The sequence below is a fragment of the Heloderma suspectum genome, chromosome 2 (assembly GCF_057233095.1).
Source record: "Heloderma suspectum isolate Gila_16-S chromosome 2, 16-S_ref, whole genome shotgun sequence".
Lineage (NCBI taxonomy): Eukaryota > Metazoa > Chordata > Lepidosauria > Squamata > Helodermatidae > Heloderma > Heloderma suspectum.
This window is the reverse complement of record NC_139459.1, coordinates 246,546,645-246,612,025: the sequence shown is the minus strand read 5'-3', so window position 1 is coordinate 246,612,025 and position 65,381 is coordinate 246,546,645. Positions and strand designations below refer to the sequence as shown.

The following is a 65,381-nucleotide window of genomic DNA, read 5'->3' as shown; positions in this document are numbered from 1 at the left end:
GCATGCAAAGTGGGTGCTCTACCACTGAGCTACGGGCCCTCCCCTTGAGGTACTCTACAATGCTAATTCATATAAATTTCAGCAGGTGATTCACCTCTGCTCCTGCAAATGAACACCAGATGAAAAGATGCAATAGGAAACATATTCCCTAACTTTTTGGATGTCAGAGAAGGGCTTCGCTCTTTTGTCCTCCCCAAACCACACTCCAGTTGTGTCCTCTAACAACAGAGAAACATATACTGGTTATAATACAGGCTACTGCGCCTCATGACACCTGCTGGTTCTTTGGTTAAATTGTCCACAACCTCTAAAACGCCCATTTCAATTAGTAAGAGAACAAGAATTCTAGGTGAAAAGACTGCGTATGTATGTATGTATGTATTTGTACCTATCAATTTTGTATTTAACCACTTGCCTGGCAGCCATAGGAAACCAGAAATTTAATGCAGGTGAGTGAATTCCATGCATGGAATTCTTTCTCTCCTCCTCCAGCCTGCCAAGGAAAAAAAGCCCCTTCCTCCACAACCAGCATAATAACACAGCAGGCTGACAGAGGAAGAAGGATGGTTCGCTCCGTCCCTCCTCTGCCAGCCCCCTGGGTAGTAGGCTTCCCCCCCACACACACTAGGCTGTTAAAAGGCTACTTACCTGGAGAGGAGGGTGCTTCTCCCCCTCTATGGCCAGCATGGAAATGCAAGCTACTAGCCTCTTAGCAAGCTAGTAAATTGTTTTGCAGGCTAGTCATTTTTGCTTAATTACAAGGCTGATTTATACCTTGCCTTTCTGTATATATTACACCCAAGATAGCTTACAACAAAAAACAATATAAAACAACACAGCTCATACAGCATAAAACATCATCACAAAACATCACCATAAGCAGGTGACCACATTTACTGAAAAGCTTTCCAGAATAACAGAGTGATGGGGTCAAGTGTACCTCCCTTGTGAAGCTGCTCCACAACTTAAGGTGCCAGAATCAAAAAGGCCCTATCTCTCATGTACACCCACCACATCCCTGATGGTGGGGGAAGAAGGAGAAGGGCCCATGTTTTGGAGTGTCTTCAAAAGGTGTTCCCAGGCAGGCTCATATGGAAAGAAGTGCTTCTCAATGTACCTTCGTTGCTGGCCACTTACGGCTTGACAGCTTAAAACTAGTGCCTTGAATTAAGCCTGGGACCAGACTGGAAGACAGTGCAAGCGATAAGAGGATTGGTGTAATAATGATCCAATCTCTTGGCTTTGTAGCGGCTGCATTCTGGAAAAACTACAGTTTCCAGACTGTCTTAAAGGGCTTAACGTAAAAAGAAAAAAACCCTCATTAATGTTCAAAGAGTTCAAAGCATTCAGTCATATGGTAAAGATCGGGGAATCAACCTACTCATCGGAAAAACAGAAAGGAAAAAAAGGAGAATAGGAAAGTTGCACCCTCTACATAGACTCTCTCCTTTTTAATATTTTTATTACTGGATCAGTTCACATTGACCCCTCTCAACTCCTTTTTCTATTGCTAATGAAAGAAAGATCTGTTTACAGTTTTATGTCAGATTGGCTCATTTATGCACAAAGCATTAGTGGGTTAAAAATTACACCCAACAGGTGATAATTCAGCAGGCCACAGTGATATGCTGCTAGCTTCTTCTTTCCCACATAATAATCAGAAATCACTCTTACCTCTAATTCCAAACATGGAGGGGAGAGGGGCTGTTGCTAGCCTTCAGCTTACTAGTTTCTTGGGTCTAGGGATGGGAGAACCAGGGAAGCTCAAGCTTGCCAAAATTCTCCGAACTTCACTTCAAAGTTTGGTTCACTCCTGTTCTCGTTTGCAACCTGTATGGGGGGGGGGGGGTTCAGGGGTCATTCAGATGGGAAAACTGTTTTTTTTCCTCAAAACTATGCATTTCCCCCATTGACTAACGTGAAAAAGTGAATTTGTAAACTGTGCCTTTTTAAAAAATGCACACTTTCCTCCCATTGTGTCAAGGTCCAGCTTCAACAGTGGCCCTTGTAGGTCATAGCTAAGATCTGAGTGGAAGCAGCCTGGGAGGGCGTGGGCCTGCTCAGCCTCCGGAATGTCAGAGTCTGTGTGAGCTTCCCTCTGTCAGCGTTCTCAGAGCAGAGCCAGGGGGAGCCACCCAACTCCCTGCCCACCTGCTGGCCTGGCCTTGGCAGGCAGGGAGGCTGGAAGCCGTCCACGAGAACCTGGCAGAGGTAGGGTGGGGTTTGCAGAAGGGTCGCCCAGGTTGACACATCACTGCTGGAGAGCTGAGCAGTGACACCTCTTTGGAAAGAGGCCTCACTGAAAGGCCAAAAGCCCTTGTCGATCAAGTGATCTGGAGGGGGTGTCTTACAGTCACGTTGTCCCCTTTTAAGCTGATGCAAAGGCAAAAAGCCTTTGCTAAGAACGTCTCGTCTTCGTTGCCCAAAGCCTTCTCTGTTTAGATCCATCATCACCTGGGCTTTTGGAGGCACTCTGCACATGGACACTCCCTTATTTGGAACTTTGGATTGCTAAAGACTTGCCATGAAAAGTACTGTGAGGCTTTTCATTGACTTCAACTCTCATTTATTGTGGATTGTGTGTCTTTGTTTGTCGTCAGCTCAGCGTACTGGCAGGCTGGGTTTGATCTATGACTTTTGGACTTTCCTCTGCCTGGGAAATTCCTCTGGAATTTATTCCTTGATTGCCTGATGGGGTCATTCCAGGAATCACTCCCATTCCTTGTCCAGGTTTGGAACCCCATGTATAGATTGACTGGGTTAGGTACGCCAGGAATCCTGAGTCTCTTCCCTTGTGTTCAGAACCATGGAGATGGCAATGGGGAAGCCATGTTGATGAGGATCTCAGTCATGGTAGTAGAGTTTAGTTTGGGACTGTTCTGGCATTACATAGAGCCTATAGCTACTGACCATCAGCTATACGATTTCTTAAGCTTTTGCCACGGAATTTCCTGCAATAAAGAAATCTCACTGATTTGGGGGTCCGGTGTCAGATTGCCTCAGCGTGTGCACTGAGGGGATCAGGAAACCTGACACACTCACAAAAACGTGAAAATGTGAATATTTTAAAAATGCACACTTTTAAATAAACACTTAAAAAATAAAAACACTTTAAATTGTGCATTTTTAAAGTGTGCATTTCTTAATGTGTACATTTCAAAAGGTGTGCCTTTTTTAAAGTACATATTTTGCTAATGCAAACATAATTTTGGGGATTTTCAAATATTTTTGGAGAACATGCACTCCCATATAGTAAACCGATGTTCCTGCCCTTTTGTATTCAGGTTCTACGAGCACTAAAAACGTAGGGCCATTTGCACATTACTATTCTCTTTCCACATTACCTGCAATAAGTAGGTAAGAGAAAGAGGAATTGCAAGGAAACTGTGGTATCCAATCAGACTCAAAGTGTGGCGTCTAAAATTTAAGCAGATCCGTTCCTGGGTGAGGAGTTTTAATTAAAGGGTCTGAAGTTGTTACTCCACTAGTCAAGGCCATACAAGAATTCTTGGAATCAGGGGGAATCCTATGCAACATGACACCCCTTCCTAGCAGCAGCCAGATCCTCTTCTACCATACATTTGTTAAAGGCACCTCATTTTACTTCAGTGACATCACATTCTTCCACCTGCTCATATGAGTCAACTTTTCAATTATTAGGGTGTATAGTCAAGACCAACCCTGTTTATCCATCCAGAAGGGGAAAAAAACTATCATTCTCTGGTGCTTACTTGCAAACCTATATGCACATAACATTACCATTCCACAGTTTGATGTGCATTGAAGTTGTGAGGAAAACACATCACCATTATTATTATTATTATGCATTTATATACATCATGCTGTATGTTCAAAGCTCTTCATGTACATTATCTAAGTAATCACACCATAACCCCATTGATTTTGTGAATAAAAGACTAAAGTCACCCTAGGAGTGCTGGCAGCATGCTGAGACGATAAAGTTTCGATCCTGTACATGCTTATTTGGAAGTAACTTCTGGGTAGTCATGCATACGATCGCAATGCACTATTTAGATTTCTAATATACCCTGCGCTCAACACTGATATGGCAGTTGTGCAGTAATTGAGGTACGTGTTCTCTTATGCTCACATCCACCATACTAAGGCCACTGTAGTACAGTTGTCAGAAGTGCTAGGCTTGGACTGGAGAGACTCATTGGCTCGACTATGAAATTCAGTCGGATGGCCAAAACACTCTCTCAACCACACCTGCCTCACAGGGTTGTTGAGGAGGAGGGAAGGATCCTCAACTACACCACCCTGAACATCTTGAATGAAGGGGTGAGATCCAATTGTAAGGAGGCCAACTCAAAGCTGGGGCCTTAATGAGTCTCTGATTTGTTGTGCTAGTTACTGCAATGGTGCTCGATCAAAAAGGTGACATTTTGTGAGGGATTCTGCATGTCCTTCCACAGTGAGTACTGTGTCATCTGCAGTGACCATGGGTGCTTCCAGACGGATGACTACTAGTCCTACCAGTCAAAAGACATTATGCAGCTATTCCATCTTTTCCTTAACGGATTTTCTGGGTACTTCCAGACGAGGCTTTAATCGTGCAGCCGTCCTACCTCATTCATGAAATGTTACTGAATGGCCTGTTCAGACATCATGCTAAGCCACCGTGGTTCATGTTTTGGCGCAAACCACGGTGGCTTAGCATGTCATGTGTGGGGTCAAAATCCCAACCACAATGGCTAGGTAACCACCCTAGCTAACCACCCCTCTGCAGTGGGGTTAAGGTGGGGCCCAAGGTGGCTTACCATGGCAGGATCTCCATCATTAAAACGAGCCGTTCCATACGAAAACATGGCGACCACGGAGGCGGCAGCCGAGAGCGTCCACCACTTGAGGCAATGCTCTAGGCAGCGAGGCCGGACGTCATGGTCACCGTCGCATAGCAACGACCAGAGCAGCCGGCGCGCACGATTTCCAGGGTGATGGCCGCTGGGATAACCAGTGACAGCAGCAGGGGGACAACGCAGTAACCACAGAGCAGGGATAGGTAAGTAAACCATGGGGTGCCGCGCAGTTCCTGGTCATGTGACAGGCACACGCATAGTACTTCGCCTAACCCTCCCTCGCGTGTGAACAGAGCCAGCATCAGCAATACTGGGCTAGAAGGACCAAGGGTCTGACTCACTATAACGCAGCTTCCCATGTTCCTGTGTGTTTTCCCACCACTTCTTCTATCTTTTTTCATTCTACAAAAAAAAAAAAAAAATCTGTTAAGGAGGAAAAGGCAGAATAGCTGCACAACATCTTTTGACTGGGAGCGCTGGGAGCCTTCCGTCTGGAAGCATCCTCGGTGGTAAGAGAAAAGATGTAATAAGTGATGGGAAACACAGGAGGGTTACAAATGGAGGACAAGTAGGGTGATGGTGCAAGAAAAGCCTTGTCTGGAAGCACCTGGGTGTGATTCTTTCTGACAGTTCAGGTAAAAGGACAATCACAGCAAATGGCATTCACAGCTAAAGAAGTACAAAAGAACCCTGGGCGGAAAACAAAAAACAAGAACAGCTCATGCTGCAGACCCAATATCTCCCTGCTTCTGGAGTCCTTGATTCAGCGAAACCGCAACCTGCTTTTTGTAACACCTCGCCCGATGAAGAGATCTGGAGATCTCGAAAACGTGCACATTGTTCGTGATCGCTGAGTTGACCTGATAAAGGTATTACGGATTTGGGAAGGTGTCCTTCTCCTCCTCCTGTGCCTCAGCCGTCACACTCTCTATGGCGAGTGCCCAGCCGGTACAGAGCCTGCAATACTCGTCGTCCACGCTGCCTCTGGACTGCTGACTGATGAGGGTTCACAGGAAGGCAGCGACGCGGAGCGGAACGGTGGCCGGCGGGAGGCGACTCTCCCAAACTACCAGGGCAAGTACGGCGGTAGTAGCAGCAGCACTGACCTGGGAGCTCACGCGGAGAAGTTCTCTTTGGCGCCCAACATGCCGCCTCTTCGTCCCTGTCCAAAAGTTCCTCGGCCGCGCAACTGAAGAAAAGGATATCCAGAAGGACTTCACAGGGGGAACCCGACAAGCCGCGGCGCCTCCGCGCGAGGGGAAGGAGGGAAGAACGAGGCGGCGGCGGGGGCGGCGGCGCAGGCAGGCTGGCGAGGCGCGTGTGCGCCTCTGCGGCCCCTCCCCCGCGCGAGGAAAAGGAATGTCTTCCGCGGGAGGCTTATCAGTCAGGCCGCGAGGGAGCCTCCGTTTCCCAGCAGTGCTGCTGCACGGTGAGGTCAGTGGGTTACCCAGGAGCCAACCCGTAAACAGCTCCGGAGAGAGAGAGGGGGGAAAGGCGAGCGCAAACGGGTGTTCTGCAATAAGCCGAGCTTGCGCGCGCGCGCTCTCCCTTCCCGAACAATGAAGGGGGGGGGGGGAGAGTTTGCAGGAGGCCGACGGCGGGAACAGATCGCAAAGTTGTTTACCGTCAGATTGCCGTCGGCTGGACCGAGAGGCTGCCCAATTGGTTTGCTAAAACTAGCTATTCTGGTCCAGCCACCTGCACAGCCCCACGATTTCCAATGTCTCGCTCGCTCGCTCGCTCGCTCGGTGCCCTTGAAAAAGAGAAATTTCACTGCTGGTTAAACATCAACTGAGACTGCGGAGCTGGCTTTGCTCCCTGCCACTGCTCTGGGAAGGAAGCGAAGCGAAGCGTGTGTGTGTGACAGAGAGGTTTTAAGGCTGCTTCATATATTACAGATTTAGCGTTTACTGTGTGTTCGTGGAGTGTACGCTCACGTTTTTGAAGCTGTATAGATACGTTTCTTTTCCTGTTGCCTTAAAAACACGGAAACATTTTATAGCAGCATTCTCCTATGTTACGAAATTTAGCTTTCCAGTACCATTTTGAAGTGTTGACTTTTTTTTTCCCCCGCCTCCCCCCGACCCGCCGTTTCCCCCCTCTACCCTTAGGTAGGCTGAGAGAGAGTTACTGGCCCCACATCGCCTAGTAAGCTTTCTGAGCCCAGGTTTCCCCATTCTCAATTTAACACTCTAACCCATGTTGCCTGGGCATGATGGGAGTTGCAGTCCAGCACATTGAAAAGGTTCCAAGATAGGGAAGGCTGCTCTAACCGTTAGGCCACACTGGCTCTTAGACCCTTTGTTCTACTTCTTTGCAGTTTTGCTACAGTTGCATGCCCTCCTGTTTTGGATGCAAAACTTATGGTACATCAGTGTGATTAATTACTGCCAGAAGCATATCCATAACCTTGCGCTACAGTAGTAATTATACCAATAATACATAAACATCTAAAACTAATGTAACTAATTCAGGGGTGGGCAACTTGTGGCTCTTCAGATTTTGTTGGTCTGCAACTTCCATTAGCCTAGGCAGCATAGTCAATGGTGAGGGATAATGGGAATTGCAGTCCAATAGCATCTGCAGGGCCACAAGTTGATCACTCCTGAATTATACCAATAATAATACCCAAACATTCCCCAAAATAATTATACCCCCAAATTCCTGCACAATCAAGTGCAGTTCACACACACATGCACATGCACACACACACTCAAATATGTAAAATAGCTTAGTGTTTTGAGTTTGCTGATGGTCCTCCCCTGCCCCGCCCCATAGTTTTGCCTGAGCCTGACAAAAGAATGCTAATATTTCTTAATGGCTGTGGATGGTCCCTTAAAGGGCAATCCCTTAAAGGGCAGTGTCTGAGGTGACTGCTTTGCAAACCTGAGGGCAATAGCCCTCTCCTGCTTTTGTTCCCTAGTGAATGATTATTCAGAGCCACACAGCCTCTAATCCTGGTAGTAGTGTCATGACTAGTAGCCATTGATAGCCTTATCCTCCATGAATTAGTGCAATCTCTTTCTATAAAAAGTAGGTTTCATACATCTCTATGAACCTAAATCATAAATACAATTATGCCCCCTTAAATACATGCAAGTCACAGGAAACATGTTTAAATCTATACACAGAACAATCCTACCATTAGAAATCTTCATGCAAGTTATTTCCCACATCATTTGATGCTGGGCAGTGTATGTAATCCAAAATGTTCTTTGCCTTCCATGGAGATTCTGAGGTGGACTGTAAATACATTGCCACTGGAAAGAGAGCAAGTCTAGCTATTTCATTTATGGTTCACCTTGTGTTCCAACTTTTGGCAGACATACTTTCAAGGGGAATCTAAAGAATGCAACACTGAGTACATCATATCCATTGCACAATTGTCAGCAACCTGGTATGTTCAGCTGCTTGGAGGACTGAGCAGGGAAGAAAGAGGTGGGAGAGGAAACAGGAAGGCTATTCCTTGATTGCTTAAGGGTGGAAAGGATTTCCTGACAGTCTTTAGAAGACAGGATAGAAAAGGCCCTGCCTTTTGAGGATAGGGCCTCTTGATATGCCATAGGAGGTTTATTACAGAAAGACCAGTAGGAAATAATATTTAACTCTGCACACAGGTTGTTTCAGTTATTACTGAAATGTTGTCTTGCTCCCACATTAATGCTTTCATGTACTTTTAACATCTTTAAAATTTACAGGTTTTGTGTTTATGCATTCAGTTGCTTCCAACTCTTCGTGACTTCATGGACCAGCCCACACCAGAGCTTCCTGTTGTCCGTCGCCACCCCCAGCTCCCCCAAGGTCGAGTCCATCACCTCCAGAATATCATCCATCCTTCTTGCCCTTGGTTGACCCCTCTTCCTTTTGCCTTCCGCTTTCCCTAGCATCAGCATCTTCTCCAGGGTATCCTGTCTTCTCATTATGTGGCCAAAGTACTTCAGGTTTGCCTTTAATATGACTCCCTCAAGTGAGCAGTCTGGCTTTATTTCCTGGAGCATGGAGTGGTTTGATCTTCTTGCAATCCAAGGCACTCTCAGAATTTTCCTCCAAGACCACAGTTCAAAAGCATCTATCTTCCTTCGCTCAGCTTTCCTTATGGTCCAGCTCTCGCAGCCATAGGTTACTATGGGGAATACCATTGCTTTAACTATGCGGACCTTTGTTGTCAGTGTGATGTCTCTGCTCTTAACTATTTTATCAACATTTGTCATTGCTCTCCTCCCAAGAAGTAAACGTCTTCTGATTTCCTGGCTGCAGTCAGCGTCTGCAGTAATCTTTGCGCCTAGAAAGACAAAGTTTGTCACTGCCTCCACGTTTTCTCCCTCTATTTGCCAGTTCTCAATCAAGCTGGTTGCCATAATCTTGGTTTTTTGGAGGTTTAACTGCAACCGAGCTTTTGCACTTTCTTCTTTCACCTTCATCATAATGTTCCTCAGCTCGTCCTCGCTTTCAGCCATCAAAGTGGTATCATCTGCATATCTGAGATTGTTAATGTTTCTTCCAGTGATTTTAACTCCAGCCTTGGATTCATCAAGCCCAGCACATCGCATGATGTGTTCTGCATACAGGTTGAATAGGTAGGGTGAGAGTATACAACCCTGCCATACCCCTTTCCCAACCTTAAACCAGTCCGTTGTTCCGTGGTCTGTCCTTACCATCGCTACTTGGTCGTTATACAGATTCCTCAGGAGGCAGACAAGATGACTTGGTATCCCCATGCCACCAAGAACTTGCTACAATTTGTTATGATCCACACAGTCAAAGGCTTTAGAATAGTCAACAAAACAGAAATAGATGTTTTTCTGAAACTCCCTGGCTTTCTCCATTATCCAGCGGATATTGGCAATTTGGTCTCTAGTTCCTCTGCCTTTTCTAAACCCAGTTTGTACATCTGGCAATTCTTGTTCCATGAATTGCTGGAGTCTACCTTGCAAGATCTTGAGCATTACCTTATTGGCATGTGAAATAGGTGCCACTGTTTGATAGTTTGAACATTCTTTAGTGTTTCCCTTTTTTGGTATGGGGATATAAGTTGATTTTTTCCAATCTGTTGGCCATTCTTGTGTTTTCCAAATTTGCTGGCATATGGCATGCATCACCTTGACAGCATCATCTTGCAAGATTTTAAACAGTTCAGCTGGGATACCGTCATCTCCTGCTGCCTTGTTATTAGCAATGCTTTTTAAGGCCCATTCAACCTCACTCTTCAGGATGTCTGGCTCTAACTCACTGACCACATTGTCAAATCTATCCCCGATGATACTATCCTTCCTATACAGATCTTCCGTATATTCTTGCCACCTTTTCTTGCTCTCTTCTGCTTCTGTTAGGTCCTTGCCATCTTTGTTTTTGATCATACCCATTTTTGCCTGGAATTTACCTCCAACGTTTCTAATTTTCTGGAAGAGGTCTTTTGTCCTTCCTATTCTACTATCTTCTTCCACTTCCGTGCATTTCTTGTTTAAAAATAATTCCTTATCTCTTCTGGCTAACCTCTGGAATTTTGCATTTAATTGGGTATATCTCCCCCTATCACTTTGCCTTTTGCTTTCCTTCTTTCTTGGGCTATTTCCAGTGTCTCAGCAGACAGCCATCTTGCCTTCTTGGTTTTCTTTTTCTTTGGGACGTTTTTTGTTGCCACCTCCTGAACAATGTTGCGAATGTCTATCCATAGTTCTTCCCTATCTACTAAATCTAGTCCCTTAAATCTATTCTTCACCTCCACTGCATATTCATTAGGAATATTAGTGAGCTCATATCTAACTGATCTGTGGGTCTTCCCTATTCTCTTTAGTCTGATTCTAAATTGTGCAATAAGAAGTTCATCATCTGAACTACAGTCAGCTCCAGGTCTTGTTTTTACCGACTGTATAGATGTCCGCCATCTCTGGCTACAAAGGATGTAGTCAATCTGATTTCAGTGTCGACCATCTGGTGAAGTCCGTGTATAAAGTCGTCTTTTATACAGAGTGCTGCCCCAGGAGGCTGTTCCAAGTGGTCCAGAGCCTGGTCGGTCCTGTGGCTCCGGAACCACTGGAGCATTCTAAGGCCTCCTGTGAGGCTATGGCAAGGCACTTTGCAGATAAAATTGATCAGATTAGGTGTGTTACTCTGCACACTGTGGATACAGGTAGTGAGCAAGAGGCGGCCTGTGGCAAACCGGTTTTGTGGGATCGGTTCCAGCTTCTTCCTCCTGATGAAGAGGACAAGGTGCTTTCATCTGTAAGGCCGACCACCTGCTTACTTGATCCTTGCCCATCTTGGCTCATTATGAGCTGCAGAGAGAGACTGGGTGAGGGGATCAAGGAGCTGGTGAACGCCTCCCTTGAGGAGGGAGTGATGCCATCAGCCCTCAAGGAGGCAGTGATAAGACCGCTCTTAAAGAAGCCCTCCTTGGATCCTCAAGTTCTGAACAACTTTCGCCCAGTCTCAAATCTGCCATTTTTGGGCAAGGTGATTGAGCGGGTGGTGGCGGTGCAGTTGAAGGCACACTTGGAAGAAACTGATTATCTAGACCCATTTCAGTCGGGCTTCAGGCCTGGGCATGGGACAGAAACGGCCTTGGTCGCCTTGGTGGATGATATGAGGAGGGCTCTGGATAGGGGTGAATGCTCCTTCCTTGTTCTCCTCGATCTCTCAGCGGCTTTTGATACCGTTGACCACGGTATCCTCCTGGACCGCCTGGAGGGGTTGGGCATTGGAGACACTGTATTGCGGTGGTTCCGGTCCTTCCTCTCCGGCAGGTACCAGAGGGTAGCACTGGGAGAGGAGGTTTCGGACCCGTGGCCACTTACTTGTGGGGTGCCACAGGGTTCCATCCTCTCCCCGATGCTATTTAACATCTATGTGAAGCCACTGGGGGCTATCATCAGGAGGTTTGGGGTGCAGTGTCATCAATATGCGGATGACACGCAGCTCTACCTCTCATTCAAATCTTCACCAAGGTTGGCCATAGAATCCCTGTCCAAATGTCTGGAGACGGTGAGTGGCTGGATGGGGAGGAATAAGCTGAAGCTCAACCCTGACAAGACCGAGGTACTTTTGGTGGGAGACAAGAGGAGGTTGGGGGATGTTGACCTGGTGTTGAATGGGGTACGGCTACCCTTGAAAGACCAGGTCCGCAGCCTGGGGGTCATTTTGGACTCCCAGCTGTCCATGGAGGCTCAGGTGTCAGCTGTGAGCCGGACAGCGCTGTATCAACTCCATCTGATACGGCGGCTGCGCCCCTTCCTTCCCGACCATCTGCTCCCATCGGTAGTACATGCCCTGGTCTCCTCTCGTTTAGACTACTGTAATGCGCTCTACGTGGGGTTACCCTTGAAGACGGTTCGGAAGCTGCAGCTGGTACAGAACGCGGCGGCTCGCCTGATTAAAGGCAGCCGCCGGCGAGATCACATCACTCCAGTGCTGAAGGAGTTGCACTGGTTACCAGTTGTTTTCGGGGCCAAATTCAAGGTGTTGGTTTTGACCTTTAAAACCCTATATGGTTCCGGCCCAGCCTATCTTAAGGAGCACCTCCAGCAACACCAGACAGGCCGCTTAACAAGATCAGCCTCGGATGGCCTTCTCTCTGTCCCATCAGCCAGGACAGCTAGACTGGTGGGGACGAGGGAGAGAGCCTTCTCTGTGGTGGCCCCCACTCTGTGGAACTCCCTCCCTAGGGAACTCCGTCATGCCCCCTCTTTAATGAGCTTCCGTTGTGCATTAAAAACGTGGTTGTTCAGGCAGGTATTTGGGGTGGGTTAGGGTATTTAAAAAAAAAAAATTATGGTAAAATTTTATTGTTTTAAATTGTTTTATGGTGAGTTGTACATCGCCCAGAGTGGCTGGGTGACCAGTCAGATGGGCGATTAATAAATAAATAAATAAATAAATTTTAGGTTGTTGGAAAAGAGTGTTTGTTATGCACAGTGAGTTGTCTTGGCAAAATTCTATCAGCCTATGTCCCGCTTCATTTTGTTCTCCCAGACCATGCTTGCCTGTAATTCCAGGTGTCGTTTGACTACCCACCGTAGCATTCCAGTCTCCTGTAATGAAAATAACATCTCTTTTTGGCGTATTATCCAGTAGGTGCTGCAGATCCTCATAGAACTGATCTATTTCTGCTTCTTCAGCATCTGTGGTTGGGGCATATATTTGGATCACTGTGATGTTAAATGGCTTACCCTGAATTCGAATTGAGGTCATTCTGTCGTTTTTTGGATTGTATCCAAGCACTACTTTAGCCCCTTTATTATTAGTTATGAAGGCTACTCCATTTCTTCTGTGGTCCTCTTGTCCACAGTAGTAGATCTGGTGGTCATCTGATGTGAAGTGGCCCATTCCAGTCCATTTCAGTTCACTGACATCCAAAATGTCTATATTTAATCTTGACATCTCCCCAATAACCACATCCAAGTTGCCCTGGCTCATAGATCTTACATTCCAGGTTCCTATGGTGTGTTGATCTTTAGAACATCGGATTCGTCGTTCGCTACCAGCACCGTTGGCCGCTAGCCGTCCTTTCGGCTTTGAACTAGCTGCGTTATCACATCTGGGGCTAGTTGAACTTATCTTCTGTTCCTCCCCAGTAGCATTTTGACCATCTTCCAACCTGGGAGTCCCATCTTCCGATGGTATACCGACATATCTCTGGTTGTACTGATCCATTTAGTTTTCACGGCAAGAATACTGGGGTGGGTTGCCGTTACCTTCTCCAGGGATCGTATTTAGTCTGACCTCTCTGCCATGACCTTCCCGTCTTGGGTATCCCTTCACGGTTTAGCTCATGGCGTCATTGAGGTGCTCAAGCTCCAACACCACAACAAGGTAACGATCTCCTTTGCTGGAGAGGTTACAGGTTTTACTGGGAACTAAAACACATTCAAGGGACGTTTGTTTTGTTTTGTGTTAAAGCATGCAAATGCCATCATTCCCTTTAGCAACAGGCCTCCAAAATTGCTCAAAACAACTTGCCCTAAATTAGTTGAAAGACTTATTAAAACAAGTGTCCATGTAAACCTAAACCTCTTCATACCTATTTTGTCAAGAGGAGAGACAGATTCAAGGGAACATACTGATACTACTTCCCCATTCCCATTCTACCGTGAGTCCTAAGCAGACACACTAGGGATTTTTTATCATTTTGGTTGCCCTTTACCAGCTCTACATTTTTTTCAGAAGTTGCAATCACTAGTATACTCAGAATTCCAAGTGTATCAAGGCACTATTTACTGGCAGTTTTATTTTTGTTCGCTTTGCTAATGATCCCTAGCATGGAATTCACCTTTCCACATTGCAAGCTAAATTTATGTTTTAACTGAGCTTCTTCATCATGACCCCGAGATCTTTTTCCTGGGTTGTCATTGCTAGCTCAGACCCCATCAGCGCATATGGGAAGTTTGGAAATTTTTTTGCCCCAACAGGGTTGGGGGTGGAGGGGGGGGGATGTTCCATGGCAGAAGTCTCCAGTCTACCCATGGAAGTCTGCAGGCATAAGGAAAGGAAAGGAAAGGAAAGGAAAAGAAAAGAAAGGTTCCTCCTGTGCAAACACCGGGTCATTACTGACTCCTAGAGGGATGCTGCTTTCACTGGCGTTTTCATGGCAGACTGTAGTGGGGTGGTTTGCCATTGCCTTCCCCAGTCATGACTACCTTTCCCCCAGCAAGCTGGGTACTCATTTTACCGACCTCGGAAGGATGGAAGGCTGAGTCGACCTTAGCCGGCTACCCGAGACCCGGCTTCCGCTGGGATCGAACTCAGGTCGTGGGGAGAGTTTCGGTTGCAATACTGCCACCTACCACCCTGCGCCCCACGAGGCTTCTGCAGGTATAAACCTACTGCCAACAGAGTTTGAAGAGTGAGAAGGATTGGGATCCCCTCTCTACAGATCAGCATGGGATGGGCAAGTAGAAACCTGCCCCCTCACACCGTAGTTAGTGCAACACCTCCCCTCAACTCCACTTAGAATTCCTCGATAAGCACGCACACACACAAGTAAATAGTGCAATGTTCTTCACTATTTTCCAAGCAGGAGCCACTTTGACTTCAGGCACCAGTGCTGAGGCCACTTGCCCTCCTTTCCTAGGCCATAGCTGCCTCTCCTCCTCCCCCTCCAGGCAAATTCTAACAGGCTCATTGGGTCCTTGGACTGGGATGGATCTTTTTCTTGTCACCGAAAGACTGCACTTCCCTCCTCAGTGCTGCAAAACCTCCCAGTTCAGGGGCACATTGCTCACTCTCTCACCCACAAATTCAATTTCCCCTCCACCTTTAGTGCCCACACAGTGCACTACTGCAGCTAGCCAATCACATTGCCCTTAGCCTCTTGGGGTCCTCCAAGAGGCTACAATTAATTGGCTGATCACTCCTGGGTTCTCCTCCCCACCCCTATCTTACAGCTGAGGAGCCGCAGGCCTCTGAACGCCCCAGCCCTGAAGCCTCTTCCTGTGTCCCAGATCACAGCAGCTGGCCCACCACTAAAGCAAGCAACAAGGCAAAGCTAGAGAGCCTTTGCTGAGAGGGAGCAGCTGCTGAGAGAGAGAGAGCAGCGGACAGGGTAATTGGGAGCTGCCAGCGGCCCTCAGGCCTTGCAGCGAAGAACAATGAAATTGTGACTAAGGGCACAGTCCTACTGGATCCACCCTGGGTACTCACAACCCTCGGAACTCGGAGGCTTACAAGTGTCCAATGCAGAGCAGGAGATGTGATGCGCCTCCCATTCTGTATTTTAGCTAGACCCATCTAGCAGAGGCTTCAGGGAGGGGCAGAGAAGGAAGCTGGAGATAGCTCATAACCCCACATCCCCAGTCCCCTCCCCTCCCCTGGGAACACCCCCTCTCGCCCCCTACGCACTCGTGTTTGTGAGCTCATAGCAGCCGCCAGCGTGGTTCTCTCTGCACTGGTGGCGAGGGAGGAGGCGGGGAGTGCGGTTTCCTGGCTTGGAGCCCTGTCTCTGAGCTCGGAGCCAGGAAACTCAAGCATCCTGTGTCCCCCAGACACTGTCTAGGGGGCAGGATTGCTCCCTCCAAGTGTTTGAACAGTAAGATGGGTAGAAAGTTGTGGCATGTGCGTGAATATTTTTCTTCAGTATAATTAAGGGAAAGGATTGGAGTAGAACAACAGTTGGTGGAAAAAACCTATGCAGACCCCTTTAAACTACTACTACTACCACCATTACCCCACTCCAGGATTGTTTCATGAAGTATGGCTACCACAGTTCAAAGTCATACCAGGGAAAAGTTCATCCTCTACCTTGTTCATAGCAAAACACAGGCAGATATTGCATGGATAAACGACAGCAACAACCTGTGAACGCTGAAGCAGATATTATATACCACAGTAAGAAATCTAACCAGGCATAGAAGAATTTGCTACCAAATGTGATGAATGACGCTTTAGTAACAACAGTGAGTATTTATGTAGTGCTTTAGAGTGCTCAAAAGACTTTGCACATCTTATCTCGGTAATCAGCAGAAATTTTGCCAGCCATGTCCTCTTCCAACAGAAGCAATGTTTTTAAAGAGAATACCATTGTTTCCTTAACATATACTCCAAACCCACATGTGAGTATTATTCCTCAGCAACACCTATATATTTGGTTATTATGAAGAATTAAAAAGGAACCATAACACATGCTCTCAAAATGCACTGTTTGTTTGTTTAGGCAATGTAAGCTTTGACGTGGCTGAGAGGAGGCCTCTGAATCCTACCTTGAATTTTCCCAATCCTCCCTAAAACGTAAAATGATTCCCGGGTCTTCACTCAAATTGTTCAGGCCAGGATAAAAAGGAATCTTTTCCTGTAGTTTCCTCAGCATCCCGCTTCCAACATTGTAACATGCTCCTCAGACAGAGCTTCCTGATACCACCCATTATTACATACACAGATGTTTTCACTCCCCAATGCATATAACATCCCAGTGCACTCTTATTCTTAGCATCCAAATGCAGAGCAGCCAGCAATAACATGGCAGGCCTCTTCCTAGGGAATCCAGAAAACATGCAAATGGCACATTCCTTCCTCTCTGGAGGGAACCAGCCCACAACAGGCATGCAGGCAGAGAAGGAAACAAAACCCCAGGCAGTCTTGCCTTCAATGAGAGCCGGAGTGCCAACTCCCTTCCTGCCAGGAGATGGGTGGATTTCATTTCTTCCAGTGCCAGTTTCTTCCTCCTGACCTTCACTCGTTGGATGGCAGGAACAGGTCAACATGGGACTCCTCCAACCTGCAGAAATCTTCCATCTTGTGGATGGGAAATTGCTTCTGGCTGGCCGATTTCCCATTGCCGAAGTAGAGGCTGCCAACGGAGGTCGGTGTGTCCCACCTTCACTTGTGTCCCACCTTGTAGCTGCTTTTTCACTCTTGGGCTATTTTGTTTTGCTGTTAAGGCTTGCTAGAAATATCCCTATCTTGCATCTTCAACGGTGCTAAGTACCCTTAAATCCATAAATAATGCAGGTTAATCAATGGCCTTTTGATGCAGGTATAGTGCAGGCATCAACCTGCATAGTGGGATGTTACAAGCCTTTGTAAAGATGGGAACCACACTGGAATCTAAATGACAGTGCCAGGGAGACTGGATGCCTCAGAGAGTTGCAAAGGGGGCTGTGCAGTTTGATGTCACTGCCTCAAATCCAGTCCATAGCAGTACGTTTCTTAAAGGCATTAAGCTCCAAGAACTATTCAATGATAGCTTGATACAGGGCTAGGAGAATGCATGAAATGTTATTGGATAGGTGCAAATATGTTCTGCTTGTTTGCAGTCTAAGGCCCTATATACATGTTACCTGGAGCAGTATAGTTGCCACCTCCTTCTAGACATCATCAAGAACAGCATGGGAGTCACAATCGTCCAACCTGCTAGATAGATACAGCTCACATGGTTGTGAATCACACTGGTGAGATATGTCAGTGTCACCCATGTGGTACAGAACTATGGAATGGGCCCTGACCACCGGGACCAAAGATATAGTCATCATCTGGGGCAGGAGGAATGAGAGAGATGGCCTGAACCAAGCTGCTCCAGGTAACAGCAGTAGATGATAACTACCCTGGGTGTCCAGGTTTGGACATCACACTAACAACCTATGAATGGGGTATTGTAGATTGTTAACTGAAAGTGGAAGCAATGAGCATGCTGGAAGGAGTGCACTAGCTCCAGCTAGATTTTGGTAACTTGTGGATTAATTAACCCACAATTGCCATTACATGCGAACCAGGTGAGCTGTTGGTTCACACTGAAGGCTGTATTGCTGCATGGCTTTCAGCAGAGAAGAGGACAGGCAAAAATCTTAAACTGCTATTACTGTGTGGACAAAGTATTCTAGGTTCTAATTAGGGATGTCAGAGGAGTCCGAGAAGGGGGTGGAGTTCAACAGACTCCCAACCCCCACCCCCGGTTAGCCTCCCAGACCCCATTTACTGAGCTGCCACCACTTACCGCATCCGTGAGCACCTGGCAGCTGCCTGTCCCCTTAACAAGTCACCATTTTGCTTAAAAATGGCAGGTCAGGGTTTTCCAGATATGTAATGTTACGCAAATGGCAGCCATAAAGGGGCCATTTATGCAACATTACAGGCATAAATTTATGCCTGTAATGTTGTGTAAATGACCCCTTTACAGTGGCCATTTACATAACATTACTTATCTGGAAAATCCCGAGCTGCCATTTTTAAGCAAAATGGCAGCACACTAAGGGTATGGGCAGCCCCACAGCACTTGCCAGGTGCTTGTTGGGCACTCCAGTGGCTTGCAGAGGTGAGTCTGCCCATCCCTAGTTCTAATCCTGGCATGGTTAAAACCATTTATTCATGTAGCATGATCCCATGCATGATTTCTCAGAAGTCACTGAACCAACTGGGACTTACTTCTGAGTAAACATTAATCAGATCAGAGGAGAAAGTGGGAGAATTGATTCAAGTAAAATCTTCAGAAATTCATGGCTAAGTGTTTATAGTCTGGGGAGTATCACATCGAAGGTTAATCCCGACAACCCACTTTTTAAGGTTTCCATAAAATGCAGTTTACCAGATTATACTTACTTAAAATGTTCCAGTGCTTACATTTAAATATTCATAAAATCAAGATAACTTTCAGAGCTTAATGAGAAATAAGGCAAACTTAAAAATTCAGAGAATAGAAATTAAACCTAATATCCATAGCCTCTCCCAATACATTTCACAGACAAATGCCTATCTCTTAAGGATCATCTGAGACACAGTAGCCAGCTCTAACATTCTCCGGTTCCCACTCTGCACCATACAATTCACACAGTTAAGGTCACCATCATTTCAGGTAAAATACATTGTAATACTGAACACATTACAATGTTTGGGGCTGTTTAACTTAGAAAAATAGGTGAGTAAGGGGAGATTGATAGAGCTGTATAAAATTATGCACAGTATGGAGAAAGTGGATGAGGAGATGTTTTTCTTCCTCTCTCATAAATACTAGAAGCTGGGGTCATCCCCTGAAGCTGACTGATGGGAGATTCAGGACAGATAAGAGGAAGTCCTTCTTCACACAGTGCATAGTTAAACTATGGAATCCACCACTACAAGATGTAGGCCCCATCTACGCGGAGATGCTTTCTGAGGCAATTCCGTTCAAATCTAGATTTTCATGAAATCAGGTTTGTTCCTCCCAGGGCAAATGTAGACAATAAAGTGGTGTATACATTTTTAAAAACTTGCTTTCACAGGGCAAACAGCTCCTGAAACCGCATTAGTTGGGGGTTGGGTGGGCAGAGTCCCGCAAGTAGAACTGAACATCATCAACTGCGTAGGGGCGGGGCAGCAAATGAATGGAGGCTGGCTCCCTGCCCCTCTCCTCGCTCGTGTGCTCAATAAAGTGCAATGGAGGAGAATGAGTTACATCCGAGTCAATATGGTTAGTATGCCCCCTTGTGTCCACCCATTCCCAGCAGGAAGAAGGCTCCTTTGGAAGCAATCAGCTTTTAAAATCTTTACCGCCCTTTGTACCTTCACTCTTCCATAAAAGTGGAGGTTTAAACCAACAGATTTGCTCTCCACTCCACTCACATGATCAGTGAAGTGCAACGGAGGAGAATGAGTTATTTCCAAGTAGGCATGTTTTGCCAATACCTCCCCTTGTGTCCACCCTTTCTCAGTGGGGGGAAGGGTCACTTGGATATGATCACCCTTTAAACTCATTAAAATTATGCACACATTCACTTGTCTGGACATTTAAAAAAGAGCAGAAAAGGATTCTCCCAACCCCTCTCTCCGCTCATACTCAGTAAAATGCAGTTGAAGAGAATGAGTTACTTCTGAGTAGGCATGTTTTGCCCACGCTTCTCATATCCACCCTTTCACGGTGCAACTTTCCCTTCCCCCAGTCACTGCTGCTCCACCCTGCCCACACCAAAGGCAATTGAGATCACACAGACTCCCAAACTGCACTGAAGCTGCCATGACAGAAAAAGCCATCAGAAAACAAGTTTGCAGAAAAAAAGGGTTTTACAGCATGAATAACTGTGCTTGCTATGGAGAGGGGTATGTGTCATGTGCCACGATTGTGTGGGGGACACAGTAGAACCAGAGTAAATGCCCCGTGCAGATGGGGCCATAGTGATGGCCACCACCTTGGATGACTTTAAAAGGGGATTCAACAAATTCACGGAAGAGAAGGCTAACAGTGGCTGGTAGTCATTATGACTATATATTATCTCCAGTGCTGAAGACAATATTCCCCTGTATGCCAGTTGCTTGGGAACATGAGCAGGAGGGTGCTGTTGCATTCATGTCCTGCTTGTGAGCTTCCCATTGAGATATCAGGTTGGCCATTGTGGATACAAGATGCTGGATCAGGCAGGCTTTTGGGCCAATCCAGCATATCTCTTGTTATGTTCTTAATACCTTAATAGTGTTATGAGACTGGGACTTCACAAAGCATCTGTCTTCTGACCAGTCTCAGTACAGTTGCCATATCTCATTTGGCATACTAATTTGCTTTTCCTATGACCCATATCGGCAGAATTCACCCGAAATACCAACCTGCATTTATAGGGGCAAAGTTCTTTACACAGGTAAACAGGGCTAAGAGAAGGCCATCCACATTTTATTTATTTATATCCTGTCTTTCCACCAAAATTGGCGTTCAAGATGGCTAACAGTAAAATTGAGATTCAAACAGAAACAATTAAAACAACAGATGAACTAAAAACACAACAGTAAAAAATAGGCAGCACCCAGCTAATTAAAACCACCTTCAGCAACAGACCGGCTTCCATCCCAAAGACCTGCCTGAATAAAAATATATCTGCCTGCCAGTGGAAGGACAACAGAGAGGGAGCCAGCCTAGCCTCAGGAGGGAGATCCCAGAACTGGGAGCAGCCACCAAAAAGGCCCTCTCTCATGTTCTCTCCAGTCAAAACATGCCTCTGATGGTGTTGGGACTGAGAGAATGGATTCACAGATCAGAAAGGAAGGAAGGAAGGAAAATGGGACTGCCCGTTTGGATAATACAAGCCAGGAAAGAACAAAAGACTTATAGCACTTCCTATGGATGTTTACCCATATTGTCCAAACATGAGATCCTGGCTTGTTGCTCCCAAACAAGCTAGGATTTGTAAATCAAAAGTCCTTACTTACAAGCCTGGCTTGTAAGGGAGCAACAAGCCAGGATCCCATGTTCAGTCAAACTACTGGGAGAAGCTACGTGGGACTGAATGAGCTACGTGGATCAGCATGCAGCTCATTCATGGTAAGCCATGATTTTCCAGAATCCTGGCTTACCATTCTGTGTAAACACAGCCAGAGACTCAGTAGTCACCATTACATGATGCATTTATATTGACTGGGTAGAGTCTCTAGCATAGGGGTCCCAACCTTTTTGGGCTGGTGGGCACATTTGGAATTTTGAGAGTGTTGTGGGTGCTCTCACAAAATGGCTGCCAATGGGGTTTGCCCATTCACAAAATGGCTGCATGGTGGGTGTGGCCAGTCACAAAACATCCATTTTCCAGGAGGCAAACTGGAGAGGCTACAAGAAAGGAAACTTGCCCAGAAAGCAAAGAACAAGGCAGAGGCGTGGTCTGAGCTCCAAAACAGCCACTCTTTCAAAGCCAAAGTTTTCTGCTCCAGCACCTGTTTCACAGAAGGCAGACTAAGGAAGCTCTGAGACAAGAAACTTGGCCAAGAAACTGAGTACAAGGGAGAGGTGAGGTCTAATGCCAAATCACATATTTTCCCCAACAAAGCACAACAAAATAGCCATTTCACAGAAGGCAAAGTGGTGACGCTCTCACGCACAAACACAAGTAGGCAGTGGCCTCTGCTGCTGCTCCTTACCACCACCAGTGGGTCCCTGCTGGGATGTGGACCCTTAGCAGGTGCCCAACCACGCCTACCCTTGACACCAACCCTGATTAAGTGGGTCTGTTACGCTCCAGAACTATGGTTTCAAAAACTAGTAACCTAAAATGGATTCTGCTTTTTCTCTTCCTTCCACAGAACTTTCTTTCCTCTGCCACTTCTTAAAATTATAGTAATATATCAGCAATCCTATTATAATACCTTTTATAAATGTAAGGAATAGAGCTCTTAATGCAATCTATGCATCCTTACTCAGAAGTACATTCTGCTCTGTTCAGTGGAGCTTACTCTCACGTGCACAGGACTGCAGCCTAAGTAGATGTCATGGGTTGATCCAGATTTAGACACATGCAAGTAGGCTGGTGGAAGCAGACTTCCCTGCCCCCTCCTTCCCACAATAGCCCCTCCAATTCCCTGAAAATGTGATACAGGGGGTTGAAAGACCCTGCTGAATAGGGTGAGCTGTGGTGTGGGGGGAGAGGGAATCCCCAGAATCAGGCAGAGGCACCTTCCATGATCCCCCATCCATGGAAGGCAGCTCCTGGATCTAACCCGTTATGTCCACTGCAGAATCTGTGAAACAATATCAAATGCACAATTGTGTTGTAAAATAAGATATTTTTAAACAAATGCTCCTTCTACACTTACCTGCTGCTGTGTCCTGCATCCAGATATTTCCAGAACATATGGACAGGGCTTCTTGTAGTAGGTTCAGCTGTTCATGCAATTAGTTTTACTGAGGAGGGCTCTCCATTGCTTCCAACTTCGGAATGGGTCTCTAGATGGCGTTGATGCTTAGAAGCACAGTGTGTCCTAGAATAAAATACAGAGGAGCTTTGGAGTCATTTTGCTGACCTGCAGCTACAGCCCTGTTTAGAGGCAAAAGAAGAATGGATTCCACTCACTGGTAAAGGAGGAACTGGTTGTCAGATGGTAAATCTCCAGGCCTAAGGGGAACAGAATCTGCTTGCAACTTGTTATAGCCTGATGAATCCAGCTCCTCCCTTTAGAAACCTTGACAGGAATTCTGATAAAGGGCTCGACCCCAAGAAACCTAATTAAAACAACTTAATAAACCATCATCTCAGTCCTCATTTTGAGATCCATTGGCAGGCAATCAAAAAGCCCATTGTTTCACTATATGCAAGATATGCTACTGAGAGGTGGGGGTGGGGAAGTCTGCAGAACCTGAACAGCCTCAACATGCTCTTTTGTTATCTGCAAAACTAATAAACAGCAATGGAAGAAACTTTCAATTTCACTTCTCAGTTCTTGCAAACATAATAAAAACCTTTTCAAGGGGAGTTTTAATTAGACCTGGAACATACTGCCTTTGTTTCCAGCTGAACATTTGGGGGTACACTTATTTGGTGGAGGCTTATTCCCCCCTCCCAACTTCTTAAAATGTTCACAAAATTCAGATATGGTCAAAGCTGGCAGCCTGACAGTTCTGGAGAACTGGCTTTAAAAAACAAAACAAATTTGCTTTGCTTCCCCTTTCCTGATTGGCAGGAAGTTCATGGCAATCTTTTGAACATCAGTTTCCTTTGGAACAGAGATCACTAAAGATTTCTGATAGAGATGTTAGTCCAGAAGTGGGTGGTTGGAGGGGGCAGGAGGAAGCTTTTTTCTTGAAATGTACAGATTGAGAAGGAATGATACAGTTACAGCCACCTCCATTACTGGCACTTTCAGTTCCAACTTTCAGTTCCATCAGTCTATGTACTGTCTATGTCATGTTAAAGCACAAGAACCAGTCTGCTCCAAAGATCTCCATTCAAGCCATCCACAGGGGAGAGGGCCTTCTCAGTGGTAGCCCCACACTTCTGGAATCAGTTTTTGTGGGGTTTGTTAGGTAGCGCCTTCTTTGGAGGTCTTCCAGAAAGCTGTGAAGACCCACATGTTTTCACTGGCCTTCCCATAGTGCTTTGGACTGCTGGTTTTATTGGTAATTTATGTTTTTGTTGACTTTTATTGGTACTCCTTATTTTTATGAATGTTTATTGAATATGTACTTCTTTATTTGTATTGTATCCAATTTGTACGGTATTTATCTCGTACACCACTTTGAGAGGGTTCCACCCTTATAGGGAGCCTAAAAATAATTTTAAATAAATGCATACACAGGTTGAGCCAAACTATCTTTTCTTCAAGCCCCCATCTGGAGGATGCCACTATCACAATGCCTTCGCTGCAGCTGAGTAGGTCACTAGGCTTGGAGGCTCCTGTCGCAGTCAATCTACCCAACCATACACTGGGCAGTGCAACAAATAGCAAGAACAGTGCAGCTTCATTTGTAAAGCTGGCAACACTGACCTGCACGGCCAGCATTGCATTAATATTTAAGAAAAAAATCATGGGAATTTTTCAAACAAAACACAAAACCCTTCAACAAACTGCACATGAGTGATCAAATCCATGCATACAGGGTGCTCCTAGAATTCTATTGGGGGGAGGCAGACATTGCTGTCTTTCATTTCTAACCCTTCCGTGTTTTTCCATCACTTCTCCCAATGTTTTTTTTTCCCTTACCACAGAAAATTCATTAAGGAGAAAAAGATGAAACAGCTGTGCAATACTTTTTCATTATTAGCAGCAGGAGCCCTCTGGAAACATCCACAAATTTATAATCTTATGCGGCAGACATAAATGGGACATGCAAAATCCTGCATCAAAGTTGTGAAACGGGCTACCATGCAATAAAACAGAAGGCATTCAAAAGCTGAACAAGTGGAGGGAAGTGCTGGGACACAGGTAGGCCTGGGACCAGCACTGTGGCTGGGGATAAAGTTGCTACAAATGCCCACTCCATTGCCATGATCAATTAGCAAGTTCTATCATGGCCAACGTACAGATAGGATTTCAATTAGGAAAACAGAGCTGATAGAAATGCATTTTTCCAGCAGCTAGTAAGTTCCAAATGAAAGCATATATAGCCACAACGTCCGGAGCCCCACCCAGGACTCAGCTGCATCACAGCAGAGACTTCTATAAGAAGTCCTTCTCATGATGAGGGCCTTACTCATGAGGAGTCTTCTACTCATGGGGAGCCTTCTTTTGTAAAGGGGCAGTTCTCCTCACAGGGATTCCTCTGCCCTGCCTCTTGAGACGATGACGCTCTTGGGGGCTGGGGGGGTCACTTGGCCTCTGTCTCAGAAGCAGAGTTCCCCACCTGTTGTAGAGGAGGACCCATGGCCATCTTCCCCAAGGGCCCAGGCTCCTCCTGGTCTTCTGGCATGGACTGTTCTGTGGTGTTCTTTGAGTCTGGGAGCTCTAGCTCTTGCTCTTCTGAGGAAGAGGATTCCTCCAGCAGGAGCATGATAAAATCTCTCCTCCTTCTCCCCCCCGCCCCAGGGGGTGCTTTGAAATTTAAGAACAGCAGGAGTTACCATTTCTAGATCTCTCACATCATATCTAGTTCAGCCCACTGTTGGTCTTTGAAAGCTGCAAGGCTTTGCATGCACTTGCACACAATGATAAGCCAGAATCGTGGAGAAGTCTGGCGTATTGTGAACAAGCTGCATTCTGGTGCATGCAGCCTGATTGCTCCTGCTTGGCTCCTCCTGCAAGAGAAAGGCATTACATTAGCCAGGAACTGAATCCAACGTGTTATGTCTGAACTGGGACTCCTGGCTTGTAATTCCCAAACAAGGCAGGAATCTTAAACTAAAAACAAACCCTGGTTTGTGACTCTGGCATATTAGGGAAGTGACAATCCAGGAATCCCAGTTCGGGTTCAGATGTAACACTAAGCTTTCAGTTTGTGGTTAGTTTAACCACTCCTCCTGGCAGAAGGAGTCAGGCAGCAGCAATCAGGCTGTATGAACCAGCACATGACTCGTGAATGATAAGCCAGAATTCTGGCTTATTGTTATGTGCTAATGTGAATTGTGACGGTTATTTCTGAAAGTCCCAGTGCCAAAGGTCACTACAGAATGCTCTTAGAAAGAAAATATTGTTGCACTTCCTTAGGGGAAAAAAATTTTTATCAAGGGCCTTAAAGTTTTATTTTTTTATTTATTTATTAAATTTATTAATCGCCCATCTGACTGGTCACCCAGCCACTCTGGGCGATGTACAACCCACCATAAAACAATTTAAAACAATAAAATTTTACCATTTTTTTTTTAAAATACCCTAGCCCACCCCAAATGCCTGCCTGAACAACCATGTTTTTAATGCACGACGGAAGCTCATTAAAGAGGGGGCATGACGGAGTTCCCTAGGGAGGGAGTTCCACAAAGTGGGGGCCACCACAGAGAAGGCCCTCTCCCTCGTCTCCACCAGTCTAGCTGTCCTGGCTGATGGGACAGAGAGAAGGCCATCCGAGGCTGATCTTGTTAAGCGGCCTGTCTGGTGTTGCTGGAGGCGCTCCTTAAGATAGGCTGGGCCGGAACCATATAGGGTTTTAAAGGTCAAAACCAACACCTTGAATTTGGCCCCGAAAACAACTGGTAACCAGTGCAACTCCTTCAGCACTGGAGTGATGTGATCTCGCCGGCGGCTGCCTTTAATCAGGCGAGCCGCCGCGTTCTGTACCAGCTGCAGTTTCCGAACCATCTTCAAGGGTAACCCCACGTAGAGCGCATTACAGTAGTCCAAACGAGAGGAGACCAGGGCATGTACTACCGATGGGAGCAGATGGTCGGGAAGGAAGGGGCGCAGCCGCCGTATCAGATGGAGTTGATACAGCGCTGTCTGGCTCACAGCTGACACCTGAGCCTCCATGGACAGCTGGGAGTCCAAAATGACCCCCAGGCTGCGGACCTGGTCTTTCAAGGGTAGCCGTACCCCATTCAACACCAGGTCAACATCCCCCAACCTCCTCTTGTCTCCCACCAAAAGTACCTCGGTCTTGTCAGGGTTGAGCTTCAGCTTATTCCTCCCCATCCAGCCACTCACCGTCTCCAGACATTTGGACAGGGATTCTACGGCCAACCTTGGTGAAGATTTGAATGAGAGGTAGAGCTGCGTGTCATCCGCATATTGATGACACTGCACCCCAAACCTCCTGATGATAGCCCCCAGTGGCTTCACATAGATGTTAAATAGCATCGGGGAGAGGATGGAACCCTGTGGCACCCCACAAGTAAGTGGCCACGGGTCCGAAACCTCCTCTCCCAGTGCTACCCTCTGGTACCTGCCGGAGAGGAAGGACCGGAACCACCGCAATACAGTGTCTCCAATGCCCAACCCCTCCAGGCGGTCCAGGAGGATACCGTGGTCAACGGTATCAAAAGCCGCTGAGAGATCGAGGAGAACAAGGAAGGAGCATTCACCCCTATCCAGAGCCCTCCTCATATCATCCATCAAGGCGACCAAGGCCGTTTCTGTCCCATGCCCAGGCCTGAAGCCCGACTGAAATGGGTCTAGATAATCAGTTTCTTCCAAGTGTGCCTTCAACTGCACCGCCACCACCCGCTCAATCACCTTGCCCAAAAATGGCAGATTTGAGACTGGGCGAAAGTTGTTCAGAACTTGAGGATCCAAGGAGGGCTTCTTTAAGAGCGGTCTTATCACTGCCTCCTTGAGGGCTGATGGCATCACTCCCTCCTCAAGGGAGGCGTTCACCACCTCCTTGATCCCCTCACCCAGTCTCTCTCTGCAGCTCATAATGAGCCAAGATGGGCAAGGATCAAGTAAGCAGGTGGTCGGCCTTACAGATGAAAGCACCTTGTCCACTTCATCAGGAGGAGGAAGCTGGAACCGATCCCACAAAACCGGTTTGCCACAGGCCGCCTCTTGCTCACTAACTGTATCCACAGTGTGCAGAGTAACACACCTAATCTGATCAATTTTATCTGCAAAGTGCCTTGCCAAAGCCTCACAGGAGGCCTTAGAATGCTCCAGTGGTTCCGAAGCCACAGGACCGACCAGGCTCCGGACCACTTGGAACAGCCTCCTGGGGCAGCACTCTGCAGATGCGATGGAGGCAACATAATATTCCTTTTTTGCTGCCTTCACCGCCACGTGATAGGCTGAAGATATAGCTCTAGCCCGTGTCTGATCTTCTTTGGAGCGAGACTTCCGCCACCGGCGCTCTAGCCGTCTCACCTCCTGTTTCAGAGCTCGTAACCACGGATTGAACCATGGTGCAGTCTGAGCCCTGTTCAGGGGGAGAGGGCGTTTCGGAGCCACCCGATCTAATGCCCCAGTAATTGCGGCATTCCAGCCACCCACCAGGGTCTCGACCGAGTGGCCGTTGGCATGCCCCAGAGAATCCCCAAGCGCGTTTAGGAATCCATTTGGATCCATAAGACGCCTGGGGCGGACCATTTTAATGGGTCCTCCACCCCTGCGGAGGGGTTGTGGAACCGAGAAGTCCAACATCACCAGATAGTGATCTGACCATGACAAGGGGGTGGTGGATATACCCCCGACTTCCAGATCACTCCCCGCTTCTCCAGAAACAAACACAAGGTCTAGTGCATGACCGGCTACATGGGTGGGCCCAGTTAGAATATGGTGCAGCTCCCAGGAGGCCATGGTCTCCATGAAGTCCCGAGGTGCTCCTGTGAGGATGGCCTCCGAATGTACGTTGAAGTCCCCCAACACCAGTAAGTTAGGGGACTGTACACGCACATCAGAGACCACCTCAAGCACCTCGGCCAGGGAGTCAGTCGTGCAGCGGGGTGGTCGGTACACGAGCAGAATCCCCAGACTGCCCTTCGGGCCCAACCTCCAGTACATGCACTCAACAACCTTGGTCTCCCGGAGAGGGGGTCTGGTGAAGACCAAGGACTCTCAGTAGATAACAGCCACTCCCCCTCCCCGATCCCCAGCCTTCGGCTGCTGTGCATACGAAAATCCAGCTGGACACATGGCTGCAAGGGTTGGAGCAGCAGCCTCGGCCAGCCAGGTCTCCGTAATACATGCCAGATCTGCACCCTCATCCAGGATCATGTCATGGATGAGGGAGGTTTTCTGGGTAACAGACCTGGCATTGCAGAGCAGCAAACGAAGGCCAGAAGATGGGGTCACGCCTCCCCCAGCCATCCTTTGGCTCTGGACAGGCCCGGAGCAGGGGACAGATACTACACATCTCTCCCTTGTTCCCCTTACCTGGCATGGCCTGCCCCTAGCGCTCCGCCAGCGCCTGCCGCCCAGCCTCGGTATGTTCTGGCCCCCAACGCTCCCCCCACTGCCTCCATCAGGTGGACACATACCCCCTCGCTCCCGCCTATCAGGCAGGCTACCCACCCCTAAATACACAACAAACCCCCCCCCCCAACAAAATAAAACAAACAAACAATTAAAATCCCCTTAAAAATGCCAGGCAGGAGTCCACAGGGAAGGCCTGGTGGCGGTGGTAGCAGCGACGGCGGCAGCAGGCCCAGCGGCGGCAAGCACGCCTCTTCCCCGGTGGTGGTGGTGGTGGTGGTGGTGGCGGCGGCGGCGGCGGCGGCGGCTTCTCCTGCAGGCCCTGGCTCTCCCAGGCCACCTCAGCCAGCCAGCTTATGTAGCCCCTCCAGGGAGGGGCAGGTGGAGCAGCACAGCTGGCTCGGTACCTGGGGACCTGGTCCTGCAGGGACTGGCGGTCTGCCAGGCAGAAGTCCACAAGGAAGGCCTGGTGGTGGTGGCAGCGGCGGCAGCAGCAGGCCCAGCGGCGGCAAGCACGCCTCTTCCCCGGGTGGTGGTGATGGTGGCTTCTCCTGCAGGCCCTGGCATCATTAAAGTTAAACCAATAACTATGACAACTAGACACAAAATATAGCTAAACACTAAGAACATGGGACAGTACCATCTATCGGTTAGGGGTGTTACTTTTATCATCATTACAATACAGCATTTCACCCTGTTCACAGTATTAACTGTACAAGTGTCTACTGTAGTTGAATAACTAACAGTAACTATAAAGATAAACCACAGGTGAAAAAAATACCCTTTGCTAGGCCAAGTTTCATAACTGAGAGAGTGTACACTTTTTTGAATTGCACAAAACTCTTCTTAATTAAGAATTCAAAAGTCTTGCATGTTTTTTCATTAACAAAAGCTGTTCCAGCGGAAAGTTTCACTTCATCCTTTTTGCATTTCTCATTCCCTAGCTAGCACAATAACAGCCTTCTTTGCTGAATAATTGCAAGAATAAAAACAGCGGGCGGGGGCGATGCCAAGTTCCTACACTATATCCTACTTTTTAGTCAATAGATGGCAGTGTTAGATAAAAAGTCCTTGCTTTCGGTTTAGAAGAGAAGGATGCCAGGCAGGCAGCAGTGGATCCAACACTATTTTATTGAACGTTTTGCAAAACGGGTGCAGAGCAGTCTGGACCCCGAGACACGTGTGCAAAAGCCCTTTATATCATATTGCTTCTATTGTTCTTACCAGTAACCAATGAAACAGTTAGTACATCGGCTCACTAAGTCAATAGCCAATAAACAGTCACCATCAGCTTACCAAGCTGTTAGTCATGAGCACGTCAGTATGATTCCCTTTTTGCTCCGCCTACATTTTCCCGCCACTCGGGCTCTTACATAACTTGAGACGCCATCGGTTATGGAGTCTCCTTTTTTTCTAACAATTCCCTCCTTTAAGTCTTTATTCACGTCTTAAAGCATTTAAAACGGAGTTTCTTTATCAGCACAATAAAGCAAGAGCATCTGTTTTGACAGAGCGGTTTCAATTAACCGCTGGGATAAGCCTCTAGCGCAGGGGATAATGCAACAACCAAATAACACTAAAACTCCTATCATCACTACAAGCAAAATAAGGATTGAGGCTGCTAGGTGTTTCCATTTTCCAAACCATCTCTCTAACCAGGCAGTCATGGGGTTGTTAATCCCTGAATTCTCGGCTAATTCTTCAGACAAGGCGGTGAGGCCCTGCAAAGCCCTTGTTATCGTGCCATCTGGGGCAGTGTTGTTAGGGATGAAGGTGCAACACCGTCCACCTAGCATGACACAAACCCCTCCTTTTTCTGCTAACATCATATCAAGAACACGCCGATTTTCCCAAGCCATTTGGCTGGTGGCATCTAGCTGCTCAGCCAATCCTTTTACAGCATCTCGAGTATAGTTTATAAACCTCTGCTAATTATAATAAACGTAATTGATCCAATCTACATTTTTGTTAATGGTCACCCACCAAAACAGGGTAGATTCAAATCCTGCAGAAATTTGATTTCTTCCTTTGAACTCATCTGGCACTCCCCTTGGTACTCCTATGGAGTCAATATATATTTGATCATCAAAAGGGGTTACTGATCGTTTCTGCCGGGGTTGGCCAGTCTTCTCTGCTGGATGGTATGCAATTGAAAAGGGGACTGCCAACTGAACTAACCCACAAGCTCCGGACCAATTGGAGGGCAATACCTCATACAACTCTAGGCCACCACAATACCACCAGAGATCAGCTCGTGGGATTGAAAGGGAATTATTCCTAAAGCGAGTAGAATTAACACATCTTACTTTACTCGTCAGGTTCCCTATACGCCCCTCTGTGTCTGCAAGGTTTCGGTGTATGCATCCGGTATGGTTTCTTCTTTGCAGGAAGACTGTGGAAGGTCTGACACGATCCTTTGATTTGAGTGGGGGGTATAATTTATTGAGGGTTTGACATTCCTCCTCTCCCCATGCATCAGGGTGTTGGAACAAACGGATCACGCAGGTGAGGAGGGAAGGAGTGTCCCATCCCAGTGGAAAGGGCAGCACCTTTGCCACAGATCTCCCTGTGGCACAAACAAAACAGTCAGACTTATTTAAAGACTTGGCTGTATACTTTATCCACTCTAACCACACATTATCAGTTTCCTCTGTTATTGGGATCCCTAACCTGGTTCTCCAGGGACGCCTCTCTTTCTCAGGGATCTGTACCAGAAGTGGTTTGGGGGGTGTTGGTGTGACATTTCGGGGTTTTATCTTAAAGGTGTCAAGCCCAAGTCCTTGAGGTATCACCATCCACGTTAATATTTCTTTAACCAACATTACCAACACCACCCACAATACTTGCTTCATATTACAAGTTTTTTGTAATTCGAACCCGAGCTTTTCCCAGATGTTGTGACTTGTATATTACAGGCGATTGTGGCTCCTGGATGGCTTCTTCGCCTGTGTCCCTGGCAGCTTCCGGAGGGGTGCCAGGGAGCAAAGGACCGTTGCCCGTGTCCTCCTGTTCTTTCCAAGTGACAGAAGGAAGCGAGGGTCGCTTAAATGGCTTTATCCGGCTGCAATGTGTCCATTTACTAGAACCCACAAGCTTTACACACGAGTGGCTGGTTGGTCCCACCAAATAAGGCCCCTCCCACCCTTCCTTTAAAGCTTCTTTATTCCACTTTTTCAGCAACACCTTGTCTCCCGTCTGGAAGAGATGGATAGGTGCATCTAACGGCAGTCTCTGAAACGGAACGGAATAAGCTCGTAGCTGTGAAAGAACAGACTGTAGAGAAGTCAACTGATCCCTTAGCATCTGATCACCCACCTCCCACTTGACTTCCTCCCTCCTTCCGCAGTGTACCCGAGGCGGGAACCCAAACATCAGTTCGAAGGGGGACAATTTTATGTCCTTTCTTGGCATCCTTGGAAGCTTCGTTAAAGCTATTGGCAGAGCCTCAACCCAAGTGAGCTTCACCCCTCGTTGGAGTTTGGTTAAAGTCTCCTTGAGGCTCCGATTGATTCTTTCAACTTGTCCACTTGCCTGGGGCCTCCAGGGGCAATGTAAATGCCACTCTACTCCCAGAGCGTGTGCCAGCCCCCGTGTAATAACTGAGGTGAAGTGTGAGCCCTGATCGGACTCTATAACTTCGGGCAGGGAGAACCGGGGCACCACCTCCTGTAACAATTTAGCAACAACAGTTTTAGCTTGGCAGTTCCTACATGGAAATGCCTCTACCCACCCCGTCATTTGATATACTATTACAAGCAAATACCTGTAACCCCTACATGGTGGCATCTCAGCAAAATCAATCTGCACCCTCTGGAAAGGATAGTAGGCCCATGGTCGCCCTCCTTTTGGAGGAGGGGGTGCCCTGGGAGGGTTGGTTTTCTGGCAGACTTCACAGGTTGCAGCTAGTTGGTGGGCGCATACAGTTAAGCCAGGGGAGACAAACAGCCTCTTGCAATAGTCGATCATGGCTGATACTCCAGGGTGTCCAAGAGAATGGTGAACTTGCTCTAGAACAATCCTCTGCAGGGTCTGTGGAAGAAGAAGTCTTTCATCTGGATCCATCCATCATCGCAGGGACTTATTCTGTGTTCTTGTGCCATCTGTAACTCAGCAGGGGAGTATGTGGGGCGCTCTTTTCTTTTGGGTAGAATGAGGAATGTTCCTTGGATTCCCTCTCTGGCTGCTCTTTTTGCGGCCTCATCTGCCCTCTGGTTTCCCTGTCTCCATTTTTCCTCTTTTTCTTTCCCATGGGCTCAGACGTGGACAACAGCTACTTGTGAGGGTAGCTGGAGGGCATCCAGAAGTTCCACTATTAGGCCGCCATTAGCCACTGCAGATCCATTTGCTGTAAGGAATCCCCTCTCTTTCCACAGTTGCCCATGAGCATGCACAACAGCGAAGGCATTTTTGCTATCAGTATAAATATTTACTCGCTTTCCCTTGCTGGCTTGCAGGGCTCTTGTCAGGGCTACTAGTTCAGCGGATTGGGTGGAGAAATGAGGAGGCAGCCTTTCCTCGCGCACACTCTCGTCTAGAGTAACGACGGCCGCTCCTGTGTAGTGCCTTCCATCCAGCATATAGCTAGATCCATCTACAAACAGATCTCTGGCTCCCTCTATTGGTTCATCCTCAAGGTCCGGTCGGCCTTTGGTGTCTAGGTCTAATACTTCAAGGCAGTCATGATCTGGGAGTCCCGATCCGTTTGTGCCCAGTAATGTTGGCAGTAGTGTGGCGATATTAAAGCTAGAGCAAGCCTTAAAAGTGAGGTTTTTGTTTGTTAGTAAACCTATTTCATATCGGGAATGCCGGGCTGGGTTGAGAAATTTACTTCCTCCTCCTGATCCCAAAATTTGTGGCACCCCATGCGGCACCCAAACTTCAATGGGTCCTCCCATCGTCATTTTCTCGGCCTCAGTACAAATCAGAGCTGTTGCCGCCACTGCCCTCAGGCAACTTGGCCATCCTCGTGCTACGACATCTAGGACCTTGGAATAATATCCCACTGGTCTCCAAGAGGGCCCTTTTCGCTGGCAAAGCACTCCCGAAGCTATGCCCTTATTTTCATGCACATAAAGTCTAAATGGCCGGCTGGGATTTGGTATGGCTAGAGCAGGTGGTGACACAAGAGCAGCTTTAAGACTGAGAAAAGACTTATTCATTTCCTTAGTCCATTTCCATTTATCCAGTCTATCTTTCTGCAGCGCCTCATACAGCGGCCGCGCTGTCTCCCCATAGTTTGCTATCCATAGTCGGCAGAATCCGGTCAACCCCAGGTAGGCCCTCAATTCGCGGGGGGACTTAGGGACAGGAGTGTCACGGATGACTTCGACTCTTTCTTGCCCTAGGCTCCGAGTCCCTTTAGTTATGTGGTAGCCTAGGAATTTTACAGTTGGTTGGGCCAACTGTACTTTTTCTTTTGACACTTTATACCCCCCCCCCCGCTAGATAGTTGAGGAGGGAAACCGTCCCACTCAGGCACGCATTCTTGGCCTTGGCTGAAATCAGGAGGTCGTCACAGTACTGGAGGAGATGCACCTCTGAGTGCTGCTGGACCCACGGTTCGAGATCCTTTTGGAGCTGCTGGCCAAAGACGACCGGTGAGAGATTGAGCCCCTGAGGGATGACTGTCCATGCTAATTGAACTTTTGACCCCCCCCCCCCCTGGGCTTTCCCATTCAAAGGCGAACAAAGGCCTTGAATCAGGGTGGAGGGGGATGCTGAAAAAGGCGTCTTTTAGGTCTATGACAGTGAACCAGGCGTGCTCTTCCGGAATTCCTACAAGGAGGGTGTGTGGGTTGGGGACCACAGGATGGGGGGCCTCTATCTGCTGATTAATGAGCCGGGGGTCTTGCACTAAGCGGTAGCCCTTGCCCCCCCTCCCCTTTTTGGCACAGCGATGATGGGCGTGTTATAGGGGGACATTATCTCAATGAGCCGGCCTTCTTCTCGGAGCTTTGTTGTTACTGGTTGTAGGCCCTCCTTTCCTTGGCGGGAAAGGGGATACTGTTTCACATGAACAGGCCTTGCTCCCTCCTTGAGGGGAATTTTGTATGGTGCTGCCTACTTGGCACGAGAGGCCCCCCCAATCCCCACCCAAGCTAGAGGGTTGACTCTATCTTCTATTAGGCTCCAGTCTTTGTTGGCTTCTGAGGTGGGTTCTTCTGCAACCTTCAAAAGGGCCATTTGGTAGTTACTACTCTGCTGTTTAGGGAGCCGTACCTCCATCCTTCCGTCAGGAGTAAAAGCAATCTCAATTTGGAGTTTAGTCAATAAGTCCCTTCCTAGCAATGCCACCGGACAGGAGGGGGTACAGACAAATGCATGTTCTAGGTGTGTTTTCCCAACCTTGGAGAACAGGGGACGAGAGAGGGGCACTTGGGTTGCCCTTCCCTCCACCCCCATTATGGTGGTGTACCCCCCACCTCCCGTTGGGGGCTCACTGAGGGGGAGGACGGACAGGGCGGCCCCTGTGTCCACAAGGGCTTTGTAGGAGCAGCCCCTAACCTTTATTTTGACCATGGGGTCCTGTCTTGCCTCAGAGACAGCTAAGAGGGGGCCGGGCCCCGGTCTGTCCTAATCTCTTTCCTGTTCATACAGAACTCTCTCTGCTCCTCCCGTATTTTCCCCTCTCTCTTTCTGCTTCAAAGCCTCACAGTCACGCTTCCAGTGCCGCATTTTCTTACAAAAGGCACATTGATCTTTCCCCAGGGGAGATCCTTTCCTTCCCCCTTTCCTCCCCTTTCTAGCTCCCTCTTTGTCAGGTTTAAGAACCGCAGCAAGGAGCTTGGCCTGCCTCTTGTCTTTTTCTTTTCCTTCTTCTTCTTCTCGCCTCTCATAAACCTTTTGAGCTACTTCAACTAAAACTCCTAGGTCAGCTGCCAACCCTCCTTCAACTTTTTGCAACTTCTTTCTGATGTCCTGGCAGCTATTTCCCATGAACTGAGTCGTGAGGATCCTTAAATTATTTGGATCATTCAAGTCAATGTCAGTATATTTAGCGAAGGCTTCCCTCAGCCTTTGGAGGAACACGGCAGGAGGTTCGTTTTTGTCTTGCTTTAGAGTCAGGACTTTTTGCAAATTGGGGGCCCTTCTCGCGGCTTGCTTCATGCCTGCTAAAATGAGTCGAAAATAGTCAGCATGTAAGCGTCTATGTGCCGCTGTGGCCACACCCCAATTGGGTCGCCCTGTGGGCAGAACCTCCGCCGTCTCCTCCTCAGTTGCCTGGGGATTTTCCTCCCTATACCTGGCTCGTGCCCCCGCAAGGATGGTTGGCTTTTGGCTGAGAAAACAGGTGTTCAATAGCATTTGTGTATCGTCCCATGTGGGGTTGTGAGTAAGCCTCACATTCTCCATCAGAGACAGGAGTGGCCCAGGATCCTCTTCAAAGGAGGGGTTAAATTGTTTCCAATTATACAAATCAGATGTTGTGAATGGGACATAAACAAACATTGTCCCTTGAGGATGTTGGGCAGTAGGGTCGGGGACTTCTCTGATGGGGAAGGTGAACTTCACCAGTGGTTGGGGGTCCTTTCGCAGGTTGTAGTTAGGTCCCCCTTTTGCTTCTCTCTGTAGGACCTCCAATCTTTCCTCTAGGGAATATAGACGATCTTGGAGAGTGTCCCGGCATTCAACTAGAGGGGTGGGGTCCTCTGGTACTATTTCGTGAGAGGGGTCCTTCTCGGGGGCATCTAACCGCTGGGCGGGCCCCTCAGGAGAGGGTGGTGGTTGCAACGGGCGTGGTCGCCCTGCGACGGCTGTCCCGTAGGGAGGAGGAAGCAGTAGGTCCTCTGGTGCCATGGCCACGACCCTGGGTGGTCCTTCTTTTGGTGGTTTCCTTTTGACCATCATGGGAAGGGCAAGGGACATGCATTTAACAACCCACGGAGCGGGCCTGCCGCCAAGGGGCACACAAGTTGCCCACAAATCAATATAAGGGAACTGGTCCCAACTTCCCCTCTGTGCTACTATTGTTCGCACATCAGATACCAAGGTTGGGTCAAAAGACCCCTCAGGTGGCCATTTGGGTTCTAATATTGGCCATTCCCGGGTGCAAAAAAAGACAAGACGATCCTTTGTCATCTTAGTTCCATAATCCTGCTTAAAACGTGACCAGTTGCACAAACAACACTCCAAGGGCGTATGGGACTTCTTCGCAGACTTAGATTGGGACCCGCCCATGACGGTGGGAATTTCAATCAGCAATTCTTGCGCTTCGCCCTCCTCTGACCTAGCCCGTCTCCGGGGTAAGGAAATGCAGATCGGGGCTCCCCACTCGCTTCGCCCGTAGGCGTCTCACACAATCACAAACACACCACCGTCCCGCGTTTATCCCCTAATGTAAGCTGTTTCACTTACCCCAAAAGCCTCTTCTGTCCCGCCCGCAGCTGCGTCCAGCTGCTTATTGATCCACTGCCGGTGCCTCCCTCTTCCTCTGGCGTTGGTCCCCAGGCGCCTCCGCCGCCACCGTCATGAGGAGAAGGCAGTGTAAAACAACCGCCTGTGGCCACTTCTCCTCCGCGGCCCCTCGGCTCGGCGCGAAGCGGACGCACCCCGAAGCAGGATCCAAGTCACGGCACCAAATTGTTAGATAAGAAGTCCTTGCTTTCGGTTTAGAAGAGAAGGATGCCAGGCAGGCAGCAGTGGATCCAACACTATTTTATTGAACGTTTTGCAGAACGGGTGCAGAGCAGTCTGGACCCCGAGACACGTGTACAAAAGCCCTTTATATCATATCGCTTCTATTGTTCTTACCAGTAACCAATGAAACAGTTAGTACATCGGCTCACTAAGTCAATAGCCAATAAACAGTCACCATCAGCTTACCAAGCTGTTAGTCATGAGCACGTCAGTATGATTCCCTTTTTGCTCCGCCTACATTTTCCCGCCACTCGGGCTCTTACATAACTTGAGACGCCATCGGTTATGGAGTCTCCTTTTTTTCTAACAGCAGCAAATACTTAAAACGTTTCTGGTCCCACCAGCAAACACTCCTAAAGCAGCAGCTGCTTCTTTTGTGTTGCAGCATCCCCTGATACCCTAAAAAAATCATAGTGTCTGTGTACTGAGAGATATAATGGGAGACACGAGACACACACTGAGTTCAGTACATTACAGAATAGGGACTGCCTGAATAATAGCATAATGTTTAAGATGTTCATCTGCCTACAGTTAGAATCTGAGATTTCTGACTTACAGAGAAAAGGGCATATGCTCATTCTTGGGCTAATTACAAAAAATCCTAAGTAGCAATTGAAAGACTTAGTTAGCTGTGGTGAGCAAATTACACTGCCAGTTCTGAGGAGGGACCAGGCTGCACAGACCAGGCTGCTCAAACTTCTCGTTTTTCCAGCACACCCAGTGACTTTTAAAAGGACCAAAAGTGAATCCTGGTTACTGATTTTAATGCTGTGACCTCAATTCCAAAGAGTAACACTCCCACTATTCACAAATTATTTAAAAATTTAGGCCTATGGGCACCCAAAGTCTAACTTGCGAATAGGCCGGGCATATTTGACCCAATACTTGGTACATGTTGAGTACAATCCTATAATGTCTACTCAGAGGTAAGCCCCATTAAGTTCAATGGTACGTAAAAACTGGATAATAGAGTGTATGGTTGACAACTCAGCTTTTCCACCTCCCTAGCCTACTTCTTGGTTTTATAGCAGAGCAGGGTCCTCAGACCTTTTTGGATCAGTGGGCACATTTAGAATTTTTAGAGTGTTGTGGGCACTCTCACAAAATGGCTGCCATGGAGGCTTGCTCATTCATAAAATTTCTACTGGTGGGTGTGGCCAGTCACAAAACACTCATTTCCCAGAAGGCATCTCGTGAGACTAAAAGAGAAGTAACTTACCCAAGAACCTAAATACAAAGCAGAGATGGCGTAGGGTGGGGAGTCTGAGTTCCAAAACACAAAACCACTCTTTTGAACCCAAATAAAGACAGAGCTGGAGTGCAGCCCTCTGCTTTGCAGCATGGCAACCTCCACTGAAAAAAATATTTTAAAAAAATCTTAATGAAAATTAGGAGGGGCAGGGAGGTCAGCCTGGTGAACAGCAAGAGAACTGTCCATGGGCACAGTGGTGACCCCAGTAGCAGAGTATCATAAGCCTAAAATATAGGCTTTATGCATTCTGTAGACAAGAGAAAACTTACAATCATCTAGGCAGACTGGATATTTTTCTTAATACTTTAAAACAAACAATCCTACATTTATTAAAAAGTAGTCAGAGAAAGTCTTGCCCATTGAAAAATAAAAGTAGAATACTAAATAGCCAGCTGGTACACTGCCATCTCTAAAATTCTTACTGCAAGAAAAAGAGATTGCAAAAGTTTAACTAACAATTTCTCATTGTATGTACAATGAAACACTAGGAGCAGGAAAGCCAGAGCATTCAGAACACGCAAGTCAACTGCATAACACCGGTATAGCGCTAGCATCACCCTTAACTGTTGTGAGTCGATACATGTCTACTCAGAAGTAAGCCCCAGTTAGTTCAGTGTGTGTAAAGGATTGCAGCTTAGTATTCTTCTCCAAGCAGCTTGATGGGAGGGTGGGGTAAAAATGTTAATAATGAAAATACTTAAGATTCATAGAGCACCGGTTGAATGTCAAAAATATGGCTGTGCAGAAATAGCCTCTCAAAATTATCCATTTTTGTGGGTAGAGAAATTTGGGGAAACCATTTCACCAAAAGTCTCCATGGGAAGGAGAAATTCTCCAACAGTTTTTTGGGGAGTTCAGCTCATCATTAGAAGTGGTTGTAGCACAATTTCTTTTTTCCTAAGAGTTTTCGGAGGTTTTGTGCTACCAGCATTTTGGTGTCATTTTAAAGGTTACCCTATCATTGTGAGGTGGCTAAGGGTGCTGTGTGTGTTCTTTCTTCCTGTCACACATCTCTCCATCACTCCGCAGCCTCCCATGCTGCCAGCTACCAGAGAAATGATTGTACAATGAAAAACAAGACATTCGCAGACTCCTTGGCCACCTCATAAATAAGGTAAGAACCCTGAACTCTGTCCATGAGAATTTGTCCAAAATGCTCTTCTCCTTTGAACATTTTTCCAAAAGCTATTTCTTTTCTATCAAATTGAAGGAGAATGGTTATATATATATATATATATATATATATATATACACACATATATATATATGGAAGAAATTTTTGGCACAGTACTAGTCAAAAGTGCTTCACATATATTATCTTAGTAACCCTGGCCCAATCTACATGGGTGATTTAGTGTGGAGCGAGAGCACATCAGGGTCATTCATGGCACATGACATTGTCACCACTCTGCAGCTTTCCCTTGAAAATGATGCGTTTTTGGAAAGTCGTTTTACTGCATCTTTTTTCCTTAAATGTGGCTCCCCTGCAGTTCCACTGCAGTGTGCCCCATTCCCCCAAATTAAATCCTGCATTCTGGGCATGCCTAGGGATGTGTCTGTGACCTGGCTGTGACTGGTCAAGGGGTGGGGCCATCTTTTTTCCCCCCCATTTTTTCTCACCATTGGCAGTAGCACTTTTTTTTGGACAAAGGGGGTTCTTTTCCTGCCAATTAGCACTAATTCGCAATAGCACTACTTTGCAGTAGTGCTGTTTCACTCTTTCACCACTGGCACTCCACTTTCCTTCTCCTCTGTATATTTCTACTCGGCACTATATCGCAGTAGCGCTATTTCACAATAGCACTGTTTCACTTTGTCACTACTCCACAGTGGTGTGCTTTGGACGTGGCACTTTCTCCAGCAGCTCCCTCCTTGGCTGTTTATTTTTACTGTGTGTTACTTCACAGTAGCATTATTCCTCACTACTTCACAATGGTGTGCTTTTGATATAGGGTACTTCACTGTTTATTTTTACTTTGCACTATGCAGCATGCAACTTCCTATCAATGTAACCATTCTAGAAGTGGAGCGCACTTATGAAGACAAATGGTGGATATGAGGGGAGAGGTCTGGGATAAACTACAGGGACATAATTCATCTCTTCCATTAAACTTCCCAGAGCAGGGGAACATGGACAGAGGTGGGGAACAAGCCTGTTCCGTTTGCTGAGCAGCACCTACCAGGTTGATGATGTTCAGTTCTACTGGCAGGACTCTGCCTACCCAACCCCAAAGTAAGGCGGTTTCAAGTGCAGTTTGACCTGTGAAAGTGGGTTTTTAGTAAGGCTGTGCATGGAGCCCCGCTTTGCTTTGGATGCTGCTTCAGACCCTCAGAATCAGGCCCGCTTTGACACAGACTGATTCGGACCCCCTCCGCTTTGACTTGGTTCCAGATTCTACGTGAGATTCAGATGTCCGGATCACTGAGTTTGGGCGTTTTCCCATTGACTTGCATGGAAAAATGCAAATGGCTATAACCTTTTCAGTTTTTATGATAAATATATGAAACTTGGGGGCCTCTCTGCCATCATGAAAGGGATCTCACCTGCCAAATTTCAGACAGTTTGGCCCAGTACTTTGTGTGCTAGGTGCAGCTGAAATTTGATTTTTCCCCCCCACAAAAACTCTCAAAGCAAAGAGCTATACCTCTCAGCCCCACAACGCTGCTGCCTCCTGCTTGCTCAGCTGTCAAGGACTGCCAGCTGTCTCCTGCTCACGAGGAGGAGACAGCTAGCGAGCAGCGGGGGCGTGAACTGCGCTGCTGGTCGGCTGTCTTGACAACCAACCAGGGAGGAGGAGGAGGAGGAGGAGGTGCAGCACCCCCCCCCCCCTGCTGCTAGCCATCTCCTGCTTGTGAGGATGAGACAGCTAGCCATGCCTCCTCCTACTCCCACCTGGGCAATTGACAGCACTTTTTGCATATAAGTCTATGTCACACATAGACTTATACACAAAAAGTGCTGTGAATCGCCCATTTACTCAAGATTCATGGCGCTCTTTGCATATAGGCCTATGTGCACATAGATTTCCAATTGTCATGTTTTTAAAAAACATGGCGATTACGGTGGAGGCAGAGGGACCAGCGAGTGAAGCAGGGGCTGGGGGGGGGGGTGTCTGGAGAACCCAGAGGGGAGTGGGTTCTCACATCCATAAGTAGCACCACCAGAATGATCTCTGTTTCTGAAACGCAGCTGTTTTTCTCCAGGTATTCAGTCTTCTCCCTTTCACCACCACTGTCACCGATTGGAGATTGCTGGGTTACGTTCAGCCCTGATTTGGCAGCTAGAGTTTCCGTTTGCCAAAGCTCCCCCTTCCCTCCCTCTCCTCCTCAACCCTTTGCTGAACTTTCTGAAGTTGATACTTTTGGTGCCAGGCTGCCTGGGTTGCTCAGAACGAATCACCATTCAGATGAGGCGCTTCATATGCAAGCTGCTTCGCTTCGGGGTGCCTTGTTGCTATTCTGCTCTGCCTCGTATCACACGGCAGCACCTCCAAAGCAGCCCAATTCGACTTGTTATTTGGGCTTCAGACCGAAGCAGTGCACAGACCTAGTTTTTAGGTAATGTGTACAAAGTGATTTCATGAAAATCTGGATATAAACAGAAAGTGCTTCTCATACAGTTTCCATGTAGATTGGGCCCTTCACAACAACCCTGCAGTAGATCAGTATTATTACCCCCATGTTGTAGATGACGGGCCAAGAGAATAGGTCCCTAACAGTCAGAAACAAAATATAAATAAATAAATAAATAAGCAAGCAAAAATTTACCCTAAATCTAGCAGGAACTGCTTTGATATTGGGTTTCCCAGCAAAACAGTGTGAGGAACTTAAGGGGAAAAACAGAACTTGTGATAAATTCACTCCAGCAATAATAGAGAAAAATTAAAAGTTTCCCCAAATTGGGCTGTGAGTACATATCTGTGTTTCCTTTAACAGAGTCTCTGCAAAATAACAGGGTAAAGTGCTAAACAGTCTTCTGGAAAGAAGAAAGATCTATGATGGTTTCACAGTAAATGTCTGGGACTTCTCATCTTTCATCACGCCTTCTCAGATTTGTTGATGCCCCATCAATGTTTGTAACTTCACTACAACCTCCTTAGAACACAGATCCTGTCTGGTGAAAACTAAGCATTCTCTGTCCTCCACTGCCAGAGATCAAGAGTCCCTTGGATTTTAAAGAAACAGCTGAGAGCCTAGATTCACATCTCTGTTTAGATCAGCATTCCCCAACCTGGTGTCCTCCAGATGTGTTGGGCTACAACTCCCATCATCCCCAGCCATCATGGCCAGTGGTCATGGATTATAGGAGCTGTAGTCCAACACATATGGAGGGGTACCAGATTAAGGAAGGATGCCTTTGATCAATAGTCTGCAATCTTTCCTTGAGATGGTTTCCACTCACATGCTCATATACACATATCATCCCTTATCCATTGTCAGATAGTAATAGGGTTGATTGTTATGGACCCAAAACAATGTACACATTTTTATAGGGTGTGTTGGACTTCACCTGTATTTAATGAAACTAGTGTTTTGTTCACAGTGGTTATTGCAAACCTTCAGCCATGCAGCATGTCACATAATGCTGTTTAAATACATGAATTAGATCCAGGTTCTAACTCTGGGTTCAGATACCTGTTGGCCCCTCACATACTGGTTGCAGGGCCACAGGTAATCTCCCTGTCACTAGGAACCCCTAGTATAACATTGCAGGTTTCACTGCATTTATCCCAGGAATGAACAAGGCTTCACTGCTCTACCACTTTGCCTTTCAGAGCATATGGGTATATTTATGCATTAACACTGTCTCCCCCAACCTAGTGGCCTCCAGATGTGTTGGACTACAACTCCCATTAGCCCATGTTGGCTGGGAATGTTGGGGGTTGTAGTCCACCACCTCTGGAGGGCACCAGGTTGGGGAAGGCTGCATTAATATACTTCTCCTTTGCTATAGAGCACGAAGGTCCTGTCTGACGCCTGTATATGCTGATCATTTTATTCATATCTGTAATGTTTACTGAATCTTTTAGCACTCAGTAATCAGCTCTGCCAGGAGTACCAGTGAGCAATCAGTCAGATTATATGCTCCTTTGAACCCTATTCCAGCCAGATAAACAGGGTAGATAAGAGAAACCCAAACCTTACAATCCCTTTGTTGTATCTATCACTTTCACTATTCACTCAGTGTGAATTGGCTAATAGGAAACAGAAGCAGAAAGCAAAGGAGAGACATGTGCATAGGGGAGAGAAGTGTATGTGCGCATTAGATATGTCGGGGTGAGAGCCATGTGTGCAGCTGGAGCTTTGCGAGCTCTTGTCTTCATAGAAGTTCTCACTGCTAAAGAGACAAGCTGGTTTTAAAACTAAGCAGCATCACCGTGTCTTTATGACAGTGGCTGCATTCAGACTTTGCGCTAACCCATGGTGGGTGGCAAGCTACGCTGGGTAGGTGGTTATGCAAACAACCTACTGTGCTCCCATCAGACAATCAGGCAAACAAGCTACACAGAGTATTTATTTCATGCACCCCTCGCCCCTTCTCCTCCTGTAGTCCTCCCGCCCAGCCGGGCGCATATCCCAGCTTCCTTTGCAGCAGGAATAGAGATCACTTGAAAGAAGCAGAGCAGCAGCAGCATTTTTGGCTGCTCTTGCTGAGCAGTTCTGTAAGCGATCTCCATAACCCATGCCGGCGTGACAGACAACGTGCTAACCCACCATAGGTAAAATAACCCTTACTACAGACCGTGGGTTCTCAGGGTGGCTTATTTGGGGGAAATAACCCACCGGGGGGGGGGGACATCCCACAGACGATACTCTAACCCATCATGGGTTGTTCCAGAAAATAAGCCATCATGGGTTAGCGTGTTGTGTGAACCCAGCCACTGGAAACTTCTGTGAAGCTCTAGCTGGGTGCACAATTTTCTCCAGTTCATTCATGTTCTTTCTTTGGATGCCCATCAGAGTTGCTCAAGACCACTTTTTCCAGAGTTCACAATACCGTTTTTTTCCTCCTGCTGTATTTTACAAAATGGTTACAGAGCTTCCAGAAATTTAAGAGCCTACCGGATTATGTCATATGATCTATTATTGATCACTATACATGTAAACTATCACTGTGGGTACAGCTTGGAGCAGGAAGACCTAGAATCTTGTATTGTACGTTACTCATTTTTATTGAAATGTTAGCTACATACTATGGTCTGTGATCTGGTAAGGTAAATAATCCTGTGTTTCAAGACGTATGACTTGCCTGTGAATTTGATAGTAGCACAGAATACAAATTTTATTTGCATTAGCCGCAAGCCACTGCAACAAGTTGATAGAGGTGTATATATGTCTTCGGGCTTGGTGTTTAAACTTAAATTTAGTTATAGCTAATGTTGACTAGGCATGTCTACTCAGAAGTAAGCCTCACTGAGTTCAATGGGACTTACTCACAGGCAGCAACCCAATGCAAACTTACTTGGGCAGTCCAACTGAACTCAGTGGGGCTTATGTTTGAGTAAGTATGTGTAGGGTCAGGCTCCAGATCTCTTAAAGCATTTGGATGCTCAGGTCTACTCACTTCCTCCCAGAAGGCTATGCCTCCCTTTCATCAGACAGATTGCCTGTGTCAGGTTGCTGAAGTTGTTTTTTTAAGCATCTGTCTCTTAAAACCCTCTTTCCATTTATTTTGGTTGATAAGATACCTACATTTCCCAACTTGTCCTGTTAGAAAATAAGGAAACCATATTCCCTTTTTTAAAATGTGGCTCTGATGACATCTTTTACCTGCTCTGTGTAATGCAAATTACTTATAACTAGCTAAGGAAAGCCATCACACTTTCTCTTAAAACTGAGCTCATGTATTGCTTATACTAGTTCCAGAAGAACACAATTGTTATTGGCTGTCTGGCTTAATTTTATGCAAGGTAATAAAATCCTACTGAGAGTCTGCTTACAAATAAGTGATAATTTCATGATCATTTTAATCTCAGTAACCTGGGAAACCTTTGCTTTTGCCTTCTTTCAGTATGGGGGTGAGCTATAATGATCTTGGCTGCACATGAACAGGGTTCAGCCACTGCCAGGATATGTGGTGGGGACTATAAATAGGAAAATTAGCTTTTCACCAGTCAAAGCATGGAATATTTTGTCCATTTTTTGCCAAAGATGCCTGTTGTCAGCTGACATTCCTTGGCCACAAACTTCATAGATTTGCATCGTTCTTCATTCTGGCATATTTCCTGCTAACAATTTGAAATCATATGTATGGAAGTAGTCAGAATATGGCCACAGCCATGCATGTTTTAATGTAGAAATTGCCATACATAAGTCTGAGAGATGCATCTGGCAACACTCCACAGACTCTGTGAAGTCTCCAGAAGCTCTAGAGCCTTGGCAGGAAATATGGCCCAATCCTGAAGTTTTCCCACCCCCCAAGATAGGTCAGCTGGTTAGAGTACTACCTGGGTCCTCCTCATGATACCTTCATCCAGCAGTCTCCCTCCTCTACCCAAGAGTGTCCCATAGTATGGCTTTGCAATGTTTAAGTGAACTAGCTTTACTCAAGTAGCCAGGTGCCCCCTGAGGTTACCTTTCATTGCACAAGTCCAACTATTGATCCCTTTGTTCGACTCCATCCTGAGCGCAGCCTCAGAGCCACTGAGTCCGTTGTCTATAACTGCCTTTGAGTTTGGGGACACAGCGTTCTTTCTTTCTCCCTGGACACCCAACATGCGTGTGGGTTTCAGCTCAGCTCAAAGATCAACCCATGGTTCGTTTGGCTTCCAAGGCCATTCTTGGTTATTCTTTCTTAGCGTTATCCCTGCTGTACTCTGGGGCCTAGCCCTAGCACCCATTGAATCCAAAGCCTGGTCGCAAATACAACACGGTCCACCTGTGGGCTCCCCACACACCCCTTTTGGTGTCCTACAGGGGCTGTGTCTTCTATGTGAGTTACTAGCTTTGAGTCCAATGGTGAGGGTTAAGCAGGGAATTTAAGGCATTGTGGAAGCTGCTACAGGGGTCTTGAGTCAAACCCAATGATTTAGCCACATTTTTTTAGTTTGGGGGTAACTTTTTAGCCAAGTCCCCCTCCTTGCCTCCATCCTCCATGTCTCTCTCCATGCTTATTTTCTTCAGTGTAGTCAGGAATGAGGAGTAGCCCCATCTCAAGGCTCTCTATTTTTAATTCTATTATAAATCAAATTGTGGTGGCTCTGTGGTCCCTTAGTAATGGCTAAGCCTCTGTTCAGTCTCCCCACCATTGGTGTGAGCACCAAGTGTCAGAATCACCTTTGGTTATATCATCAACTGCAGGGCTGCCCCCCCCCCATGAAGCCGGGTGAAGCCCCTGCTTCAGGCAGCAGAATGACAGGAGCAGCAAACTGTGCTGCTCTCCCCTTCCCTACACTGTGCCACCACCTCCAGTGGGTGCTCCGGAGAGTCTGCCAGCCGCTCTCCTGCCATGGCATTTTCCAGTGATCTCATGGGACACCCTTGCCATGCCTGGCTCTGAGGAAGAATTCCCTCAGAGCCAGGTATTTCAGCCTGGCCAGCTCTCTGAAGAGCTGCGCCAGCTGCTTCCTCCAGCCATGCAGCTCAGTGATAAGGGGAAAGGGGGCTGGGGGGCATGATGCAGTAAAGGGAAAGGGTGGGGGTGCAATGCAGGAAGGGGAAAGGGAAGAGGGGTACGAAGCAGGAAGAGGAAGGAGTGCGACGCAGCAAAGGGGAGGGGAAGGGGGACGCAATGCAAGAAGTGTATGGGAGGGGCATGATGCAGAAAATGGAGTGGTGGAAAGCACGATGCAGTGGCAGGAAGGAGAAGGTGGGGGAGTGCAACACAGTAAAGGAAAAGGGGTTGGAAGGTTAAAATCATTGTGTATGTGCTCTCTCCCCTCAGGTGGCAGGAGAGCTTGTGCTGGGGCTGATCCGTTGGCTGGTTCTTGACAATTGGGTGCTCAAAAGTGCCTAAGCAGCTCAAGGTGTTCCCTCCATTCTAAATCCATAACCGAAAGCTGGGAGACCTGAGGGTTGTCTGTGCCCACAGTATTTTTTCTAAGCATCCATGATGACCAACCAAGAAGCAAGTTCCTCTGTGTTCCCCTATTTTGGAACAAAGTAATTCTAACTGCTTTGACTCTGGTTTGCTTTGTTTTCCTTTTTATTCCTCCAAATCAATCCATTCCCACCCCAGGGCACATCGTTTCACCCTCATGCTAGCTCCCTTCCCCAACTCCCTCTCTGTAGGGCCTCTTCCCACTCCTTCCCTGGCAGTGCCAATCCACACCACCACTCCCACCCCAAGGCCGCCATCTGCCCTTGTGAGGCCTTTTCGAACTAGCACGCTGGGCCCACGTGCTTGGGCAGCCTTCTCCAACTTGGTGGCTCCCAGGTCTGTAGGGCTGCAGCTCCTATCACTCCCAGCCAGCATGACCAATGGGGCTGCAGTCCAAAGTATCTGGAGGGCCCCAGGTTGAGAAAGGCGGCGGTAAGGGGCTGGTGTACTAACCAAGCCTTTCTCTCTCTCTCTCTCATAGTGTGTGTGTGTGTGTGTGTGTGTTGAAATAAAATCAGTGCCCGTCGACTTAAGTGGTTTTTTGAGCTTTTCCTTCCTCCATTAGAGTACCTGTTCCCCACTTGGTTGAAAATCAGTGTATAAATCTGCTGTGTGAATGCCAGACGTCTGGAAAGGGACCCTTCATTCCTGTATCCATCTTGACATGTGTACACGTGAGTTCGCCTATGTGTGTGAACAGGAATGCACAGTTACAAGCGATAACAGAAGCAAAAAAAATTCCTCCATTGCGGTCTCCCAGCTTCAGTTCCAGTGCCCCAATCCCCACAATGATCCTCTCTCTCTCTCTCTCTCTCTCTCACACACACACACACACACACACACACCCCATCTCATTCCATGCATAGCTAAAGGCATGCACATAATCCACACAGCCTTCTACCTGTCTCATCATGTCACCAACAGCAACGGCTTCCCCCAAATCAAACAGAGAAGAGGCCCTGGCTGCCATTGACACAGCTGAGGCAGTTCAGCTGAAGGAGCAGTGACAGTGATTGGCATCTGTGCACGCATGAGGGGTAGAGCTTGCCATGCAGCACAAAGAAGCCTCTTTCATGTGCTCTGAGTTCCATGCCTCTTTACCTTGAACTTTGGCAAAGAGCCACAAAGATTCCTTTGATTTTGCTGGCACAGTCCCAGTCACTGTTCAGAGATGATACCTGACAGCATCCTATGGTCTGTTTTGGTGCATGACAGTCTGTGCTGATACAGACTGGGAGACTGGTATTAAAGATATGCACTCTTGCCACAGCTTGCAGAGTGGTGTGAGCTAGTGAAACCATGTAAGCATCCTATGTATGGCAGACAGAGCATGTTCAAGTCACTGTGCCATCAAGTCTGATAATAGTCAAACAGCAGACCGCCACATATTGACACAGGTTTGTGCTTGTGTGGATGACTGGTTGTGTTGACAGAAATGCCCCTCACATGCTGAATCAGCTGCACACACACTCTGTCTTTACAGTATCTCATCTCTGTATTAAACATGGAGTTTTACATAATGCTGGAACGACACACCAGCTGGTAATGGCTGATCCAGATATGATGGTACCTTCCAACTCCCCCTTGGATACCAGCACAATCAGCTCATACGATAAGCATAACTAAAAGGTTGTGTGATATTACCACTAAGGGATTGTATACTGTCCTAAATACTGACTTACTGGCTGCAAAGTGTCATAGAATCAGGCCTAAAGTCACAGAGAAAGCAAAGAATGAATGCTAAATGCTGGGAAGTCCACAAGATCTTTTAGCAATACCACTCTGAAATCTGCAAAAGGGGCTTCTACTCACAGATTTTCAGAAAGAGCTCAAGCTATCACAACAACCCGATATACGCTAGATCAGCCTTCCCCAACCTGGCGCCCTCCAGATGTGTTGGATGCACCTCCCATAATTCCCAGCCAGCAAGGACAATGGCCACGCTGGCTGGGAATTATGGGAGCTGCAGCCCAACACATCTGGAGGAGCATCAGGTTTGGCTAGATGTTCTCAGAGTCTCATAGCCCTCCTCATAGGCATTGTCCTGATAAATTAGGAGCAAGGCTCCCAATTAAAGAAGAAGGGCATTTAAAAATGAATGAATGAATGAAAAGAATCCTGAGGTCCTTACTGAAGGAAATCTACTGAAGACCAAATCCTGGAAAATTAATAATATGGAAATGTAAGTGTTATCCATGTGTTTTCTGTTCATGCATGGCCATATTTCTTGAGTAATTACATGTTTATAGAAGAACAGGATGAAGCCAAATATATTTGGGGTAAAGGGAGGCTTGGAAAGAATGTGGATCTCTTTCTGGTATGAAAGGAACAAGCCAGAGTTAGCCACCATAGCTGCTAGCTGACAATATATTGGGCCCCTGAAAACTGTCCTCTAGCTAAAGTCTAACAAGAAGTTTTAAAGATCTATGAGTCAACCATTACCATTTTCCAAAATATGAAAAAGAACTGAAGAACAAATGTGTTGAGAACATTCTTGTGGTCTTGTACATCACGATCATCTTTTATGCTAGCCTTCCCCAACCTTCCATAAGCCATGCTGGCTGGGAATGATGGGAGTTGTAGTCCAGCACATCTGGAGGGCACCAAGTTGGAGAAGACTGTTTTATACCATGTTGGTGTCCACCCACAGGATGTAGCCAAATAGGAAAAGTCCACATTCCCATGAAATATATTTCCATCTGAAATACAGGCAGGCCCAAATAGAAATACAACATTGAGAAATATGATTACTGAATAGTATTGAATAATCACTTATGCAAGTGCTCTACAATTATTATGCTCTACTATTGCTACCTTGTTTGATGCATCATAGGCTTACTGAGGGAATAATTTAGGAAAGGGAGCACTTCCCCTCTTATGGCCTGTAATTTCAGAACACATGTGATTATTCCTCAGAAGTGCGTCTGTTTATTAAGGGGCTTCTAAAGAAGAAAAAGCAAGCACAACAAATGCTCTTGAAATACATTTATTTACCATTTAATCTTGAATATCTCCAAGAGTAGGTAGGCCTTCGAACTTTGCTATGGATATTGCCCCTCTTACTGAGATCTCTCCCCCCACCCAGCCCAAAATCGGGAATGATGGACTTGGCAGTTGCGCCCATGGGGAACTGGAAACTGAGCCCATCAATGAACTGATATTTGAAGTCAGATGAAACCTCTATTCAGAAGCCAGGTGAAAGCTCTGTTTAGTTAAATCACAGTGGTCATCAGAACAAAGCATTTTCCACAGGATTCCAGTCGGGCCTTGGCATTAACAAATAATAAAAAGGACTTCTCCGTCTGTCTGGCTGTCTGTCGGTCTGTCTCTCCCCCGCCCCCTTGCAAACGTGATGCGTCGCCTGGAATGAGTGCATTCCCATTTCCACCAGCAGGTGGCAGAAGGCGGCATCCCATTTTCCACCAGCAATGGAACAAGCCCTGCCCAACGGAGATATTTTTTTCTCCCTCCCTCTCCGCCTGTATCTCTCCCTCTTTCCTTTTCATCCCAATTTGCAGCCAGCCTTGTCTTCCTGAAAACTCCCGCTGCACCTGAAAGAGGGTTCTATTGACAAACTTGGCAGCAACAAGATGAGCGCTAGGCGGGGCCCTCGCGACTAGGTCTTAGGATCACTGGCGAGAGGAAGCGGGGGGGGGGAGGAGAGGAGAGAATGGGCTGGTTCGGTTGATAAGCGAGCTGTGTGCGCAGAGGCTCCCCCCGCCCCGCCGCCGCTCTCCGTCTTTCCCTGCTCCACACCCCCTTGAGCTGTAAGAAGAGCTTTGGCTGGAACTGGGCTCCGCTGCTTGACAGCTACCACCAGCCCAGAATTCAACCGAGCAGCTTGGAGTGGGGCGGCTGAGCTTGGTTCCGGATCTAAGGGGGGCTGCACACCGTGGATCGGGGGGGGGGGGGAGAGACAGAGAGAGAGAAGGCACCTTGCCCTGGTTGATTTCTCAAGCTTCTTCCACCCTCTCTCTCCTTTTTTTTAACCCCACCCCTGACCTTATTATCTGCCTGCCCAAGATTAAGCGCCCGCCAGGACAGAAGCCCAGAGAGAAAATAGCATGGGATCCAGGCGACACCTGCGGATGAATTAGACCGGAGGGAGGAAAATACATATATTTCTCCAGGCAGGGAAGATTGCACACGCGCGCGCGCGCGCGCACGCACACCCTTCAAAAAAGAAAGGAAGAACCAGATCTGCTCCAAAGGAAAAGAGCGGGAGCGGGCAAGGCAAGGGATCGGGGAGAATTTAAAGGACAGTTTCCCTCCCTTTGTTGAATGAGAAGAGCAGCGCCGGATCACCATGAGCGCCAGCAGTAAGTACAGCTCTTCCTTGGCTTTCCTATAGGAGGAGGAATAGCGGCTTCTTTTGCATTGGGTCTGTTGGGGGGCGAGAATGTCACAGCAGGATGGACCATTTCTGGGCTGCGGATTCCTTTTCTTTCTCTGGTTCTTTTCTTTCTTTGTTGCTGTTGTCGTGTGTGCTTTAGAAAATAGTGACATGTCTTCTGGCACCTCTTCCCTTTCCAGGTCTGTGTTTTGTGACAGTTGTATTTAGACGGCAACGCTCTGTGCAGTCACACACACCCCTAACTACTTCAGTGTGTTGTGTACTCTTGCCGTTGACCGGTGCCAGCCCATTTGTACAAGCGCACATCGGCAGGCTGCCGTCAATGGGTGTCCCAGGGCAGAATTCAATTAGAGCGAGAGACAAGGGAATCCTGGGGGGGGGGGGGATAATATGTATATGTGCTGATACGTACTACCAACCCATGATTCACGGTTGTAAGGATCCATACTGGACACTGGTGTATGTTGATAGAATGAAATAAATTGAGAGAGAGAGATCAACCAAGGCACCACATCTGAATTTCTAAACAAGTGGAAACCAGCTAAGAAAAATGCTGTGTAAGATTAGAGGAAGGTGCCCATTTTGTGGCATTGGCCGCAGAGAAAGAACAGATTGCTTGGAGATGTCAAGTTGCTGGTTACTTCTCTCATTCTGTCATTCAGTTATTAGTATATGTGCTACTGTTTCCCCTCCCCATCACCTTTTTCATCGGTAATACTTTCATCCCTTCATTAGCATGAAGCCAAACCCCACCTTTGCAGCCTACCTACCATGCTAACTATGGGAGGACCCATAGCTTACTGACAGAGAACATGCTTCGCGTGCCTGAGGGTTCAGGTTTTGTCTCCAGAATCTGCGGGATAGCAGCCCTGGAACCAGACCTTTTGCTTGGGGCCCTGGATAGCCAATGTCTGTCAAGGTAGATAATACTAAGTGAAATAAGTCAACAGCTTGACAGTATAACGCAGGCTCTCATCTATTCATAAAAATCTGTCTTGTGCACGGCACCTTAGTTGATGTTGGTCTCCGTGGGATTTGACTTTGAATCATAAATGCTACACATATGGAAAGGGATTCCCACCGAAAGGGCATCAGCCAATTAGTGTTCTTGTCCGTCTCTAAGGGTCCCTCCCTCTTTCGTTTTGCCAGCTCACCAAGAATCTTGTTGATCCTGGGTTTCTCCAGACAAGCAGGTGGTGCTGGTGCAGTTCCAAAACAGATTGCGAGGGAAACATTCCTTGGCAGCACATTTCAGCCAAAGAACAGGTGATTCTAGATTTCACTGGCCATGTCAGGGGCGAGACAGCTGTTCCAGGTGCCTTCCACATAAGCCATACCTGGGCTGTGGAGGAAACATTCAGGCAAGAGGATAGTGTACTAGTAGACCCAGACAATAGGCATCAAGTTCTCCCCCATCCAGTAAATGCAAGATAACAATGATAACCTACATCAGCCACCTAGATGCTACATTCAAGAACCGATAGATAAAAAGCCTGAAGGGGACCGAGTCGTAGTTTCTGCCTGCCCGGCTTCAGGCATCTGCAGGGAATGCAAAAGCGAAGGAGGAACAGTATTTGGGTGGGTTCCTCTCAATGGCAACAGACACATATAAAGGACAACTGCTTGGTGGTGGTTTCTTTTCTTCAGAGCTTAATAGCCAGTTTGGATGCTGATAAGTACTGTTTGCAAGACCAGGGTTTCGTAAATCCATTATGGTGCCACTAAGCGCTGACCCTGAGCGCATGCATCACATTTGTGTGCCATGGTCACCACCAAGCTCTCCAGGGTAAGTGGCGCATTTGCCATCTGCAGCAGTAGTATGATACTAGGAAGATGGAAAGAAAGCGGCACGGCTTGGCCTTTTAAGTACAGCCTGGCCTTTTGCCGTACTCTGGTGTCTATTCCTAAATTTGCCTGTGTCTGGCTGAGCCAATGTGGAGTTGGCGAAGACTGGCTGAGTCAATCTGTCACACCACATTTGTGTGCCTTTGTCTTCCCCTCTGTGCTCTGGCATTGGGATACTGAATGGTACTCTCTCCTCCCTTGGCAAAGCGCTTTGTGCTGTTTCTGCAGGTTGCAATGAATTATTTCTTATTAACATTCATGAAAGTCTGGAAAGCAGTCATCATCCCATTCTGATTCACAAATCCAGAACCAAAAATTTGGAACCTTTGGACTGTCCAGGACAAACGAAAAAAGTGCATGCCTATTGCTCTGCTGTTGTGTTATGCCTGTTTCCATAATATGTGAGGATTTATTCTCATGCTACCAGCACAGTACCGCTTCTTAGGATGGGTTGGATATGTGTGGAGGGAGAGCAAGATCGTTTAGGGGATTGTAGCCTTCTTCAAGGTTCTCATCAATGAAGGCTGTCCACCTGCAGCCAGGGGTGGAGGGTACATATGTATTGCTCTTGCTGCAATAGAAATGACAGGTGCTATGCTTTACTTTTCCCCATTAGAATGAATGACAACCATTCACTCCTATGGGAGAAATTAAAGGCACCCGGCTGGGGATATCACTGGGATAAAGTTTAAACCTCTACTGGCCCTGCTAACCCCAGCTGTTGAGCATCATACCTGCCCTTATCTGCATAGCCCCATCATGGGTTTGGTTCATTTGTTTTTGGTCACCTTAGAGTGTGATGCTAAACTGTAATAGACCCTTGGAATTATTATAGATACAAATTGCAGACTTGGGATCCGGGCCTATCATTTATCATCTAACTTACACCAAGTTAGAGCTTATGGATCATGCCCATCTAATACTATGGGAGTGTAGGAAGTATATATAGCCATTCATCCAGGTATTTGGCTGCACAGTCCTAAGAACATTCAGTCTCTAGTATGTCCCATTGACTCTAAGGGACATACTTTTGAGTAAACATGTTTAGAAATGCACTGAATTTCATATCCAGTCCCCTGTGTCCTAGAGTGGAATATTAAGCTAATCATCTTAGTGGCTTCCATCCCATCCCATTCTATGCTAATTCCCCACCTTACAAATTCTTCAGTATTTTATTTCTTCTGACTAAGATAATCAGAAAAGGTTTAACTGGCAGGTACTTGGGGCCACTCATAGTAGGAAATCTCAATGCTGTGATCAGCTTTGTTCTCTTCCTCCTCTGAAACAGACTGTTTTCTGTTTCCAGTGGAGTTGGACAATATAGGCATATAAAGGCATTAGAAAACTCAGCTGAAACAAGAAGGGCGGGGGGAGAGGTGGTCTCCCAGGAAATGAGGGCGGCGTGGTTTTAGAGGGTTTGTCCTTAAACTGTCTGTTTTATAATTATATGGGAAAAGCAGGTGTTTACTGTGGTGGTGGAGGAAGAGGAGGAGGCAGTTCTTCATCTTCAAACCAAAAAAGGTGTGAAAACTGGGTTGCAGGGCTCCCCACCCTCAATGTTTCTCTCTGGTAATGCTAGCATATATATGCTCCTATGGAGCCGATTCCTTCTGTGAACAACTGCTCTCTTGCTAGAAAGTTGCCATTGAATCCTGGCTTTCTATAAGTTCTCCTACCCAAAATATCCAGTGCCTGCTAGATGAGAAGATAGCTATACTTGAGTCAACTCACAGCAATGTCAAGCACTCATAACACTAGTATGGGAATTGAAACTATGCCTTGTATATGACAGAGCAGAGATCATTCAGACAAGGAGGCAAGAGGCAAACATCTCTGTATGATGACATCAAGAAACCAGTATAGCTCAGTGGATGTTGGCAGGACTTGATCTTAGGAAACCTGGGTTTAGATCCCTGCTCAGCCACGGGTTGCTATGATAAAGTTACAGTATTTCAGCCTCAGTTCTCCATCTTTAAAAGAGATATATTTACGTCCAGCTTCACTGGTTTGTTGTTGTGATGATAAATAAGATAAAAATCACAAAGCACCTTTGCAAACTAAAATTGCTATTGACCCACTGGAATGTAAATAATATTTTTCATACTCGCCAGCAGCCATACAAGAGTCAGTGAGCAGGGAAGCTCAGTTGATGTAAATCAGCACAACACCCCATTGACTTTCATGGAATTATGTCAGTTTATAGCAGCTGAGTATCTGTCTCATAGATTCCTTTAAGCCTCTTATTTCTAAGCCATGTGTTATAATAACATCGGGATTCTGTCCAGAACAAGTAAGAGAAGGAGAACAGCTGCTTTTGTCCTAAACACATCCTATGGGGCAGTATCCAATGCTGCCCTTCCACTTCTGCTGTTGATATAGTGCTAGCATAAGTGACCTCTAGCACAATGCAATAGCATATATTAGAGCAATGGGTTTTCCAGGGAAACCTGTCGCTCCAGCATACTCTACGGGCATTGCTGTAGAGGTCAGTTAAGCAAGCACTACACCAATGGCATAAGCGGAGTGGCAGCATTGGATACTGCCCATTGTGTTTGGTTATCATCAAAGGCCCTGGCCCATGAAATGGCCACCATGTGCTTGCTGACTGAAATTGCACCTGCATGGTGCTGTTCAACATGGCAGTCCAGCTGCATGTCAAGGCTCACTGTGTGTCTCACTCTCCATCATGTGGTCTTCAAGTTGTTGCAAACCAGGAGCAGGCCCAGATGTAATGCGTCAGGCAAATCAAGGTTACTGGTGAGTTAGGGGCAGGATCTGTTGTGCTGTTCCTATCTCTGGTCTTTAGCCAGAGGCATCTGACATATCCCTGTTGACTGATAGTTCAAAATTGCAAGTGTGGCATTTTGAGCCAATATGGAACCAGATTGGGGGGATATGTTACGCGTACACCTGTTGCTATTCATATGGACGGCCATTAACAGGCAATATATAGCGGAGCAACGCTACAAAAGCAGAGATGCCGCCTTCTCGCCATTACATATGGGAGCCGTGACATGCTGAGATTCAGGAGCTTGCTAGAGAGAGCTAAATAATGAGAAGAAAGGCTTTTTATTCTTTCATTGAGACTGGATTTAATTTGGCATTTGAGAAGGTGGGACAGTGGTGCTGGAGCATTGGTATTTACATGTATAAAACTATTAATATATCTCCTGGTGTAGTCGGCTCTACTAATTAGCTACAAATAGATTCATAAGGTTATAAATAGGTACATCAACACCTGTGAACATTTCTGTTGAAAATGCTGAGTCCCTCCATGCAAGCCACTGCCAGAAAAGACGCAGAGAGCAACTTCCCAAAAATCCTGCCAGCCAACCATTGCTATCCCCATAATTAGGACACATGTATGCCAGAGGTAAAGGGGATCTTTGGCAACCACACATCTCCTGCAATACCCACATGTATAGCTCTCATGGATGAATTTGCACATCTTTGTATGCATCCAAGTCCGTATTCCGTTCTTTCGCTTCAATCTCAACTTTTATTCTATCCCATCTCTTTTATTGTCAAAGCCTTTTGTATTTATTTTAAGTTAACTTTTGTGCGTGTCCCCACATTCTCAGAAGATGCCTAACTAATGTCATCTGCTAATTTCTTCAGGGGGTGGGGAGGGTTTGGGAAGGAGTTGTTTATATTCAGGATCATTTCTTGCTGTACATTCTGCATTCAATTTATTCCTGAGTGAATGGGCACATGAGCACACAGGCATAATGGAACATTTTGTTTTTCTTGGAAAGATAAAAATGGAAACGAAACTTGAATCCACAATCTAGAGAAGAAGCAACATGTATGACAGGGGCCATGTATGAATTAAAAATTTTCCAGGGAAACTGACTAACAGGAGATTCAGGACAGACCCCTCCCCCCAAGAGTGCTTCATCACACAATGCCTAATTAACTTATGGATGACCACTAACTTAGATAGCTTTGTAAGGAGATTGGACAAATGCATGGATGATGTGGCTAGTAGCCATCATGACTAGTAGCCACATGACTACTCAAGGTTCTGAGGCACTAATACCCGTTGCTGGGGAACAGCAGTGGAAGTGAACTATTGTCTTCATGTCCTGCTTGTGGGCTTCCTATAGCCATCTGATTGGCCCCTGTAAGAACAGGAGGCTGGACTGGAGGGGCCTTTGGTCTCATCCAGCCAGGCTTTTCTTTTGTTCTACATAATTAGAGAGGGTGTTCTCTGTACAGGCACCCTGTGGAACTTCCTCCCCACTGATATACAGGTGGTGCCGAGTCTTACAAGCTTTCAGCACCAGTTAAAGACCTATTTGTTTTCCCAGGGATTTGATTGAATTTTCCTCTCTTTTTCTTTTGCTGCTTCATGTAAACTGTTATCTGCTACTGTTCTCCCCTGTTTGATTATGCTTTTTGGTTTCTTTGTTAAAGTTGTATTATTTTACTGTGTTTTATTGTTGTACCCTGCTTTGGGATTGTTTTATACTGAAAAGTGAGCAAGAGATTCCTTAAATAAAGAAATGTTAAAGAAATGAGGCGAGAGGCATTGGTGCTAACATACCCTTATAGCATGATCTTCACCATGTTTCCTGAGATGTAAGAATGCAGTGGGGCTTACTTCCAATAAATACAAATAGGATTTGCAGCTTTCATTTGAACTACTCTTAACATCAGTACCCCCCTCCCCGATTATTATTCTGCTATTTCTGTTTAAAGTAATGCCACAAAGGAAAGGCTTTAAAGGATTGCTAGCCAAAAATGTATCAACGTACCTAGATCCCAAGATCTCCACATATCTTTACAGCCCTTGGACAGTACTGATCCTTCCAGTCCGCCCTTGGTTCTGTGTCATATTCTCTAAGCTCGCTCAAGAGCATTGAAAAGGGCAGTTCATTAGTGTTGGGTTAATGACCTGAAATGAACCACACCTATGTTAAGTGGTCAGTGAGTCACTTCTTGGATGTCTCCCAAACCTTGCACAATACTATGGCTTGCCACTGCGCCCTTCACATAGTAGCTTTCAACAGGCAGTTCTCCTAGGAGTGACAGATTCACAACAAAGTATCATTGTCTGATTGACTCTCAGCTGAAAAAAGCACACACAGTAGTAACAGGCCGCCCAGAGGAGATTAAATGGAGCTAACTCCGGTGAGTATCTATTTGGTCCGTCCTGACCTGAAAGGCAACTAAAGTTGTCTGACCTTCAGCAAATCTCTTCGACCTTCTGCCATGCTTCAACTGCTCTACTACCACTGTGACTATCACTTCTGCCTCTACACTTTTCAGTTGACTAAGAGAGATAAAGTGAAGAGGGCAGGAACCTCCTTGAAAAGCACTGCCTACCTCGTTTCCCCCAGTTTTCCTTGGGGCAAGGTTCATGTTCCATAGAAGAAGGAAAGAATTGCTGATGAAATGTTAAGACCCATCATGAGAATAGCACTGAAAACAGCTATTCTCAATATTATCAAATTATCTCTGCCCCAGTTGTGATATTTATAACTACTTCCCATACAGCAGGGGTGGAGAACCACAAGCCCAGGGGACAAATCCATCCTTCTGTGGTTCCCCAGATGGCCACGCCTCCTCCTGCCCCCCTCTCCACCCTCCAACCTCCAATCATTTGGTGGTTTCCTGTTTTTTGTGCAGTTTTTTCCCCATTCTAAAAGGCTGAAATGCCTCTCCCAAGGCATAGTTAGTGACCAGGTTCATACAACATGGTGCTGGCTAATTATTTATTTATTATTATTATTATTATTATTATTATTATTTCTATACCATCCCATAGCCGAAGCTCTCTGGGCAGTTTACAAAAGTTAAAACATTAATAAAACCATTTACATAAAACTTACGGACAACAATATATAACTAAAAAAAACTTTGAACTAAAAACAATTTGTTTTAAAAATCCAACAGTAAAACACAGCTTAAAACAACACTGCTTAAAACAGGATACAAGAGTCAAAAGGGGAGGCCCGCTGGAATAACAGCGTCTTCAATGCCTGCTCAGAAGCCTTCAGCAAGGTTGGCAGGTGCATTTCAGCCAGCGGGTCGTCCTGCCACTGAGGGGTGGCCAAGGAGAAGGTCCTCATGCGTGTGGCCGCCAGCCTCACATTAGGCAGCCGCAGCAAAGAGCCCTCAGAGGCCCTGAGGCGGCGGCCTGGGGTGCGGGGAGGAGGTGCTCCCTGAGGTTCCTCGGACCTAAACCAGGGAAGGCTGGAAAGGTAAGAGCTGGTGTTTCATATTTTGCTCAGAAACAAATTGGCAGCCAGCGTAAGATTTTAAAACTGGTGTAATATGGTCTCCACAGGATGTCCCAGAGACCAGCCTGGCTGCCATATTTTGTACCAGTTGAAGTTTCCGAACTAAATATAGAGGCAGCCCCAAGTACAGTGCATTGCAGAAATCAAGCCTAGAGGTTACCAGCGCGTGCACCACCGTTACCAGGTCCACATGTTCCAGGAATGGGCGTAGCTGGCGTATCAGCTGAAGTTGATAATAGGCACTTCTCACCCTTGCCTCCACCTGGGGTGCCAGAAGCAGGGTTGGGTCAAGAAACACCCCCAAACTATGAACTTGCTCCTTCAGGGGGAGTGCAACCACATCCAGAACTGGTTGACATACCTCAATACCTGAATTAGGACCCTTCCAGTAAGCACCTCTGTCTTGCCTGGATTCAATTTCAGCTTGTTCTCCCTCATCCAGCCCATTGCTGACTTCAGGCAGTCATTCAGAGGAGTCATACCTTCCTTGGATAAAGATGTTAAAGAGAAATAGATTTGGGTGTCATCAGCATACTGATAACACTCAGCCTCAAACCTCCTGATGATCTCTCCCAGCGGTTTCATGTAGATACTGAACAGCATCGGGGATAGAATGGAGCCCTGAGGGACTCCACATAATAGTTCCTTTTTTGAGGAACAACTATCCCCGAGCAGCACCGTCTGGAACCGTCCTGAGAGAAAGGAGCAGAACCACTGCAGAGCAGTGCCCCCAACTCCCTCAGGCTATCCAGAAGGAGACCATGGTCAATGGTATCGAAAGCCACTGAGAGATCCAAAAGAATCAACAGGGATGCACTCCCCCTATCAATTCCCAGGCAAAGATCATCCACCAAGGCGACCATAGCAGTCTCAGCTCCATATCCCGCCTTCAAGCCGGTTTGAAATGGGTAATAAACCATGTTGGCTTGCTAATAAACCACCTACAGCCTGTTCTAGGGTTGTTGGGTGGTTTGTTAATCACCCCAGCCAAACCTTCACTGAGTTTGGACATAGCAACAAGCCACACCCAGCGAGGATAATTAGGTAAGCCAGGCAGCACACAACCGGCACACATGAGAGTGGCTACCAAGTCACCATGGCTTATTAGCCACCCTTGTGCCATGTGAATGGGGAGTGGCAGTGAGAGCTTTAAGCTAAAATATGCTGGTATTTTTTGGTATTTGGGCACTTAAAAAAAAAATGGTATCCCACCCTATATCATTAAGACCTCAGGGCAGCGTAGAGATAAAATCACTTTAAACAGTATAAAACAATAAATCATTTAAACAGCTAAAAACATATTCAACTTTAAACAAACTAATACCAATTAAAATCTAAAACAATAAAACAGTTAAAACAGTGTGCTACTTTAGGGAAAGCACTTAGCCTTCAAAGGCTTTGGTAAAAAGCCATGTTTTTACTGGAGCCAAAGTGAAATCAATGTACGCGCCAATCGGGCTTCCAAGGGGAGGGCATTCCACAACCAGAGTACCACAGCAGAGAAGGCCTCTCTTCCCCTTTTGCCATTGAGTCCGCCCACCACTGGACTGCAGCCCTCCAAGAGCTTCTCCGAAATGGGCTGAAAAAGATTCTTCCCCCCGTTCCATACAGATTGCCACTGTGTGAGTTTCCACAGCTTTGCTTGACATTCCCAGTAGCTGCCAGGGGGGCTGGAGACACACAACGTGAAGGTGGCGATGATCCACATGACATAGGGATGGGAATGACTTCCCGCAGGGAGGCTGTTTTCATTGGAAGAATTGTGGGAAACACCCCTCGAAGAAACAGGTGCCATTTCCTCCAGGAATATTCCTGTACACGCTCAGTAGTCCACATCGATTCCACAATCTCACTCGCTCGTTATGCAGATTTCAGAGAAGGGAAAATACCTTCTGACATTCACAATGGGAATTAACTCTGAGGAAGCACCTAAGAATAGCACAAGGGCTCTAAGATGAGTTGTTGATGGGAAAACATTAAGCAACTTGGTCCACATCACCAAGTCATGGCAGGAGAGGTTGTATGTTAAGTACCTTATAGGAACAAGAGCACCGAATGACTATTTTTGTCATCTAAATCAGGATCCCAGTTACGTCCACTAAGTGTTATTACATAGTCATCTCCAGGGACATGTGGTTGCAAAGTGTTTACTAGCAAACTCTGTTAAGTCCCCCTGTAATTAAACAAGCCTCACTTGGCACTCTTATGCCCCAATGTGCAATTACACTCCTCCGGGTAAAAGGCCTGAGCACTGTCTCCTATGATCACCCATCATAGTACAATTGACTAGAGCAGGGGTCCCCAGTCTTTTTGGACCCATGGACGCATTTGGGAATTTGAGATGCTGCTGTGGGCACTGCTTACAAAATGCCTAATCAGCGGATCACTCCTTTAGTGTCTACCTTTCACATCTTTGGCTGTGTCTTACTTAGCAAAAACATTTATTTCATGTCTATTGGGTACCACAGTGTCTCTTTAATAAGGGGTTGTCTAATTTGGCTAATTGCTGGTGGTGCAATACAGCTAATGCTTCTTTGAAACATATGTTCTGGAAATTTTGTACTGGAACAGTCTTTAATGTTCATTAGTGTAGATGCTCTTTTACATTTTTTACCTGCTTCATGGAGCAAATGGTCAGTGTAAATGGATTATCTGCACCTTTTTGACAGCTAAAAAACTGATATTACAACATTGGAAGGATAAACACTCACCTCCTATAATGCAGTGGATTGAGGACCTTACAACACGTTCAGTATTTGAACGGGTGGCATATAGACCGCCTACAAAGGGATACTTATTTGGATATTTGATGTACTTTTTTTGCAGCTTTTTGATGCAGCCCTAGAGTATGCATCTTTCCACCTACTTGTCATCTCAATCATTTTCTCCTTGGGCCCTCTTACATAAGGGGCAGTATCTGTCTGATACAGAAAGAGCACAAAGCTCTCTAATTCCACTCCGTGTTGTTGTTGTTCAGTCGTTAAGTCATGTCTGACTCTTCGTGACCCCATGGACCATAGCACGCCAGGCCTTCCTGTCCTCCGCTCTCTCCCAGAGTGTGCTCAAGTTCATATTCATTGCTTCGGTGATGCTATCTAGCCATCTTATCCTCTGCCATCCCCTTCTCCTTGTGCCTTCAATCTTTCCCAGCATCAGGGTCTTTTCCAGAGAGTTTTCTCTTCGCATTAGGTGGCCAAAATAGTTGAGCTTCAGCTTCAGTATCTGTCCTTCCAATGAGCAGCCAGGGTTGATTTCCTTTAGGACTGACGAATTTGACCTCCTTGCAGTCCAGGGGACTCATAAGGGTCTTCTCCAGCACCACAGTTCGAAAGCATCAATTCTTCGGCGCTCAGCCTTCCTTATAGTCCAGCTCTCACAGCCATACATTACTACTGGGAAAACCATCGCTTTGATTAGACGGACCTTTGTCGGCAAGGTGATGTCTCTGCTTCTTACTATGCTGTCTAGGTTTGCCATAGCTTTCCTCCCAAGGAGCAAGCGTCTTTTAATTTCATGGCTACAGTCACCGTCTGCGGTGATCTTGGAGCCCAAGAAAATAAAATCTGTCACCGCTTCTATTTCTTCCCCTTCTATATGCCAGGAAGTGATGGGGCCAGATGCCATGATCTTAGTTTTTTTTTAATGTTGAGTTTCAACCAGCTTTTGCACTCTCCACTTTCACCCTCAACAGGAGGCTCTTCAGATCCTCTTCGCTTTCTGCCATTAGGGTGGTATCGTCTGCGTATCTGAGGTTGTTGATAATTCTCCACTCCTACAGACTGATAAATATCAAACCATAAAGTCAACTGGAGAAACGGAATTATTTGGTGTACTCAGCGTGCTCAGATAAAATTGAGAGCAACTGTCCTAACGATAGCAGCACATTTAATTTAATGGAGTACTCATATTTATGATGGCAGCAAGGGGGACTGAGGCATTCTGGGGAGGAGTTGTCAACGAGGGTGCAGCCTGATGCTTCCTAAAACCCAGCGAGAGAGCAAGGGCAAACACACTAGGGGCTCCTTCACACCAGGCTTTTATCCTGCAATTTGAGATTGCTCTTTCATGGAAGTTTGCAGGCTCTTTACATGAGGCCATGACCCTCCTGCACTAAATGCCCTTTGTGTTCCGTTTTTAAATAGATCGTAGATAATGAGCTATCAAATTACCCCACTGTGTTCTGCTTCTGTTTCCTCCGTCAAAAGAGTTAAAGGGGCAAGAAGAGGAGCGAGATCAATGAAAGATAATGGAAGACTCAGATACGGGGAGAAGGAGGGGGAAGGGCAGGGGGGAAGCAAATGTAAAGGGAGTCAGTTGTGATCTTGCATTTAAAACAGAAGCAGAAAGCCACGTTTTAAATGCAGGATTTTAGGCTGGTGTAGAAATGCCCTAGTTGGCTGCTGAAGCCTGAAGTCCTGTCGAGGCCAAGATTAAATTAAAGTGCTTGGGACATCTAATTATTTACTTTAGACCAAGATCATTGCCTTCTTTCACAAGTGCATCCTGGGAGGTAAAGTGATGTTGGCTGGGCAGCTGGTGGGAAGAGGAATGAATGAGATGGGGACTGACGTACAAAAACTGTTGTAAAGGAAGGAGTCAGCTTGATAGGAAAAGGTGAAACTGTACCAAGAGACAATCGATGGGCTCCATCCAATGTGACGCAATTGGACTTCCCCTCACACAACAAGACTTCCCCTTCCTCTCCGCGCTCTGCACCTCCCCCACACACCTACTCCAGAGGTTCCTCTCTTGTGTCCAGGGCAGATTTGGG

The 65,381-nt window shown here is 46.7% G+C and overlaps 1 long non-coding RNA gene across 1 annotated transcript; it reads left to right on the top strand.

Annotated features, from left to right (window-relative positions):
* The first annotated feature begins 5,748 nt into the window (after positions 1 to 5,748).
* On the top strand, positions 5,749 to 48,697 carry LOC146354349 (uncharacterized). Its single transcript, XR_014788369.1, has 3 exons — positions 5,749 to 6,254; positions 40,156 to 40,240; positions 48,011 to 48,697. It is a non-coding gene; the product is annotated as an uncharacterized LOC146354349 (long non-coding RNA).
* The last annotated feature ends 16,684 nt before the right edge of the window (positions 48,698 to 65,381 follow it).